Here is a 67,574-nt window from a genome sequence, read left to right as displayed (position 1 = left end):
TTTCATCCCTTTCCCCACGATCCTTTATTCTCACTTTCCTCAGCAGCCCCCAAAAGGTAGCTTCGTTCCATTTTCATCCCGAGCATAACAAAACTCGCTCGGCTCATTCATAATCTACGAGCGGCAACTACGCGCTTACAGAGTGACAGTGGTGGGAAAATTCGCTGTCATCCTTGCCCCGAAACCGAGCCAGGTTATGCTACTCGAAAAGGACAAACACTCACGCACTCGCCCAACCAAGGAGGGTGGGAATTATTAGCCGGCGAGAAAGTCGACCTGGTCGCCTGTTAAACGACGCACGGGAATAAAATAACTCGTAGCTGGAACGTGCGTGGGCAATTTTCCATTGTACAGCAAATTTTCTTCCACGGGCAAAAGTGTCTGCGGAAGGAAGAAAATATGCTTCTCGTTTTATTTTATTTTTTGCTCTCCTTCTCTATTCCGGACCGGAAAAGCTTCCCCGCGAGAAAGGCTAAACAATTTCTTTTTTTGTTCCTCTAAAGCACATTTTCCATCCACCCGCAATGACGTACATTGTACGTACGAGGATTGTTGGCTGTTTCATTCGCTCCTTCCCCCGGGGGGCATTCTCTGTCCGTAACAACCATCTTTGTCTGTTTCGTAGGGTGCACCTTCCCTGGCTGACGGTAGCCACGATTTGCGTCAATCGTGGTATAACGCGCGTGGGCACGAATTTTCCACGGCACGAACCTTTTCCTTTCGGTGTGCCACAATGCGAAGGCTTATGGACTCTTGACCTTTTTGCGTGTCCTTTTGCTTGGCACGGAACAGAACAGACACAAACACACGCGCGTGCATGCGGTTGAAAGTTGAATGAAATGGGTACAGCGCACTGGAGCAGGGGTATTGCGCATGCCAGAAGTGGGGAAACACATTCTATGAATGAACGAACGCGTGTCCTCCAGAGGTGGAATCGATTACTTTCTTGCTTCTCCCGTGGAGAAGTGGAGTAACGTTGTGCAAGGAGCAAATTACCATTATCAAGTTCAAGGGATTCTAGCGTGGATGAAACTGAAAAACTCGGTTCCGTTAAATTGGTCTAATAAGAGAGCAAAATTGCACGACTTTTACGAAGAATTGTACCATAAGAAAGTAAATTTCATTAGACAGAATCAAAATTGATTTTGTAAGAACTACCTAGAAGCTTGCGGAGAAGAGAACTTTCTCAAGAGAATTAAGATTTTATTTTGAATTACTTGAATTAATTTGAAACTCAGGCTGTGATCTATTAAATGACATCATTAAGTGACGGTTGACGTTTTATTATGACATTTACAAAAAAAAAATAACAAAACACTAACACCACTCGTTGTGAAATTTGCATCTCCTTTTGACCTACCAACATTTTAAAATAAACAATTAGTCATTCCTTATGATCCCGGATAGATAATTCCAAGGAACTGCTGAATATCCTGTGGTTTTCGCCATGCGCGAATTCCCCCTTGATTATACATCTGCCCAGGCCGGAAGCCGGATGTTCCAAGAATCTGGGTGTTGGTATCTCCCACGACCCGGGTGGTTTGTGGTTTACTTCGCCCCATCAAGATCAACAATGCTTCCTGATGATTGCATCAGAATCCCGGGCCAGCGCCGTAGTGTACCATTACAGGCAGTTTATTACGTTTATCAAAAGAAAAATCCAATTGCTTCCATCCAGGGGATGCTGGCGAGTGTGACTCACCGCAGTAGTCCCGAGTGCTTGTTGGGTTGCCATTGCTGATTACCAGTGCTAGCGAATTTCACCATCCAAAAACAACAACAAAAAACCAGCAGCCGTTAATGCTCACAAGCAGAGTTCGCCCCCGTCATTGTTTGCTAATCTCACCCGGCACACACTCGACGTTTCGCGAAGCAAATACACACTGCGGAGGCATACATTCTTTCAATGCAAACACACACACACCGGGGTTACAGCGAGCGAACCTGTTTGAACAAGATACGACGACCGGGTCCGGAACAAAACAACCGGCAGCAAATCGATCGACGACAAACCGTCAAACACACCCCTCCAGAACGTGTGGGGTGACTAGCAGGGGGTAGAAGTGCTATAGAAATGGCAGCAAAGCGAGAGAGAGAGAGAGAGAGAGAGAGAGAAGCCGTCAGTCCTCTCACAACCAACCCCCCTCACACACCCCCTCAAGAACTCCACAAACAATCAGCAATGAAACCGGACGTAAAGCTAACTATAGCACTCGCGCGTCCATTCATGACAGCTAGCAACCCCTCGTCGGTGTCGACCCGCGCGCACACACACCGTTACTTGGAGCCGCGACTTAGTGTGAGCGAGAGCGCGCGACGAGTGCGACGAACTGAAGAAAAGCAACACGCAATCAAACGATAGCAGCAGCGGCAGCACCAACCGATGACGTCACGCGCCGTACATTCGCCAGTCACCTTGAACTGCCTTGGATGCCGACGACGCAACCCGAAGAGCGCGTGTGTGTGTGTGTGTTCCCCGCATTGGTCATCCGCTGTTCACGTGAACACTTGCCAGTGGCGTTATGGGGCACTGGAATATTGGCCCCGCATGGTTTTGGTTGTTGAGTAGGGTGGTGGAGATGCGGGGAAAGCATGCGATGCGGGAAGCAGCAGCCAGTGTGTGCAAGGTGGTTCCGATTCGCTGTAGCGTCTCAACCCCTATTTGCGCTGGTGCATTCCTCGGTTCCAACCCTGCGCCGCATCAACGCGCGGCAACGACGAAAACCGACCGACCGAGCCCCCTTTTCTCATTGGCTGACGTGCCTGCTGTCATTCTCGAGTTGCCGCGCTTTGCTTCCGAAAGTGCGAGGGAAACCCGGCCCCGGTGGGGCTGACTCTGGCTGTGTCTCGGTGTGTGTTTGTGTTTACGAGCAGCCACTGTTCACGTGAACAGCGAGTGATGCCGGTCGTTCGATGCGTGATCAGAAGAGTCGTCGGCCCGCACATCATCACACCCTACCGCACCCCTTCGCTCTTACTCTATTTCACCCCTTCGCTCTTTCTCTCTCCCACACGCAAACGCACTGATCTCTTGCTCTTTTGTTCATACCCAGCCTACTTTACACGCACGTCGCGTTGCATTGTATCATCCGCGCAGTTTGGGGATTCGTAGAAGCAAACTAGTGGAATGCGCCGCGGCTTGTAAAGGGTGCGTGTGTGTGTTTTGGGAAGTGGAGGGGGAGTGGGGGGAGGGGAATGGGAGATGACGAAGCAAACGAACGACCGTCACACAGAATTGTGGGGTGTGTTTCCTCGAATTCTTCGCTACCCGAAAACCGGACGCAGACACACACACATCTACTTACAGACGCCCGGGCGCACACTAAACACACACACACACGCGCGCGCACACACAATCTGACGCAAACAAAAGTAAACTGGTGCCGCACGCGCACGACACACCGCGACCACGCTGCGGGGGTTGCATTTAGCTGAGCAGTGTTATCCCCTTATTGCTCTCTCCTTCTCGGTCGAGATGACGAGCCGTGGGCTGCTAAGCTGTTGGATAAGGTTATTTTCATACCCATCCACTGCTGTCATTCGCATGGGAGGAGGGAAAACAAATAATAAGCAGCATTTTCTACTGCTGGAATGTTTGGAATTGTTGCCCCACAAACTCCCCACCAGGGGCCTTCGGCAAGCGTATTTCTTTTTTAAATGACTACTTTTCCAGCACAACTATTATTACAAAGCCTCCCGGGAGCGCCCACTCGCCCCCAAAAAAATTGAAAAACAGCGGCGTACGGTGACGTCGAACGTCGACGTCGAGTTGCAAAACGCGCTTGACGTCAGATTGCTGCTGTTAGCAACCACAGCACTCTCTGGCTGCTCAAGTTGTGAAGGATGGGATATTGTTTTTTTATTTTCCTTTTGCTATTCATACGTCTTGCGTGTAACGTGTGCGTGATTAGAAAATCTTCCACTTTCCACGGGCTCTGGGCGGGTTCATGGACCATTTTGGTTTTATTTTCGGTAGCGATGAATGACGTACAAACATTGTCATGTTACGGCCCCAAAACAAACCAATCTACCCGCTTGCCAATGGTTTTACACGGAAGAGATGGGATGTTTCCGGAGCAGCAAACTCGGAATTCAACACAGGATTCAACTCCAAATTCAATTTCGGATTCAATTCCCAATTCAACTCTGGATGCAACTGTGTGAGCGAGTTGAACTCTGGATTCAATACTGTACATGACTCAGAATTCAAGAGCTCGAGATTCTACTCCCAAATCAAGCTCGGACTACTCCGGAGCATTAAGATCGAGTCAGCTTCGGCTTTTGATCAAATTCAGATTTGTTAGCGTCTAAGTTAGCGTGGATCCATGCACTCACACCAGAATTCCCATCGTTGTTAGATCACACCTGACATATTCATTAATCTCCGGCATAGCGCATTTTAACAACAGTAATCCACCTTTCGCCCGTCATGTGATCGATGCGTAACCGTACACGTTATCACGCCAACGTCTTTCGCTCAACTCACGCGCAAATGATAGAAATTGTCGCTTGAATCCCTTTGTGGGTGACATCAAACAAGAACCCGGTGGCACGGTCGGCGATTCGTCGCCCAAAGTCCATCTCGCGGGAATCTTTACGTGCCGATGACGGCATGACCGGCCCCGCTAAGGGCCCCGGTGGCTTTACACCTGCTGCAACGTGGCCTAAAAATAATGTTTTACCTTTTTTTTTGTTGTTGTTGTCGCTCCGCTTGCCGAAATCCTGCCACCGGCATGAGACTGGTCGCGTCCAAGGGTACTTGGCGCTAGGGTTGAGCAAGGGTTGAATGATCACCGCTTTTCGTTCGATCGCCGCAAATTCCCACGAATCGCCCTGGGTCGGTGCATGTGTGTGCGCCGTTTTTACCCCCCGAAACGGTAGAAAATGTACGCGCCCACTTCATTTGCAATTCGCTCACCGGTCACCGTACGATTGCCGGAGATGAGCTCACAGCTTCCTTTTGTTTCGATTCCGCACCTTTTCTTTCCTTCCTTCATCCCCTCCACCCTTTCATCCCCTCCACCCTTTCCATCCCTATTCACCCCCTTACCCGTTTCAAACATCAACAACCTACGCTCGCATTCTCGAACGCAGACGCGCGCGCACACACACATACCCATGGTGTACCTACACTCACTCACACACACACACACACTCGCACAGCGCATACGGTAAGGGTTTCGTGGGCTTCTCCATGGGGGAGGAAAAAGCGTGCGCGTGCGCACACACGTTCGCCACAGCACGTTCGCTTCCCGTGTCGCTTCTTCGTCATAGCGCCTACCGAGCCCCCTTTCCTTTGCTTTGCCCTTTCCTCTTGCGGAGGGACACACACACACACAGCCATACATTCCCCTTGGAGCATTTATCGGTCGATGACGACAACACGGCCCACACCCGTTTGCCGTCGTGCGAAGGTGAAGCAGCAGGGGTAGCACCAGCAGTAGTGGTGGTGGTGGCACAGCGACAGCGGTAAGTTGGTGTGAGTCCCCGCGACTCCGGGAATCGGGCAGCGAACGCGGACGAAACCAGCCGCCGTCATTCAAGAGCAGTGCGAGCCACAAACAAACCGCTTACAAAGTGTCGTGCCGCCAAAGCGAACGGACGTGCTTTTTCGCATCGCCTCTCAACGAACCAGTAGCCAGTGTGTTGTGTGTTTTTGGGGATCTAAGGCCAAAGTCACCAGTTGGTGCATCCAAGCAAGCTAACCAGTGGTGTTGTGAAAGAAGGAAAGTGTTTGGAGTTGGTAACCAAACTGGCACAAGTGTTTTAAGGCAAAAGTGGAAGTTTGCTAATTTTGCGTCATAAGTGCAAGGAGGAAGTGCGAGATTTTGGCGTGATCGTACAGTTATACCAATATCGCGAACCCGGCCCTCGAGGAAACTCTCCAAGAGCCAGACAACAAAGGAGTTATTGCAACGTGCCTGTGTGTGTGTGTGCGTGTGTGTTGTGACAAAAAAAAAAGGAAAACAAAATCCACTACCGAAGGGTGGTACTTATGTGTGAAGTAAGGGTAGTAAACTAAACACTGCAAACCAGAGAGTTGGGATAGCGAGTTGTGAAACAAAGAATATAAAAGCAATTGTGACAGTCGAAGAGAGCTTAAAACCGGAAGTTCTACCAGGTGTGTTTAGTGTTGAGAAAAGCCAACGTAGTAAAGTGAAACACAATGGAAAACACAGCAGCCGTTTTACTGTCGCCACCGGCAACGCCACCATTACAGGATACGAGTCAGCAACGGCAGCAGGACGATGAATTGCTAAAGGTAAGCTTCGGGTCCTTAAAAACATGTATAGACACGTTAGCATCGTAGCATAGCCGTTTAACACCGCGTGTGGAAATTTGGTGATGGTACACGGGTCTGGTGAGGTCAAATTCCGCATGAGATATGATTGTGGTGTGACTCGCGTGAACAGAGATACGAGAATTGCGTGTATATCCAGAACGATCTTTTGGTGGAAGGTTGATCGAAGGCTACCCCCACCACAGTATTACACCAGTGTGATGAAATTTTGCCCCGTTGTGTACGAAGTTTTGCGTTCTGAAAGTTCCAGCTTCAACTTGATCTCAACGGTGCAGTTTTATTTTGCTGGAATTTCACAACCTGTGTGTGCTCTCTAGTTCTTGTGTCTGACGAGGTACTGTCGGAACGTGATTCATCACGTTTGCTCCGGAAATCGTTCGCTGACAGTATGGTTGCTTTGATTCAGCAGGAAATTAGGGAGAATAGTACCGTCGTGCACGTGTCTGTCATTTTTTCGTTACGTTCCATTCCCCAATCTCAAAGTGGATTTATGATTCGGAAAGATGAAGGAACGCAGTATCTGTTGTGCCCTTGCGCCACATATCCACAATCCCCAATGAAAAGGACAAAACAACAAAATAAAAACGCCGTCAAAATGAAGCCTTTTTCTTAATTCTGGTACAATCGGTTCTTTGAACTATTTTTAAAATTAAAAATAAAACACACCGCGAGCGATATTCAGACACCTTTCTTTTCGTTGACCCTTCGGTTCTTGTCTCCGTTCCTCCGCCGCTGGTGATTGTAGGTGGCGCGCGCGTGATGCCCAGACAGATGCTTCTAGTACCGGTTTGGGGTGGGAAGCCTATCACGCGCCACCATCGTGATAATTTAATTCTTGTGAAATATCAACCTCAAGAAGCCGACCAATTTCTCTCTCGGTGGGATGATGCTTGGTTACAGAAAATAAATTGTGTGTCGCGTATGGGCAAGTATTGCAATCGAAATTAGTGTAACGCTTTCCACCCGTCATCCGCTTATATGAGGTACGATGATAATAGCGGGAGGGAGATGATTCTCGCTTGCACGGTTCATCTTCGGTGTCAAGTGCATTCGAGTGGTGCAGTTAGTTTTTTTTTTTTTTTTTGGGGAAGGGAGTGTGAGGTTTTGGTAGTGTGAATAAAAATAGAATATTGGTTCACACCCTTCCCGCCCAATTTCGCCCCCTTTCCTCACAATCATTTTGAAACTAAATCACTCTTCCCCATCATGAAGGGTCTGCGTGTACTTTGATCTGATTATAGAACGAACGGAGCGAAAGAAGGTGTGTACCTTAACGAATCGCTTGAAGTGACCCTCACGCGAAAAGCAGTGTTTGTTTGAAGTAAAACATTATTTTAAATTTGTTTGATGCAACAAACAATATATTCTCTTGTCCTATTGGGCTAATGTACCGTTTCCAAAAGCGTTGTGGTGATTGCGCGACACACACACACACACATACACCCAGCAGTAGTGCGGCGCACCGTGTACGTCAGCAAATTCCAAGCCTCCCGCATCGAGCGTGACGCGCCCCAAACGCGCGCGCAAACGCCAACCCCTAAACGGCGGCCGCGACGACGGCGATGCTCTTCGAGGCCATCCCGCTCCCGCGACCAACGAATTTTGAACACAAACATTGTGCCGTCGCGGTCGCACCAGCGCCGTACACGCTCGATCACGCTCGGATCACGCAGCGACCCGGCCACAATCAGCTGGTGTTCACGTGAACACACCGCACAACCGCGAATCGAACTTTGGACTCGCGGGCTCTGCGTGCTTTGGCGCGCGCGTACACTCGCGCTCTCTCTCTCTCTATCTCGCTCTCTACCCCGCGTTCGCTTGCACCACATTGAATGGGGGGTTGTTCGTAGAAAGAAGAGAAACACAAAAAAACAACCTGCACCTCTTCCACCTCCCATTTCCTTTCCTACACCAACAGTGTCGCATCCAACACATCATCATCATCATCATCCGTTGCGCTCGATGACGTCTGTGGGGTTGGCGAGACATCAAGTACAAACACACACATACACAGACACAGACCCTGCGTAAGGTGTGCCCTCGTTCGCACCCCTTTTTTGCCGCGATCTTCCGAGGTCCGAACTGAACCGGATTTTTTCGCTTTTGGCGCGCACGCATCCGCGGCCTATGATGAGATACCGCGCGATGCTATCTCGCTCTTTTTCTCTCTCTCTCTCTCTCTCTTTCTTTCTTGAACCCGCGTGATTCACGAAGCATAATAGAATCGTATGCGCAGAGGATGAGTTAGTTGAAGAATTGGGCGTTGTAAAGCAATTAGTGTGCCAATGTGAGATTGCGTGTTTTATGACCTCCCCTTCCCTGTCAACAACCCCTGAAAAAAAGTGGACACTCCTTTTTCGGTGGGAAAATGGTTTACATTCGCCAGACACACACACACACACACACACACACACGGAGCGGAGTTCCTCTATCGTTCGATCCGCGCCCTTAATCTCCTGATGACCATTTCAATGTCTCGTGCTCGCTCGTGATCGGGCTGATAAGCGGTGCGAGCAGAGTGGGTCTTATCATCGTTTAAAGGCAAAACTGGTTCACCACACCCGAAAACGGCGTGCTCCGATAAGAGTATAGCATATAGAAGAATTACAAGCAACGTAATCATCCATTGAAGATGTACATTTTTTTTTATAATCTCTTTTTTAACCTCTCTCTGCAGAACAACAATGCGATTCGTCAGGCACTGAAGCGAAAGTTGGAAAATGCAGCTGCTAAAACAACGTCATCTTCATCATCGAGCGGCAGCTTCGTCACACCGAACCATTCGGATGCGTCCGAGGATGAGTCGGATCTGCCACCGCGCAAACGTCAGTACGTGCGCAACCCGGACCAGTTGGAATCGCACGCCGCCCTGCAGAAGCAGCTGCATCAACTACACCAGCAGCGGCAGCTAAACGGTACCGGTGGTGCTCCAACACCGCCGCCGTCGGAGTTTTCCGGCTCGGAAGATGAAACTACCAAGTCCGGTTCGGACGAGGAGCGCTGCTACTTCCAGGGTGGCGCCACGAACGAAGCGCCCCAGCGGGAAAGTGTGATCATGCGCATCAACAAGGATGGTTCGTGTACGAAGACACCGGCATCGGAGGAGGCGGGTGCATCCGGTGCGGAAGGAACCGCCGGGGGACTCAACATATTCCGCAGCTACAAGTTTAAGATGGGCCCTCGGATGTCACCACCTCCACCAACCGCGGCAGCATCGGCGGCGAGTTCATCATCCGTGCCAGAGCAATCGTGCAACGACAGCAGTGCGGCAGGTGTTACGGTTGAAGATCCGGCTGCAAGTAAGACATCCTCAGCAGTATTCAGCATCAGCAGCAATGGCGGCGCTGGCAAACGTAAGAAGAAGGACACGACGAATGCTTCCCCTGCTTCGTTCAGCTCGAACCTCTTCAGCCAACCAATCCTACCGAAGGTGCTGCCGACATCATCACCCTCAACTTCATCTACCCTTCCTGTGATAGCGCCCAAGGTTACCGTCGGCCCGGCAACTGCGACCCCATTCATCCTGGCCACCCAGAACGGTGGTTACATTCTCCTGCCACAGCCAATGTCACACAACCTGCTGCTTGCTACCGGACCGACCGGACCGGCAGTCGTCCCCGAAACGCGCCCCAAATCGCAACCCGCTCCAGCATCGGCGACGGTGAAAGCTGACAGCAAAAGCGGAGCGGAACAGCGCAACCAGCTGGCAACGGCCACCACCGGGCCGAAACCCGAACGGCGCCGCATCTACGAGTGTGATCATCCCAACTGTGGGAAGAATTACTTCAAATCGAGCCACCTGAAGGCACATCAGCGCATCCACACCGGTGAGCGGCCGTTTAACTGCAAGTGGCCCGACTGTGGACGTCGGTTTTCCCGCTCGGACGAGCTGTCCCGCCACAAGCGTACGCACACCGGCGAGAAGAAGTTCGTCTGTCACGTCTGCGAACGACGGTTCATGCGTAGCGATCATCTGTCCAAGCATGTCAAACGTCACAACAAGGACCCGAGCAAGACGGCCGGTTCATCCACCACCACCACCCCGGCTGGCCAAACCGCTGCCGGACGGAGAACGGTAGCCGCCGCCAGTACTGCGTCCCCGTCGGCGACGATCCTGCCGGCCGACGTCAGTATGCGTTCGGCGGCCGCATTGTACCATCACCATCATCAGCTGACGACCGTATTTCATCAACCGTCGCCACATCCGTTCGCATCCGTGCAGCAAGCGTCGGTGTACTAAAGCGCGAGCGCCGCTAAATGCTCATCTAACTTTGTGTGTCATAATGCTGCCGGATGACTGATCCGGGTGGGTGTGATAATGGTAGCAATCATTCCAAACCGGGCGTCTGAACACTTCGCTTCATAATGGTAGAAAGAGAGACAGAGAAAGAGGTGGAGAAAATGAGGGAAGAAGTGTAGGAAGCTATTGATGGGAAGGGAACTCCTCGCAACAGCAACAACAAATCAAAAAAAAGGATCAACTTATCCTACTCGTTCGTGATTTTTCCTCTTTCTCCAGTTAGGTTTAAACAATTCTGCGTGTGTGGGCGTCGCGAAGCGCCCTTTCCCGTGCGCGCCCCCTCACCAATCTGTGATCGTTTTTTTTTTCTTACAAAACGGAAAACTCTGCTACGCTAAACAAGCAAGGAAGCAAGCAAATTACACAAAAAATAGGGGAAAGAAAACCCCCAAAACCTAAGCCACCTCTAATCACGAAACTTCTGGTAGCCGGCTTAGCGTTTTAAGAACTCTCTTATCTTACCACAATCACTACTATCTAGTATCTAGAAATTAGAACGTTGGGTGGAAAACACGACTCTCCCAGCGAGGGGATGGTGTGGAGGGGGAGGTTATAGAAAGGGTCTCAGGAGAGTGTAGAGCAAAGGTGGAAGGAAAAACTATTCAAGGAGAACAGAAAAGAAGACTCACAGTTTGGTTCTACTGTCTGTGTTGTAAGATACCGTTACAATGAATGTTTGTTTTCGTTCATCGTTTATGATTTTGTTTTGTGATTATTATGCGCACCAGTTACTACAGAAATGGGTGTTCGCTTTTTCTTTTAGGACTTACGGTGGTAAAAAGCGGTGGCGTCGCAAAAATGTGTGACATAATATGCGGCGTCTCGATTGAGCACAGTAGTAGCAAAAGGGAAAGCCCGCGCATTATACTTAGTTGTGTGTGTGTGCGTGTGTTTGAGCTGTCCACTATTCTGTAGAAGCTTGTTTGGTTCGTAATGGTTTTCGTTAATTTATTTTAGTCCTTAATTCGATATAGCCGTTAAAAATGCCACAGTAAGACAGTTTAAGTTGTATGCACATTAGCACGAGAGGGTGGAAATGTTGCGAAATAAGCGAAAAACGAAGAGCAGAGTGAGAAAGTGAATTACACGATCAAGGGGAGAAATGTAACAGTAACAAATCATAATGTGTTAAAGTAAAATACTATTTACCTGTATCACTATACATCAATGCCAAAATAGGGACAGTTTGAAAATGGAACAAAATCAAAGCAAATTGCAAACAGCAATAACCACCAACGCAAAACAAAGAAATCCCAGTAATATATACATTCTTCTCTCGATCGATCGATCTTAAACGAATGTGTTGCTGTGTGTTTGTGTGTTTTTTTTTTATTTTATTTTATTTATTTTGATAAGAATGGAAAGAAATTACAGAAGAAGTGGCATTCGCACTTATCACCTTTCGCTCGGCAAGTTGGCAAGGCTACCCTCCATCGAACACACCTCTCGGACCGATAAACGAAACACACTTCTTACGGCGAGCAAACAAAGGCATGCGCTAACAAATTGTGCACAACGGCCTGCGGTAGCGCACGTGTCCCGCGTCTAACGCCGCTGTGTGTGGAATGGAAAATTTCTGTCGTAAAATCAGTATAAATTATGATCGACTTTTGCTTATCGTTCGCTTTTACGCTCGCGTTGTTTCCTATAAGCCAAACTGCGAGGAGTATTCGAGTTATCGTTTAGTTTTGTGAACGTAAAAAGGCAAACGTTTCCCCCCAAAGCAATTGCATGCCATGCCAGTCTTTCCTGCTCCTCCATACACCCCGATCAACGGGGTGGGAAAGTTTTCGGGCGCGATCGTTCAGCATGTTTCATCGAAACCAGCTCACGGGATGGGATTTTCCCGCGGAAGCGTCTCCATGCCATCGGTGGTCAGGAACCTGTTTTGGTTATGTGCTGTCGCGGATTCGTTACCCGTCAATTGGCACAGCACCAGTACACGACACAGAGCCGTGCCGTGCGTGTACTATCGTCCATTTGGGAATGGCCCACATTCTTTGCTATCAAAAATCCCCGACATAACCGGCAACCGAACCAACAAGATATACAGCTCGTCTGGGTGGAAAAACGCGATGACGTGGCTGTGGCCGCGAACGATGATCTCTTGCTTCTAGGAATATGTTATTCATGTTTGGTCAATTTGCAATTTTCGCCCGACGAAAGAGAGATTTATGCCGCGCAATTCTACGAAAATGTTTCGCTTTTGTTTGTGCTGCAAGATAAAACTTTCGGGGTGGAACTGAACCCTTTTCCGGGAACTTGTAAATTTAAATGGTTTACAACTGTTGGACAGGTTGGACAACGAGGGGTATGGTACAATATTGGTACAAGATTGCGCAGTGTTGTCTTACCGTCTGGGATGTTTCCGTTTTATTAATGGGAGTTAGATGAAGGTATCCTTCATTTACACATGTTCTGCAGCTGTAAGAAGAATATTTTGAGTTAAGTTTGAGGTTAAGTGACAATTTAGCGTAATTTAGTGACCGCAGGTTGTTGATCTAAACTCATCTACCCATCAAACCCCATTACTGAGACTAACTACCCTACAGTTGACCTTGAAACCAATAATTTTAAAGGATTGTTTTTAAAATAACTTCCAACTTCAATGAACTACCCCAACTGCATCTGTCCGTGCCCAAGCATACTAAGTATTTTGACCTCGCCGCAGGTTGAGTAACATCGCGCTTATGGTAAACATGTTTACTTCCTACTACTCCGTCTGTTGTCCACTTCCCAAAAAACATCCCCATAAGCCTTGAAAGGAAACAAACACCCCATCTATCGACCCTTTCGGCCCTTCCCCAAGCAAGCGGGGAAGGCCGCGAAACAATTCTTGAAAACAGTCTTCCCATCATCAGCCACTCTTGCACAGCCGTCCTATATGTACGTCACGGAGCTCCAGCCTCCATCATCGGACAATCAGCAAAGGGAGAGCGCGATCACGCTTCGAGTTCGTGTGTGAATAGGGCGGAAACGGAACAGTCGGTTCAAGATACAATTTGTTCATAAGAAGGGCAAACAAGAAAAGGCCCTTCAGGAGAGAGACAGAGAGACACGTCGTGTTTTTTTGAGACTTTGAACTCGTTTAGTGCGTCGTCTTTGCGAATATTGAGGTATACCCCATCCGGACAAAACACAGACAATTGTTTACTAGATCTTGTAAGGGTTTTTTTTTTTTAAAAAGCTGTTGGCTGGATGGATGTCACACAAATCAAGGATCACAACCATATCAGATGACCAACGACAACAAGCTGTTGCGTTTTGTACATTCCGGTTTTTTTTTTGTTATCAACAGCTCAATCTGGTTTTTTTCCGTCCCGAACATGCCTCATCATGGTGCAGTTCCACCGCAAATCATGTCGTTCTCCACCCCAACAACCGGTCAGCTGATTAGAAGCAATAGTCTGTAAGCTACCTGTGTTAAATGTCGTTTACATTGTTTACCTTTTCCGAAGGGATCTTCCTGGGAGCGCGAGCGTTCCCTTCTTCGCACCTCCGATTTTCGAGGGCGTGTGTTGATGATTGGATTCGTAAGTGACTCGCGTAAGCGCTGTCCCCCATTTAGACCGCGATGGGGGCGACCACTTACCGAGTCGGTAGGTTCTGTGAACGAACGTGCGACCTCCACGCCACACAGAGCATCCACAGTGAGTGTAGATAAAAGAGGGCGGACATGAAACACATACACTAATGTGCAGTCGGTATGATAACCGTACCCTGATCACGCACCGCACGGATGATAACTTCGTGGCGTCGCATTATGACCAAGTAACCAAGATAAAGCATGGTGACCTTTTCAAACGCCATACTAATGCCTGGCGCCTGGATCCGATCCGTGCTATCCCCGGTGCAATTCGTACAAAAATACAAACAACTGTTCAACTGGAAACTGATCTGCTTCCTTGCTTCATGAGAATGCTCCGAAATAGGAGATATTTTAAGTTTTAACAAAGCAACAGTGTCGTCTGATGCATTTGCTATCAAAGAGTGATTTGTTCGGGCTTTATCAGGTGGAGCAGCGTGTTAACATACGCGTACTGCAATTAATCGTGCACTAAGCAGTAGTGTTGATAGTAGCCATGACAGAAATGCATGCGTAGTTTCACTTTTGTCGCAGGAAAACTTCACTTTTTTCACTTTTTGTGATTCTCGATTCGTTTCCAGTTAAATTAGAAGTTTCTGACGTGTATCTATACTAAGATGCATTTTGCGGTACTTCACCAGCCCGAAATCGATTCTGATCAAAGCGTTCTCGTGTGACACATTTGGTGGAATCGCATAAGATTTCGATTTCGATCGAAATCGAGAAACTCTAGAAAAAGGTTCATTTTGAGTGAACACAATTCATCTCGCCATCGCGAAAGCAACGATGAGTCGATCGAAATCGAAATCGAAATGCGAGTTTCGATCTGTCTACAAAATGTATGGAAAACATCGAGCAGTCGACAATTTTATCGACAATTGGTATCGCGAACGCTCTGTATCGATCGAAATCGTTTCGACAGGCTGAAGGGCTATCGAAAGCCAGTGAACGTTTGCGCTAAAAGCTTTCACTTGTGAATTTGAAGCATTTTAGCATTAAATAGAGCATTATTAATCAAATTTATCAATGTAGAAAGGTAGGTTATTAATAACCTTATATATATTTCTTAGAAATATTTTAAAAATATTAAAAAAAATAATTATAAAAAAATAAACATTTTCCATTCAAAAACAAAACGAAAATTAAGGCGGCCCGGTGGTCTATTGGTACTGGTGTCCGGTTCAAATTCCATCCGGACCAAACTCCTGTAGCAAGGACTGACTATCCCGCTACGTGGTAAAAATAAGTCGATATGGCCAGTTCGCTCTAACGAGGAAAAAAATAATTAAATAAAAAATTTATTAAATATTTTTTTATTTCATTTCAACCTATACCACCGAGCCGGTGTATTGGTACTGGCGCCGACCGCTGACACGACAAGGACCGGTTCGAATCCCATCCGGACCAAACCCCCGTAGCAAGGACTGACTATTCAGCTACGTGGTAAAAATAAGTCGATACGGCCAGGCCGTTCTAACGAAAAAAAACCTATACAGCATGGTGGGTTATTCAGGTTCAGAAAAGGAAGAAAGGCTAAAAGACGGCCAAATGACAGGAACTGTTTCTACGATCATTTTTTTTGTAACAATCAATAATGAATTATTGCTTTGTGATGACCAGAACTTCCTAGATTCTGAGGCATCGAGGGAGAATAATATTAAACCCTTTGACCGTTGTTTGCTAAATTTTAATAATCACTTCTATAACTGGTGCTCATTTATGTGGAGAACTTATTTCCATCTTGAAAAGTCCGTTACTAGATACTCAAAAACATCAAAAATAAATTAATCCAATAAATTTTATATAAATCATACGAAAAGGTTTAGTCAGTTCTAGCCAGTATGACAACCGCTCAATCAACTAACGCTCTCTAGTGCACGACCATACACAAGAACCGTTACAAGACACACAAGACAAGAGACCAGGCACAAGACTTTCTCGAGTAGTGATATTTAAGAATATTTGTTTTGTCCGAGACTTTCGGGGTTTAACGGTTTAACATAATTTTGGTTGACTATCATAGGACAGTTCAAGACAGGACGAGAACAATACGTTTTTTGTCGGGTAGGACTAAACAAGACGGACTGGTGACCAGGTCATGTCAGCAAAACTAAGAGTGTACCAAGAAAAATATGTCTAACAACACAAACTGACGAACATCTGGAAGAGCGTTATCTAGTACGAAACACACCAATCCAACAAAAATTGCCAGGTTTATATGAAAGGATGAGAACAATGCAGCCTTTGTGTGTAGGTACGCCCAGACAAAAAACCAAGGGGAACAAGACTAGGCCAAAAATGTGGGCGATGGAGAACAATTAGTCTGAGATACAATGACAAACAAGTTCGAGACCTAAGGGGGGGGGGGGGGGGGGGGAAGGATAGGAATAAGAATAGGGATACAGGGAATGTTTGAAAGAAATTTACGAAAAAATAGTGCACAAGCGAAACACATACACACATCCAGTGTACGGGAACGGTTTTATTTTAAAATCGCCAGCGCATGACTGTATCAAACATCAGTATCGTTCGAACTCAGACGAGGAAGGAACTCTGAAGATCTGCTGGAACTCGTAAACGGTTAAGAAGAACGTAACAGTTAAATTAAGTGAATACAGTTTTAGTTCAATCGTCAATCATGGAAAAAGTCGAAAACGCTACGTCTCGTATAACGAAGGAACAAATTGAACGGTTGGTGCAAATCATGGAGAAAAACCCTGATGCTGCCAAGGGAATTTGTACCAATCCCACGGCATTCTGGGGTGAAGTTAGTTTGGAACTCAACAGTCTGGGTCCTTCAAAGGATAGTCATTCTTGGAAGAAGGTACGCATTGCATGCAATCTGCATATGATATGTGTGTTTAATTGTATGTATCTTTTGTGTTTTCTTAGACATGGACTGACAAGAAATCGAACGTCAAGAAGAAGTTCTCTCTAATGCGAAGCGAGCAGAAAAAAACCGGAGGTGGTATTCCACTGGCTATAAGATTAAACAATATCGAGGAGCGTATCTTAAATGTCACAAATATAAAGGCCAATGTGGAAGGAGCAAAAGACACTATTTGTGTAGGAATACCTGAGTGCAGTAGCGACCAACAGGAAAAAACTATCGCTGATCCATGTGGAATATCCAGGCAAGCCGAGCCAGCATACGCAATAGATCGGTTGGACCAAGAAGCAACTGCTTCGAAAGCTACAACATCATCGATACGGCAACATCAGCGAAAACAAGAAAATTTTAATCCAAAACAACCCGATATCTACCAACAGACTCTGATAGAGCAAAATGAATCTATTGCTAATTCGTTGACTGAAATTGTGTCCTTGATGAAAATATCCGTGGAAGCAACTAGCAATTTTCAAAAGGAACTTTTGGAATGCATGAAACAAAGAAATAAGGATTAATCTACGAAACAATAGTTCAACAGTTACTTGTATTGACTAACGTAGTATTTCAAGTGACAAAAGAAAAGGTTATTAAATTGAAAGTTTTTATCATTGGTAGATTGGCCTGGTTTTATATCATTGAATTGAATTTATATCGAATAAATGTTACTATCAATACATATTCGCAGATTAAACTTCTGGAATTCTGTTAAGAATACAAATGTTATGCAAAGCGCAACAAACATTTACCATTCGTACAACTTTAGTTGGAGAATAGCGCAATTGTCTTTCGCCGTTAAGACATCTGAATTTTGCTTTTAGCATGCCAATAGTTTTTTCAATAACTACACGTGCCTGAGCATGCTTGGTATTAAATTCTGCTTCTTGACTTCCAGGAAGAGCATTCGCGAAAGGTTTCACAAGCCATGGTTTGGTCGGATATGCAGAATCTCCTAGAATGCGAAATGAAAAATCTATAAGTTTAACTCAAACAATACATACTGGTTTAATTTATTTTTTGTTATACTAACCTAACAGCCTAAACACTCTTTCACCATTCCTCCATTTGTTTTCAAAATATTCTATTGCTGGACTGGAGTCGAATATGAATGCGTCGTGGTTCGACCCACTGAATCTGGCATTTACATATCGAATGATGTTTCGGTGGTCACATATCTATAATAAACATTGTAATTATTCAATGTTAATTCAACTAAATTTTAAAAAAATGCTTACCAATAATGCATTCATGCTGTAAAAACCTTTCCGGTTGTAATACATTACTGGATTTTCATGTGGAGCTGTTATTCGGATATGCGTTCCATCTATTGCCAATACAGCTCCAGGAATGCCCGATTTTTCGTAAAAAAATCTACGTGCATCAGCTTGTTCTTCTTCTGTCATTTCCAGTGTAATAACGTGCTTAAGTGTATTTTCTAGAGCACACAACGTTTCTTCGAAGATTTCACTAAATGTGGATTGTCCAATCGGCACTGTGAAATCATTTCCAACACCCCGCTGGTATGAACCTTGTGCCAAGAATTTTAAAGATGCTGCCAGCTTTTGCTTAGCAGTCAATCCTCGATTATGTTTGGGACTTATTATAGGTGTAATTTTTCGAAGAATATCTATAAATAACTGCTTAGAAATTCTGAAGTTGTTCCTAAAACTACAAAAACAAACTAGTACAATACGGCTAGATGATGGTTATGCAGCGTACTTACGCGGAATCATCTAAACTCATAGGGTCCAATTTCTTTCGCAAGTTTCGACGATAATTCTTCAATTCAACAGCTGGTTGACTATTTTCAGCTTCCGATAGCAAAATTGAAGCAATCATTCTTTAAATTCGATGTATTTATAGTGGAGATAATAGAAACTGCACCTTGAACAAGCTTTTCACAACGTAAACAAACATCAATTTGACAGGTAGCAAACTGCTCGACTAGTCGATCCCATGTATTTTCTCGATCGAAATCGAAAACCCGTATGCGATAGCGATTTCGAGTCGATTTCGATTTCGATCGACAATGTTGCTTCGATCGAAATCGAATCGAGTATTCTTATGCGATTCCACCAATTGAAACTTTAAAGATGTGTGATTTGAAAAAGCTTGGAACCAGAGTTCCCAGGATTCTAGATCTCCAGACTTCACCCGGTCCTACTTGACAAGAATCCAGAAATAAATTTAGTTGTGCCAAGGAGTTCCAAAACTTGGAAGGATTCTACAGCTCCAGACTTCTTCATTTGCTGGGCATTTCAAAGTGTCATATAATGTGCTGAGGTAATTCTGCGCACTTTTCTGAGGAGAAAGCATTCAGCATGACAAACGGAAAAGCATCTTAACAGAATTAACTTCCTTTGTATCATGTTCAAACCATAAAATTCCGAGGGATTCCAGATCCATTCCGACGTATTCTAGTTCATCATGAAGCCCCTGTATTCTAACGTGTATAAGACATATTAAACGTCGACGGCTTAACTTCTTGCTTTACTTCAAGCTACAAAAAAACCAACCCAGAAGAGAATCGACACACGACTGTGCATTAGACAGAGTACTGAGGTACATCATCATAAGATCTTCTGCAATGCAAAAACTTTCAAATCGAATAAATGTATAGCCAACATTGTTTCGTGCAATGTTGAGCTCTGTACGACGCAAATTGTGCAACGAACAGTAAAGCCAACCAACTCACTTTACAAATAATAGTAGCAGATAAATACAACTGTCTACAGAACGAAGGCAAAAAACCTCTATTAAGTGAGAGTTAGACATGAAAGCAAACTGATAAGGGGCTCGGGTAAAAGTCATCCGCCAATGTTGCAACGGAGCGCACACACTCACGTTCGCTGGTACGATCAGTAAAACCAGTCGTAACTGCAATCAGCGAATGGCCACAGAGGGTTCGGCCTGGACGTGCACAAATAGAATAAACAACACCACAGCCATCCAGTCAGCATCCTCTTTCGCCCCCGTAAAGGCACTAAACGGTGCCCGCTGACTGACGTCAATGAAGCCCCCGGGTTCAGTGATAGTGTAGCAGCCAGTATAATCGGCGGCCCCGGTCGAAAGAAAGCAACGGAAATGGGGGCGGGCTCCCGCAAAGTCAGCTACAAAATAACAATCTCTACTGGCCCCGCTAGTAGAACCCTGCGACGGCGATGAAGAGACACACGATGGGTGGTGGCCACACTAGGTGAACGCGTGGGAAAAAAAGCAGCAAGCAAACCAAGATCAGCCTCGATCAGACCGCCGGAAAGAATGGGAAAGGGCCGGTGGCGAATAGAACTGGGGGGGAAGGGTGTCGGGTTCGTTCGGGTCGCAATAATAAGCTGATTGTGGCGATGGACAGCAGACAGCAGAGCGATCCGTAGCTAAAACTGGCAACGCAATAAGCGGTGTTAAGCATTACGCTAAGCGGCTGATAAGCGCGTTCCGCCGTTCATACCAGGTGATAGGGTGATAGGGTGAGTAGTGTGGGAGGAGTAGTATTTTTCGATCCGAAATCATTCGCCAAACCACCGAACTGCGCCGGTTTTCACCATGCACAATCGCAATCTGTACGCAAACAGGTCTCGGTACGATCGAGCTGCCCGGGTTCACATTCCAACGATGGCCTCGCTGAGGTCATCGGTTCGGGATCGTAAGAAGTCAGCGATTGGGTCTACTTGCGTCCCGTACACGTATGTCCGGCTAGTACCGGGCAGCGTTGGAAAGTAAAACGAGATACGCCACGGCACGAGACGTCGACGCTGGTGGTAGAGTTGGGTTGTAAGCAGGAGATGCCTGATAGCCCTGCATTGCCCCACTCGACCAACGGGACGGGTGAAGATCCTTGGCCGATGATGATCACGCGTTCTGCACGTTCCCTGAGCGTGCACGCTGACACTGAACCGGTGGGCTGAACAATCACTGGAACAGCCCCCAACCGGGAGTAGCCGCTAGTGACAGCAGGAGCTGATTGCGAATCTTACTACCAAATTCTGGACATTGTACTTGACCCGGACACGCGATGCTCCAAATATTGCGGGATAGGTTAAGCGATATGGAGCGGGGTTGTGCTATTTTTTTTCGTTCGAAACGCTTCGATCAGAAGGCGTTCGCCGATTCGTTTGACATTTGTGAGATTGAATCTAAATGCGTATTCGAGAGAGAGGGAGAGCAAAAAAAACTTAATAGTTTAGCGGATACTTATCAGTATTTGCTAGTATTATCAATAATACAGAACGTAGCAGATAACGGCAGGTATTTGTTGCAGATTTGGTTAGCATAAGATAACGCTTGGTGTGATAATAAACCGGTTGTGTGACATACTTTCCTTGAAAGTTGTTAGTCATCCTAATTAAATCGTGAATTACAGAAGGCGAATGCTTAGTACGTGGTCATGTAGTCTAGTGTAGTCGGCTTTTAAACAGATGGTCTTGGTTCGAATATCTGGCTTCTGAATAACTTTCGAATATCTTTAGTGTCCAATCTGCTAACTATTGGAGGTCTCACTTCAACGGAGGGTGTGAACCTGCAATCTGAAGGATATGCCCGCGTTCAAGGACACACATCACCGGGTATCTCGGGTTGTGGAGAGCGCACATTGCGTTTGCTTCAAGTAGTGTTGTGCTACAACAGGGGACACTCTCACCATCCCTTTATTATCCATTCTTCTTCCAGTGTGCTTGCTGCGAATTGGACGCACTGACACAGTGAACTCGTCCAATGCTGAGTACGAGCAGCTATCCATTACGTTCATCGACCGACCGACCGACCGACCGACTGACTGACTAACTTTACTAACTGACGAAAGGGAAGAAGAAACACGGTCTCTAGCGCACTAGCACAGCAACAAAAAATACCGTCCAGATCGACGACCGTTTGCAATGGCACGCGGACCGCCTCAAGGACTTTGTTTTCGCTCATTTCGCACACCCTGCCAGACCGGAAGATACGGAGAGATGTGTGTCTTCGCACATTCGGCAACCCACTTGTTACCTTGGCGCGGTTCATTACACCCTGTTCCGCACCGTCGTCGGAAGCGGAGTGTGATGGAATCGAGTCGCGTACATACCCTCACCGAACACGGACCGGCACACAAAACCGGAACCTAACCTTCGGGCGTCACAATGCACCAATGGCTGTTGTTTTGCATTTAAAAGATGGCCAATTGTGTGACTGCTTCTTCTGCTTGTATGCCGCTGTTCGATTGATTTCAGCTTGCGCGAACGACCTAGAAAACGGGGAAAACACACACCTCGTGCAGATAACCGCAAATGACTCGTTCGCAAGTCAATCTCCCCTACACGGACGCACCACAAAAAAAAAACGGGAGAAGGCCAACAACTGACAACGGCCCCGGGTGCCGATATCACGCCAGGCCATGAATTTGGGTGAACTTGCCCGATGGCTTAGCTTCCCGTCTCGTGCACACATGTGACTGGCCGAATTGGACTTGGCGATAGCTTGTTTCCCAATTATTACAAGCACAACAAACATCGTCCAAATCGTCACTATCACGGGGTGCTACGTGCAGATAAGCTCTGGACAGGAGGTCGAAAATGTCTGGTGGCATTGGAGCGGCCAATGGTCCAACAGCGGGAAGACACTTTCTTATCAGCAACTGGTCGGTTATGGTAACGACTGTGAAACCCGCTTGCCTATTGCAGGAGGGGTTTTTGAGAATTGGGGATTACCTTGTTACCTTGTTACGGGGCACGTGCATGGCCACTGCTTTGCCTTGTGGAACAATTCTTGGGTCCGAATCGTACACTAAACCTTGGGATTATCCTAGTAAAGAGGATGACTGCAAACGTTGGGCGTTTGTATACATATCTGGAGGAAAATAAAGAGTTCGCCTGTAAATGTGGAACATCCCTAGAACACACCCTGTCCTGTGTTGCGTAGTAGTAGTTGGTAGTGGTAAGGCTGATAAGCACGATCCAAGTAACTGATGGAATCTATTTTTAGATCGACCCTTCTGTCAATAGAACAAAATGATGGGCTCACATGGACTTGATCGAAAAATATAAAACCTTTAGGATTTAGACTCGTCTTTAGTTCGATTAGAGTAATACATTGAAATTGAAAAACCTCCATAAATATTTAACTCATTCTGGACACTTTCCCTTTCTGCTATAAATGTTATAACACCTGAAATTACCAGAATGGTACACGATTGAAAAAAAAAACCGTCCCGTCGAACGCACAAAAAATCGATTCTGTCCACAAATGTGGCGATCGTTCGTCCTTCGCCTGCAAAGACCTTGCGCGCAGTTAGTGCGCCGCGCTGTGCGACGTGCGCTACTCCACGCGCGCTACCCACAGTTCGTTCATCCGCGAACACGCTCCCGAGCACCCACCAGCACCAAAACAAAGCAGAAAGTGCCACACCGAAAGGGAGATACAGAGAATGGAACAGAGACTGCGGGTGACACTACTTCCGCTAGGCGACAACACACACCACAACAACGCCAAGCGACGACACCGGTTGCGACTATCGCGACGCAACCGGTTCCAAAGATGACGATGCCACCCCGCCCGTTGATCTACATAATGGTCGGGGGCGCTCCAAGCGATAACTGGTCGGAACCGGTTACAACGCTGCTTACTACCCTCGACCACACAACCAAGGGGCACGCAGTAGCGGCTACATACTGCCATCCAAATGCATACCCCATCCCCTGCTGAACCACTGCCCGGCACCCACTCTACCTTTCCCACGCATTCTGTTCGCGAACGTACTATTTACGAAAACAAAACCACCCGTCCCACTGCCTGGTGTCTGCATCAAAAGCCGGGCGGCGCGTAAAAACCAAACAAGAGACCCTGAAGAAAATCGAATAAATCTGAAGTGAGTCGGACATATGGTGTTGGTGGTGGCGCGGAGGTGCCAGCAGCCGGTTTGAGTGGGGTCGGCATCGGAATTGATAGCACGGAACAAAAATAAACGACTAGTCGTGTTCTCTCTCTCCAAAGCCCGGGATACCGGGGAGTAGCCGGTTACGCGAACCAGTTTAATCCGCATTCGCTGTTTTTAAATCGTCTTCGTTTTGCGGTTAGCCCACTTCCTCTGTGGCGCGGTATGATATTTGTTGTTTTTTTTTGTTGCTTCTTGCGCGCTACTGTGATCCAGCGGTACACATTACGTATTGGTTTGTGTTTGCACATTGTTTGCGGGTGAATCTGTTCAAGGGAAAGAGACTCGAAGCGATTAGTATTTGCGTAGCAGAAGTTTGTTTTGAGACGTTATGAAAGGATTTGCAAGTTATGTGTTGAAATAATACGTTCTCTATTTTAGGACTTAATCACTAACCTGCCAATATGGCTATCACATGGAGACGCATGGTGCTGGAACTCAACTACTTACTTCCTCTAATTGTGGAATATTCTTCAAAACCAAATCAGTTGTTGCGTTTCGCAAGCAAGCAATGTGGATAAGTTTGAAAATACTGTTTACATTTTGTAAAGACTTTGACCAGGTGAAAAATCCGTTCTAAGGAAACTCGGGGTTCTCCCATCCACCCTGGTTGCACCCATTCTCCGACAGGTTAGGCTTCACTTGATCCAGCTAACGAGCTCGCATGTGCACTTCTACACTTCGTACCGAATGGATCGCTGATGAGCACTCCCCTGGTAAGATGCTAGTCCGGCATCCTCATCACGTACCCCAATCAACGTAGCCACGGTCAGGATATCATCGACCAATTATAATTTGCTTTTTCATCTTTAAACGTACACCGTTTGGCAAACTTAATAACCGGTACGACAAGTACTAAATATGTAAATATTTTCTTTGAAAGATTTTATTTTTGTTTTTGGTGTCCGATGGCTGAAGACGACACTCTGTTAGGTATGGCAAACTCGCGCTTCGAAGAACTACTCTGTGAAATCGTCCGAATTTGTGTTTGTTACTGTATTTTATGTACTTTATGTGAATAAGTACTGTTGAATACGCATACTTGCCAATGGAAATATTTCCAATCCAATACATGAGTAGTTTTTCTTTATAATAATCCTAAAACGGACATTTTCTTTGAACTACTGCTTTACTGCGAATACAAAGAAATACTAAAATTCACACAATAAGACAAAATCCATGATAGGATGCACATTTTTATTCATTGCAAAATAAACCCCTCGCATTGAACGCATTATTAGATCTCCACTCGCTGGGTGGACATGTAAAACCCTTCTATGCACATGTGTAACCTCCCCTAGCCACTAGCACAACCAACATGTACGACTAATATTTCTGTTAGAGATCGTTTAGCGGTCACAAAATTGGCCACAGAAGAATCTATTTGTAACAAGGGTTTCATTTTCATAGTGCAGCTTATCATAATGCTTTACAGCTTAACCAAACGCTTGTTTCATACCGCTAAGAGAATACCGTGTTGAAGCACATCAGTTAGTTGCAAGTATTAATCTTTCGGTTCGCTATAGTAAAAATCATCCTCGTTTCACCCGGCCACCTCTTCCGTGCCGGGTTCGAACTCGAGCTTCATTTCGCTCGAGCCCATGCCTTCTACGTCTGCTTCGTGTTCCTGTGTATTGAGACGATTTAAGGTCATCGAAATATCGGCCGTTTGGCACAGAAGCCCGCTGGAATCCGTATTTTCGTCCTTTATGACCGACTCAATCACCATCGGATGGCCTATGATGGTCGATGGTGGAACTGTCTCTTCATAATTTGTCACTGTGGACGAGGTAACGATGATTTGCTGCTGTTGCTGTTGCGGTGGTGGTACATGTTGCTGCTGTAGATGCGGTTGTGCGGGAATTGTTTGCGTATGTTGTCTCATCGGTAGGCCGGCATCTTCGAACGCTTTCTTCTTCAGCGTATGCCGAATTTGTGAACTAAAACAAAATGCACACACACCATAATTGCGTTTGTTCTTTCATCCCAACCATTCCGGTAGGATCAGATGAAGAAACAGGGCCAATGAACGAGCCGTGCTCTCTAGGCACGAACAGAACACTTACACTGTGCGTCCCTTGATGCGTTGACTGATTTTGCTCAAATCTTCACTGAATCGTGTGACTGCAGATCGAAGCATCTCTATTTCTTCATCTGTCCATTTGCTCCTTATGAATGGATGGGTGTAAAATGGTACATTTTTTAAAGGGTCCAATAGTGAAGAGCAAAAAACAGCAAATCCTTACCCGGTCGGAGAATCTGACGAAGGGTGAAGCTGCATCGTTAGCTCTCCTAAGCTATTGAATGCGGCACCGGCAGCTGTAAAAATTTCACCCACCTATCGAATGGAAAAAATCTTATGTTTAGCCTGTTCCTTCTGCACACACCAACCGTTCGAATCCTTACCTTTGTTGCAGAGTTCATAATTACGCCCTGTTTTTGATAATCTATCAGTTGCAAAATCCCAACCACAGCTATCCCACCTGGCAAAATCCCACCCATACATATACAAAACCTTTTCAATAATTTCTCAATACCTTCGCGAAAGGCGTCGTTATTGAGAAGGTTTTGAACATGTGTGCGTGTTCGTGTCTCTCCGGCGTTCGTGTCCTCTTCGAGTATCGAGACATATTTCTTTCCATGTGTTAGTGTTAGTTTTCCCTTCCATTTCTTTCGTTCTTTCGGCGACAAAGGAAACACAGTACGATGCACAACACTTGCTATACGAAATACTTTACTTTATTTTTAATATAAAAATAATTTGGTCACTTCCACACTACTTTCACTGCACTTAGAAAATAGAAACTGTGAAAACACTGCGAAACAATAGAAAAAAAAAAACACTTTTACGGCTGAACGAATGCAGCCTTCCCTCGCTGAGTACATGACTGTGCGGATGACGCTTCCAATGACGCCGTCGGTCGCTCCTGGAATCGTCGTCTGAAACACAAGGAACCAGAGAAAAATGATATTAGAAAAGGTCCCAAACATTATCCTACACTTTATCTTACCTTATGCAACATGATGCACTAATATTTCACTGCTCCACGGCCGACTTACAAGCGTCCATCATGCAAGTTGCTTCACCACAGCTGAGCACAACATTTACCGACGGCCTCACGGACTGTGTGCATGAGTGTGTTCTTCTTTCACTCTCGATCTTTTCCGATCGCGGTTGCAATTGCCACTACACATTGACAAAATTGAGTAAAAAAACGATTCGTATTGCTCGATACGGTAAATTCGACACCAACACAAGCGCAAACGCGCTAAATTTCGTGTCCGTACAGCAAAAACCGAACGCAAACTTCGGGAAATGTCATATGGGATAGCTCGTGTGTAAACAATGCGAGCTGAGAAATTAATTGACAACAAAGAGAAAAAAGGGGTTCGAGTGACATATGTCAAATCGATGATTTTTAATTTGACGGTTGCAAAGCTAGTTGTCCAGAATACACAATGATTTCAATATTTTCCGGAATAAGATGGACCATATTTAAACTACATTATGAAATTTCATGGTTGATCCAGCTCGTGCCATGGCGTGAAGGTCTAGATGGCAGTGTACGACGAAGTTTTCTTTGCAAGATGGAGTTGCTTTCAGGCCTAGGACGTGTTGTTATCCATTTAAGAACAATGCATTGCAATGGGTCGTAATAAAATTAGAAGTACCCAGGGCTGGCCAAGGAAAGTGTTATTGCAACCAGCCAGATCCACAACAACACGATTCAATTTGGGATACTCTCGTATTGAATAACCATTACCACAACAAGCTGCATTTGGATTTGTAATCCGTCTTTATTACATATATTTATCAACGCTTAACCAAAAGGAAGCTAAATAACATCAAATATCTTTAAGATATTGCTTTATTATTTCAATCGTGGAATTTTCTCCGCTGGTTTATAATCGGAACTTTTTTCGTTCAAAGTTGCTTCGGTTGTATCTAAACTGAATGAATTTTTTTGTGAACCATCTATTTGTTTGTTGAGTAGAAGATTGTTTTCGTCGCAGGGCGCCTGGAATATATTAAGTTGTTGTAAAGAAATAGTAGATAATATCTTGTTTTTAAAATAAACTCCATTAACTTTCACAGTTCAGCTTAAGTAGGCAACACGCTCAAACTGTCTTTCCATCTCAAAGCCCAAGCAGCGAGACGGTACTCCATTTTGTGTGAAACAGCGTGTGAAGACATTTCTGCCTAACATATGAGCTTAGAGAGTGGGCATCGCTCACCATAAGGAACATCCCTAGTGATCTTCGCTGATATCCACGGAGTTCTTTTCCCGGTTTCAAATGAGGTCCGAAATACATAATAGTATTGTATAGACAGGAGCGGAGCAATACCGTTGCCTACTCGATGACCACAACACAAACACACATCCTATTTAGCCATGATTTTAACTTTTTTGCAGTCGGTTTGTTATGCCTGGACGATTTAGGTTTGGTGTTTGAATGCATTACGTGCGCGACTGGAGCTTATTAAAATTTATCCGGTTATCGTTGGGAGTGTAGTTTGCTTGCGGTTTTGCCCTTGTGGTTTGCTCTTAGTGTGAAACTGGATCAAGCACGTTAATTGGAATACATTTGCTACAATTTCTATAACATAGAAGGGTAAAAATAATGATTACAGCTAGTCCCCGAAATACGCTATTACAGCGGACCGCTATAATCCGACTTCGATATAGGATTCGACCTACGCGGATTTTTCCCGGGTTATAGCGGTCCGCTATAATGCCTGTATTTTTATTCAGTGGAATTTTGGCTTCTCCATCCAAACTTAAATGCCTACCTTTATGTTTAGCATTCGGATAAAATATTCACACACATTGGTGTAGAATGCTTCACCTTCTCCGATAATTAAACAGTCGAAATCGGGATTCAGCAGCTCAAATGTGCTCATGTGGCTGCCCTTGATCATGGGCAAATTGGGATTGGCCGTCAAAATCTTAGACTTCAATCCAAGTGTTGTCGCTATCCGGAAACATTTATCTCGCTCCGATTCATTCGGATCCACCAACAGTCGGCGTGCCTCGTCAATCCGTTCCTGAGGCAATTCGAGAAAAAACGTATGCCTATCCGCTATAGAAACACCAAGTTTCTTCTTGATATCGGATGTTGTATATTCGCGATACGTTTTTATAATGTTCTCGTTCGTTTCGTCCGCCTCTTCGATAGCCATATCTAGTGTTAGGAGTTGCAAGCTTTCTTCCTCGACCGGCATCTAAGTAACCATTCATATATAAAAAGTTAGTCAAATAGACGTTTTGGGACCGGTCATGTAACCCTATCAACACTTACCGATTGCAGAGTTTTAATCATCTCCTGGCAGGCAATCTGCTTTGCGCCCTTTTTGGTAGCATGCACACCGCGCCGTACTATCTCCTGGATCCGACACTCATACTCGAACACCGGTGCATGAGAAGGACCATAGTTGCGAACGAGCTCAATTTCGGGCAGTGGGAAGTTACGCTGGATGCAAATGTCGCGCACCTGACAGACACGGTCTGCACCTAACTCTAGGGCCGCCAGCGAACCACGCTCTCCGGCTGCGGCAACTATATCATCCTCTGCACAAGCCGGAAGATTCAGCACCAAGCGTATCAGTTGCCAGGCCGCCTCGTGCTTTGATTCTTGCTTTGATCTACCGACGCCATTGGCCTGCTTACCCAAAGCCGACACCTTGAAGGTGAATATTTTCACATTTGGAGCGTGTAGGGAAACTTCTTCGTTAATAAACTGATACACTGGCAAGGAGCTTTTATTTTTCGCACATATCTCTTGCAACATCGTGACGGGCATTTTGCCCTTCAATATTTCCGCTTTGGACATGATTTAAGAACTTGTTTCGTGGTACTTTGATCCCAAAACCAAAAATGCACTCGCTAACTCTGACTCATTCTCTGCCTGTGTGCAATTATGTTGATTTCATGAGACTGCTTGTTGTGGTTTTTACGTTTATGATCCACCGTATATATTCCGTTTACATTACGTAGTCTATTACTTATGCGCTATCGTATATGTTCACATCCGGGAATCGCCTTTTTATTAAATCGGCCTACGCACGTGCTAAAAAAGTTTTCCACGCACCAGAGAGAAATGTCGTGAGTTGGCTCCAAGTTTGTTGAAAATTATTCATAAATAGAACAAATATTTCCCCTGTTATGTTACACAAATTTACTACCACTGTAATAAGTTATATAATCTAGATAAATTATCTCAAATATTCCAGCATTAGTCATGTTTCTGTCGTGTTTCTCTCTTTACACAATGTTATTTCACACATTTATTCATTTATTGCTTAGTTGGTTGTTGGTCGTTAGTTGAAAATTTTCAAAGATCTGACCTATATGGTTTACTATTGCAAAGATAATCTGTGATTGCGGGTATTTTTAACGAATTAGCGTTCCACCGTGCTGATCTTATCAAAACCTCGTTTTGAGCTTGCTAACATAATAATTTTGAATTGGCATTGATGACTTTCATCTACTAAACCTCGTGTTGGTCTTATTCAAGTATCATATGTGTGTCTTCTGGATCGTAGGAGTTTGGGGAACTAATGCATAGTTTCCCAAATTAATGCACTAACTGTACCATCTTTCAAGGATGATACGTTAAGTCCCGTAATTCTTGGGACAAGATTTGATATCATTATTTCTATTTCTATAATTTAGAAAGCAGTGCAGTGGTAACGGTTCCAGTTTTTTACACGAAAAGACTGGTACCAAATGTCTTTCAAATTTTGACATCCTCCCAGCACTTTTACACCATTCCGTTACAAGTAAAACCAAAAATTACCGGCGTCAAAAACCCCATGAAGTAAGACAAAACTAAATGCAAATAAAAGGACTCAAATACGGATCATTTAGTTATGCGTACTATCGCTGCTTACGTTGTTAGGATGCATCCTGGTCATGTGCAGCTTAAGACAATCCAATCTCATCGACTTCTGGCACACTGTGCATTCCGTCAAACGATGGTTACGCTTGTGGAGCCTGAGCTGTGTTTTGTAGCAAAAGGATTTGTCACATTGATCGCATTGGAATGGTCGATCCTCGGGCAGGGCTCTATCGTTTGGATGTTTCATGGCTATATGAATCTTCAGGTAGTCGCTACGGAACGTTTCCTTACACTCTGGACAATCTTCCGTTTGTTGCGTTCGTCTATCATATGATAGAGGGTACCCGCCGTTCGCAGGATCACCTTCCGTCCGTGTTGCATTTTCATGCAAACTGGCATCGTTAGGATGATTAAAGTCCATATGTCGTTTCAAACAATCCGCTCTGACCGTTTTTTTACAAACCGGACACTCTGTCAACCGGTGCTTGCGCTTGTGAAGCGTTAGTGCCGCTTTGTATCCAAACGACTTGTCGCACTGGTCACATTTGAAGGCGGGATTCTCCGGCAAGGTACTGTGGTCTGGATGTTTCATGTCGATGTGAATTTTCATGTATCCGGCCCTGAGAGTTTCCTTGCATACCGGACATTCTTCCGTTTGGTGAGTGCGTTTGTGAAAAAACAGTAGATACCTGTTGCTTAACACTGTTTCGCATTGATCACACGGGTAGGTACTACCGTCAGATGAGTTCACCTCCTTCGGATGGTCCAAATCCATGTGTCTCTTCAAATAATCGGATCGTACTATTTTGCCACAAACTGGACATCCCTGTTTCTTGTGGGAGAGCTGATGATTCTTCAATTGCACATCATTCGAAAACACTCGATCACATTCATCGCAAGGGAATGATCTATTTCTTGGTAAAATCCCATCATCCGGATGCACCCTAGCGATATGTCTTTTCACGAAATCGGTACGCATGGTTCTCTTGCACACTGGACATACCGTGAATTGATGGTTCCTTTTATGAATTTTTAACTCCATTTTATCACAAAACGATTTCTCGCAGCTGTCGCATTTGTACTGCTTATTTTCGCCCAATGTTTTAATAGAATTCATAACGTTCATTTGCGCTGTTTGATGATGCAGTTCGATGCCTGTTGTGGCGTTGCTGTTGGATGGCTGTTCTGCTGCAACCTTGTTGCTGGCTGTACGACAGGCATCTTCTACTACACGTATTTCGTATACTGCCCCATCGGAATACACGCGTGTGTTTTGGTTTGTGGAACTATCATCACGTGGTTCGCTGTGAGAGTCCACAATGGGCTCATCTAGGGTTTCTGCAGAAGTTAGCGATTGCAACTTCCCGCTGATTGGAATATGTTCAGTTTTTACCACCTTTCCTGGTAAAGAGGCTTCATACTGATCTAAGGCAGCATCTGAGAGCATTTCTTGCTCTTGATCCGAAACTTGATCTTGGGCTTCAACCTTAATTTGCACAGCGGTATGCTCGGTGTCACAAGAAGGCGTGATTTTTGTACCTTCCAGATATATATCTTCCACAATAGGATGCTCTGTTTTGGCTTTCGGTAAATATGACCCGTGGTCGACAAACTCTTGATCGTTTAAAGCGTTACTCTCTGTGAGATTACAGTCCCCTGGTTCATGTAGTATCTCGATACCTGATTCCTGCGGTTCAACCTTAATCTGTATAGTGGCAGAAGTATTATAGTCTCCATAAACCGTAGATAATTGCCTTCTCGCTTCCACATCTATGGCACCATGAGAAGAGTATTCCATTTTGGTACTATGAAAACAAGTTGCAGGAGCCTCCAAGGCTTGATCGATCTTTGAACTACTCTGCAAGGAATAGTCATCCGAATTATCAGATGCTTCCTGTTTCACAGGATACAGCGTCGTATTTTCACTGTCCATTTCTGCTACCTTTTATGCTATTCCAACACAGGTACCAATAACGAAAGAGCCTGCAAAGTTTTGCAATCATTAATAGAAACATAACTTCCAGCTTGGAAAGGATTTTGAATGGTCACCAAAGTATCGATCTGCCACCACCCGTCCGCAAATGCTTTTAGCGCATTGCTCTTCTGTACACTTTAGTTACGGTTTGGTACTTTGAGTCTTGCGACTTTATGCGGCGCATATTGTCTTACGCCGTGCCGATAGAATGGTAGTCATTATCCACTTTTCGTTCAGAAAATTTCGCCCTCACAATTCGGGGATACGATTTGTTTACCAATGGGCAAGTTTGACATTTGTTTGTTGTGATTTCGAAAGTGCTGAACATTTTTCGCAGCACAGCGCCATGTTCGAATTTTTGTAATCACTCAAACTTCGGCAATCTTCGGCACGACCAGAGAGATAGCGAATGCGTTCCGTCTCGCTCTTTGCACTGGTGACGATTTACAATACGGGAGATCTAGATCTTCTGTGCAGTGTTTTTTTGCTAGCTCGACTCCTGTGTAATCGAAAAAGTGTGCAACTAATTGTTGATTCCTGCATGTGGAAAGTACTTTTTCCAACCGCATCATGGCTGAGGACATCTCCTGGAAGACGAGCAATTTTCGACAAAGCGTCGTGAATAAAATGTACGCCATGATTAAAGAGAGCGTGGTGAGTGTGGTTTGCAGGCGGAACGCTTTCGCTTAAACTTGCCTTCTTTGCAGTAATGAAGCCATCCAGCAGACGGGTATGACTTCATCGAAAAATGGCATCGAAATGGAAAATCATGTATTTCACAAAGCTCGCAACAAGGATGAGTATCTCGGCTTTGTGGCCCGGCTGATTCTGCACGTACGAGAGATGAGTAAGTGGGCGAGCAGGTGACCGGATAAGCGGGGATGTGGGCCCGGTGTTTGCTTACAAGTTTGTTCATTTCTGCCATCCTTTTTATATGACACGTTCAGATACCAAACACAAGAATCAGCAAAATGCAGCAGCTGCAGCGGCACAGCAGGCGCAACAGGATGGAAGTGGCAATTCCAATCAGCAGGGAGGTGGCGGTGGAGGTGGCGGTAGCGGTATGCCGGATCCAATAAATGCTCTGCAGAACCTTGCATCGCAAGGCACCCGACCGCAGATGATGGGACAAATGGGCGTTGGGCCCGGTGTTCCCATGGGAGGACAAATGGGCGGTGCAGGTAATGCTTCCAATCTGCTGCACTCCTTGAGGCCGCAAATGCCGATGGGAGGTATGGGTGGTCAAATGCAGGGCAATCGAGTAGGCATGGGTCCGGGACCTGGTAATCAAATGGGTGGAATGATGGGACCGAACCAAATGCAAGGACCCGGCGCGGGAATGGTCGGTGGAATGCCGGGCCAGATGGGTGTCGGTATGGGACCGGGTGGGATGAGCGGAGGCAAAATCGTGGGCATGGGTGGACAGCAGCAGCAGATGACGCAGTTGAACGCAATGCAGGTAAATCAAATGCAGCAGCAGGCCCAACAGCAACAGCAACAAGGCGGTATGCCGCAGTCACAACAGCAACAGCAAGGCGGGCTGGTGGGTCAAGGGCAAGGTGGTCCAGTGCAGATGGGCGTCGGACCAGGTGGACCGAATCAGATGAATCCGATGGTGATGGGACAGATTCAGGCTCAGCTGCAAAACCAAAGCGCGATGAGTGGCCAGCAGATGGGTACGGTCGGTGGCACCATGAACACAGGGAACCAGATGGGTCCAATGGTGGGAGCGAACGCTGGCATGAATCCACAAGCGATGGGAATGGCCCCGAATCAGGTCCTTCGGCAGCAGCAACAACAGGGAATGCAACAAGTCCAGATGGGTCTTGGGCCCGGTCAGATGGGACAGCTGAATGCTGGCGTGCAGGGTGGCGTTGCACATGGAGGTCCTGGCAATAACATGGGTCAAGTACAACAGCAAGTAGTCGTACAGCAGCAGCAGCAGCAGCAGCAGCAACAACAGCATCAACAGCTACAACAACATTTACAACAGCACCCACAGCAACATCAGCAGATTCAGCAACATCAACAACAAATGCAACAGCAGCAGCAGCAACAACACCAACCCCAACTGCAGCAGCAGGCACAGATGCAACAGCATCAGCAGCACCAACAGATGCAACAGCATCAACAACATCAGCAACAACAGCTTGCTCAGCAGCATGCACAGCATCCACAGCAACATCCTCAGCAACAGCAGCAGCAGCAGCTACAGCAGCTCCAACAACACGGGCAACATCCACAGATGCAGCAGCAGCAACATCAACAGCAACAACAACATCAGCAACAGCAAGTTTTACTGAATGCAATGGGCCAGGGACCTGTTGGATCAATCGGTGGACCAGGTGGACCGGGTGTTCCAATGCAACAACAGGCAATGCAGCAACAGCAGCAGCAGCAGCAGCAACATCAACAGCAACAAGCCAGCGCAATGGGTCAAACTGGCCCAACTCAAATGAATACCGGTGTAGCAATCGGTCCCGGTGGAGGAGGTGTCATGGGTCCCGGTCCAAACCAGATGCTCGGTACAGGGGCTGGTGGAGCAACCGGACAGCAGGGCAACTTTGTGGGCATGGGTGCGAATACGATGGTACGTAAACCACCAGACATGATGCCGGGTGGCAACGTGTACCCTGGTGGTGGCGGTGCCGTTCGTAGCGTCACGCCAAATAACTTTCTGCGCCAATCGCCTTCCCCATCGGTCCCGTCTCCAGTAGGGCCTGGAGCGCACGGCCCACCATCCCACCCGGGACAGATGATACCTTCCCCGGCTCTTATTCCATCTCCAAATCCGCACATGAGCGGAGTTGCGCAACGCTCCAACATTGGGCAGTCACCCGGTGGTTCAATAAATACACCCGGTCAACCAGGCGGTGCCGTTCCGAGCCCGCTTAATCCGCAAGACGAACAACTCTACCGAGAGAAGTACCGTGCGCTCACAAAGTACATCGAACCATTGAAAAGAATGATAGCCAAGATGGAAAATGATGATATCGACAAGATAGCTAAAATGAAGCGGCTGCTAGAGATCCTGAGCAATCCCAGCGTTCGCATACCGCTGGAAACGCTGCACAAGTGTGAGGCGGCACTTACGAGCCAACTGGGTTCAATCCGCGAAACACCGACCAATAACCCGCTAGTGGAGGCCGTTTCCAGCAGCCTACAGGGTGCCTCGGGAAATCACACCCTGCAGCGAACTTTCCGTCCCTGCTTGGAGGCACTGTTTGGACCCGATATTAAAAATTTGCCACCACCGGCCAAACAGCTGCGACTGGCTCAGGACGATTCCACTACCGCTAATGGAGGCACAGTGGGCGGTGTCACTAGTGTAGGAGCGACCACTACTACCAGCACAACGACTGCAGTCACCTCGACTGGAAGCAGTAGTGCTGTCTCTACCAACACCGTTACCAGCACAGCACCACAGGAGATTCCACACATTCTGCAGGGTGAAATCGCTAAACTGGACCAAAAGTTCAAGGTATCGCTAGACCAGTGCGCTATCAGTGGTACACGTACGATCAAGCTAATTTGTTGGCTAGACGATAAAAATCTACCCTGTGTACCGCCAGTCGCGGTTACCATACCGGAAGATTATCCATTTACTGCACCGAGTTGTTCGCTGATTGAGCAGGAGTATAATGCTACACCGTTCTTGATACTGGTGCAAAAGTCCCTGATGGCGCGAATTTGTAAGTTGCCGGGGTTATTCACACTATCGCATCTGCTGGACACGTGGGAAATGTCGGTCCGGCAAGCTTGCTCACCAAACCCAACTATTGTGGCACCTACTGGTACCAGCGTTCTGCTGGGCATGTAATGAAGCTGCGCTTGTATGGTTCTTCTTCAATACTTGATTATTTTACATTAGAATAGAGTTTTCTTTTATAAATTTTTCATATGTAAATTTTATTGTATCCAAGAAAACACTACTGATCGTTCTACATCATTGTAGAGTTACATGTATTGAATGGATAAAATAATTATGTTGCCTCCGTAACAAGCTATACGTATTGAATATTGTTTATATTACGACGAGAATGAAAGTTTTGAAAGAATTACGGAAGTTTTTTGTATGTTTACGAAGCTCAATTCACGTTTAGCAGAAAGTAACTAAACTCTATTAGCTTAATAATACAATAAATTATGTACTCCTTTTTGTATGTTATTCATTAGAACGATATTAGCAATCCATGTTAATTAACGTCATGAATGTCGATCATACATCAGAGTAGGTACAGGTCTTCTCATCCTATTCCGCGTGACTTCTCTTTAGTTCAATTGAATCAGTGAGCTCCAGCGTTGTTGCTAAATGAATTAAATGTAAAAAGAACATGATGAGCTACCACAAATGCCACACTATATAAACGTTAGTAATGTGTATGTTCGTATGAATCTTAAGAAGAGTCATACGCATGAAGAATTCAGTGAGCACCCATCCAAACCATGAGACGACTCTAAAATATTCATGAATCTTCAAAGTGTTTTTGAATATTCAATGTTCATAAATACTTAACAACTCACCTATTGTTTAGGATTCATGAGTCTGTGAGGAATACTTAATCTCTGAAGATTCGTAAATTCATTTGGTTCAAGGAACCTTTCAGATTCACACGACACTAAATAATGTGTTGCCTTTAAGAGAGTTAAAATTTTCCTACCTGGCATGAGCTAAAATTTCTATGATTTTGTTTACGTGTGCTAATATATGCGCACGATCTCCTTCCGTTAGTGCATCGGTTACAATACAACAATCGAGTTGATTTACTCCACGCTGCACTCTGTACTCTTGATGTTTTTCGACTTTGTAAAGACTCGTGTGTGTTGTAACCTTTTGTGTTGCATGAACTGGCACGGTTTCGGGCGGTAGCGTCATATTAACATCCTCCAGCGTCGCTATTTCTGTCGATGGATTGTTATCTACATCCGTACAAGCACCAATACCTACTGTATTGATAATGACAAGGAATAATTAAAATTATACTATGTGACTAATGCCGTTAATACTCACCCTCTGTTGTTTTGGTGGTCGTCACTTTGGTAGTAGTTTGCGTGGTCGTTTTTTTGGCATTCAGCCTTTCGCATAGGAAGTTGGTTTTTCCTGTATTGCTTCGGCCACGGGTTTGCGGTTTGGATAGCGTTGTATCCATTGAACGACCCGAAACATCATAACCAGTAACATCCATCTGCTTGGTCGACTGTGACCAAGCACCCGATTGCTGTGCTTTTCTACCCTTTGCAGCTGGTCTTTTTCCGGTTCCTATGCGAAATGGTAAGTAAATGAAAATTAGAAATTACCCTCATCCGAATCAATTGTGTTAATACAGACCCGAATCACCCTTGTTTTCTACATTCTTCTTCATGTTTGATTTTTTACGTAGTACACGTGCGGATGCTTTGCTTTGGCGCACCGTTCCTTTTTGATTTCCACGACCATGGCTCGCTGTTTTTGATAACATAGTGTAAGGTACGTACGTGGCATCGCTGCCATCACTATCCACCTGCTCACTATTTTCATCAATTGGAGATAACTCATCTTGATCGATCGGAAGCGGTATGTCCACTACCTTTGGATTGCATTGTTTTTCCGGAGTTGAACAATGCGTAAGTTGCGTACGCTGACTGCTAGCAACACTGGCGCCTTTTTTAACTCTTCCTCTTTTTGCAACCGGTCCAAAGCCCTTTTGTCTCCGTTGTTCTCGTTCCTCCTCTCGCATGTGCGCTATATCGTACGGGTCGTACATTGGGCGCTTATTTTTCGCGGAGCTGCTTAGTAATTTATCTTTCCACTGCATGTCGAAAGGTTTGAAATTCGTGTCCCGCTCTTGAAAACTAATATTTTCCTCGCAATTATTTTCATTCATTCCCATTGAGTGCAAAGCCTGTGGAGACGTTGAATCTCTTGGAATTGGAGGCGTCCGTACCATTTGGCTATTGTCGTAGACCAACGAGTGGCTGCTAACATTAAGATCCACAGTGTTGTACAGTTTGTCGTGCCGAATTACGACTTCATCGATCGATGGTTCAACATGTGAAAGATTGGTGTTACATATCGAGTTGATGAACGGTTTTATAAAGATGGCTAGTTCGTGTAGCTCAGCATTGTCCAAACAGGCAATCTTTAGCTGGTAAGATTCTCCCATAGAAACTCCCGTCGCTGTAATTTTTCCATATTCACATACAACACGCGGCTCCTTGCAGTCCCTGAAGGCGGTAGTAAGCGAAAGGAAATGCAACTTATTCACTGGTGGTTAGGCGAGCTTGATTTTCCCATTACTTACGAAAAGATGTCCAACGTGGAGATGTCTTTATAGTCGATACTAACTTCAGAAACTTTGTCCGATTCTCCTTCAAAACAAAACGTGCCAAACGAAAGCTCGTGCGGCTGAGAATTCCATTCGAACGAAATACAATCATAGCCCTGAAAAATAGTATGTTTGTGACAGCTGTGATATATTTACCCATTGTGTTGGACATTACCCTACGTGGTACAATTGTTCTGCCGCCGAATGTTGCAAAACGGGCAGACAGTGAAAAGTACTTTCGATCCGGAATGTTGTTCAGAAAGTCTCGGCATTTCTACAACCAAGACATTGTTCGTTAAAATTCTTAAATAAAACACAGTAAAGTGGGAATAAGAGAGGGAAATCGATTAACTTACCGAATTGAACGATTGCAATGGCCACAATAACATTTCGGTTAGTTTTCCCGTCACATCGTCAAAATCGTTCAATACCTCTTGTAACATAGCTTCCCTATCGGTAGGGTCGTATTTATACACATATGTGTAAATAAAACCAACAATGGAGGACATAATGCTGAAATTGTTCATCTGCCTGAAGTATTGATTAACAATTGGGCTGAGAAAGCAAAAACAAAAAAAAACAAATACTTTATCTTTTTTTACGAATACCAAAAGATAGAACACGTTACATGAGGATGCAAGTGGAAAGAACAAATACCACCATAGTCTGCTTTGCTTGGTACATGGTACTTACAGCTTCATTCGCAACATTTCACGTAGCTTTACCACTTCCGAAAGGTGCAGGTGGCCCATGATAGTGTGAATTGTGGCAAGCGACAAGACAACCACTTGCGTACTCACATAACCCCGGTTGATTATTTCCAATATCGTGTTCAGTATTTTGGTCACTACAATTATATCTCGATCGGTATGATCACATCGTGAAAACAAATACTGTAACGGAAAATGGATGCATGTAAATAAAATCTGAACTAGAATTTGCCACACCGCTTCTCACCTCGCAAAGACTCAACGTTTGAAAATAACCGTCTTCGTACTGCGCGTCATCTTCCAGCAGGATGAAGAAATGCGATAAAAATTTTCGCGTTTCTTCTAGCTGTATCGATATTTCCTGAATCGCGCTCAGTTTGTGAAGCTTCTTTTCTACAAGTTGCAGCGATATTTTAGGTTTCATTTCACACACTTGATTTAGCTTCGATTTGCTGTAATGGATTGCACCTTTGTTTGAGCACTGCACGATACACCCGTATTGGCCGTTGCCAGATTTGCAACTGATGCCCGCGTTGATTCTCCCGTTCAGCGTGCCCTCACAATCGAACGGCCATGCCTGGTTGCTATGGAAACGCGATGATGATCGCAGCCAACCTTTCCAATGGAATCTCGACATCGCTTGTTCCCTTTCAATGTAGAAGGATTGTCCGGGCCATTGTTTTCTTTTTGAACTCTCATGGCCGCAAACCGATTATGGTGACATGATTGTGGAATATTCGTTGTATATATACTAATAAAACTTGGTCATCCATGAATCTTTAAGTTTGCTCTTTCCTCGCCCTATACCGTTGGATTTCTCTGCATGCATGCTTTGATCCACTAGAAGAATAAATGAAACATTCAATGTGAAAAGTTAATATTATTAAATGGATTATACAAAATATAGGGTCACAACTAATAACAAACCAATTTCCGCAAACAACGCCGTTGGTTTTGAGCTTCGTGAAGGAAATACTATTGTTTATAAATTACATACGCATTAGTATTGTCCAATAGGAACGACCATTGTTCACACCTAGGCGAATGCATCATACGTCATCGAGTGCCGAGAAATTTCTTTGAAAAACAACTTGGCATCAACATCACCTGCGTGAATTCCTGTATTTAGTCAGTCGATTTCACGTTTGTTTGGTCAGTGTTGTTTCACTATAGGGCGACATTGATAAACTTAGCTTGTGGAAGTTGTGAAATTTGCCAAAAGGTGTTCTCCATCCATAAGGTGCTCGGTTTGTTAAAAGGTAAGTAAGTTCGGGTATCGAGGGTGTTCCAATGTTGTTATGATTGTACTGAATTTCGTCATGCAATTGATCGAATTTGTAAAATATTTAGTTACGGACGCAAAAAAAGGTTTACGCAACGTCATGCAACAGTGCTTTGTTATTCCAACTACATTCGATTTATTGAACGATTTCCACAGCCATTTCCGAAGATGTTATCCACACTGGTCTGTAGGCGAGCTTTCGTCCCGTCGTCTTTTCTCAAAGCAACGCTGCAAACGATTCCGAAACGGCAGCAACAGCAAGTGTTACGGCAGTATGGACGTGATGTGAAAGGAAGCGGTACGGGATGGACAACTCGCACAGAACGCACAACGTTGCGCGAACGAGCCATGGCTCCACCCGGTCCAAATGCTTACGCGATCGGTAAAGGAGCAGTGGCTGGCGGTGCGGCCCTAGGACTCGGAGCGTTATGCTTTTATGGTCTCGGATTGGGAAGCGGAACGAGCACGCTGGAAAATTCCCACCTTTGGCCGGAGTTTGTAAAGCAACGCATACAGGACACGTACTTGTACTTCGGTGGCTCGCTTGCCATTTCGGCAGCTAGTGCAATGGCCGTGTTTCGGTCGCCTCGATTGCTAAGTTTGGTTTCGAGAAATGGATGGATGGTAAGTTGAGATGAAACCCGTTTCTCATGCCTTCGTGCCGTACCAAATTGAATTTCCTTCTTTTAGTCGATTCTCGGCACTTTCGCGCTGATGATTGGTTCTGGAATGGTGGCACAATCTATACCTTACAGCCCGGGTCTGGGTGCGAAACAATTAGCATGGGCGACACATTCGGCCATTTTAGGAGCGGTCATCGCACCGATGTGTTTCGTCGGTGGTGCAATCCTCACTCGCGCGGCTTGGTACACGGCAGGCGTTGTCGGTGGACTTTCAACGGTGGCCGTTTGTGCCCCAAGTGACAAATTCCTGTATATGGGAGGCCCATTAGCCATTGGTCTAGGAGTGGTGTTTGCTTCCTCTCTGGCATCGATGTGGCTTCCACCGACGACAGCGCTCGGAGCCGGCATTGCGTCCCTTTCGCTGTACGGTGGTCTGTTGCTTTTCAGTGGATTCTTGCTCTACGACACGCAAAAGATTGTGAAACGAGCTGAAATGTACCCATTATACGCTCCCCGCCCATTCGATCCAGTAAATTCGTAAGTATACAGCTTGGAGAGAGCAGGACACTGTCCTTAAGTATCTCACTTTATTCATAATGTTGTGCATTTTTACAGAGCGATTTCGATCTATATGGATACCTTGAACATTTTCATCCGAATTGTCACTATTTTGGCTGGTGGCGGTGGCAGTCGTCGCAAGTAAAGTTGTATTCAGTCTGTTTTAGTAGTGGATATGCTTAAATATTGTACGATTTTATCTTACCTATAGTTTTTAGTAGTAGATCTTTAACTTTCGAATCCAGTTTGCAAAACATAAATGTTTGCTTTTTTCACAGAGATCCGTAAAATTTGATTAGTATGAAGCGGCCGTAACAAAGGCAAGATTGGATGTCACCGTATTGTAGGTCTAACCTGCAGCGGAGTGATGTTCAAAGTTACAATTCTCCAGTTTACAGGACTCAAAATGAATATTGCGCTGCTTTCTATGAATCTATCATCTATTATACTTCAGAGATTCATAGAGTTCCTTTATAATGTAAAATAAATGTAAATAAATTGGAAGTGGTTATGTTAGTTGTAGTTCGTTCTTCAGAAAGCAAATCGAGAATGTTTTTGTTTCGTTGGCTTCTAGGATTTGACATGCAAGCGATTAACGACGGCCAATGATGATGAAAATATTATTTTTTTTTGTTGAAATATGATGTAAAACGGCTACGTGTTGCGTTTGAACAATACATCTATTTGCCCAAATATAGTTAACAATTCAATTGTACAGTTCAACAGTTAAGAAGCGCTGGAATTGCATCGATGCCGGCCGCTGTCAATGGAAATTTTTGACAGCTGCGCGAATAGAACAATAGACAAATTTTCCCCCTTGTGTGGTTTGTTTATTCGATTGCAAAGTAGGTGGGTGGTGTTTGCGTGCGTGCGTGCCCAGCTTTTAGCACAAAAAGTTTCCTCCACAGAGCCCATAACGATAGCATACCCGGCAGTGAGTGGTTGTTGAATCGAAGAGCTTGTCCTGCTGCTAGAAAATCGAACGATTGTGACATGGCTGACGCTAAATCTGAAATCGACAGCGATGCGGAACAGAACTACTCGCTGAACAGCAATGTCGATCCGAAGAACATGCAGGAGCTAACGATATACGTAAGTTTGGACCGATGCAGAACGCGTAACAAAGAGGGGACAAATGCTAATGATTGCTACTAATTGTTAGGTGCAAAATTTGCTGCAGAACGTGCAGGATAAGTTCCAGACGATGTCGGATCAGATCATTTCACGCATCGACGACATGGGCACCAGGATAGATGACCTTGAGAAAAGTATTGCCGATCTGATGCAGCAGGCTGGCGTCGAAGGGCAGGATAAGTAGGAGTAATGCAATGTGTTCCCTTAATGAATCGACCACTGGCCATACATTATGGCTAATTTGGATGTAACACTCATTTTCCATTAATAATCATCCTTCTAAAAACAAACATAAACAAGCATTCAAACACAAGCATGCATTTATCTTTGAATTAAGCGGAAAGTTCACATTTGTATCAGGTGAAACGGGGGAATTAGGCTTATAGTGAACCCTTGCAATTGTGCACAGATTGGCTGATGAAACGAATGGAAGTTTGCCCAAATGCTTATCCATTAAGCGAGGTAACAATCGCCTTCAAGGATATGAAGATATCGATGGAAATTAAATTGCACATACCTTGCAAATATTAGGACTATCGGTAGGAATACGTTCGATTGTACACTTAAGCACTGAGAATGAATCTATAATATAAAGCAGTAAAATGTTTTGCGTGAAAAGGGAACAAGAAAGAACAATACTAACAATGTACAGAATCGGCTGTGGACGGGAAGATATATTGCTCAATGCGTAAAAGGCACGTAAGTAGTAACGAGGGAATTGTTACCATTTAACCATAGTAACCGTATAATTCCGTCGGTTACTGCTTGTAACCAGCAGCAAATAGAATACAGTTTGCTAGTAACGGTCACAGTACCTAATAGAGTTTGGTTCGATTCAACAGGACTGGTCGCTAGGGAACGTTTTTGTAACTTTTCTACGTAGTATTGATTCACTTTGAACGTAACTATCATTCGATACTTCCTTAAAGCCACCAGAATATTGTTGCTCTGTAACAAAGGGTAAAATTATGGCTTAAAGTTAATGCGATCATCCCTGTCCTGCTGACAGAAATATTAGTCTACGGATTATAGTCTTTAAGTTTGATAATTTTAAACGTTGAGTCCACTTGACTCTTCTTCGCGTGGTCACTCAAAACGTTCGTTTTAGTCGGCTTTACCAAAGTGTCCGAATGGTCATCCGTTAGCGTTTCACTGTCCTCACTATCGTCTTCTTCGGATGTGGTGCTTGTTGCCGAAGACAGGTCGCGTTTTAAAGAATCCTGCAAAGACAACATCCCACACTGTTAGCGGAGTATTAACGGCTTTACTACAAACACATCTTACCAACGATTCGACCGATTGTACCGATGTTTTGTTGGAGCGTCTTGCAGTTGTAATCTTTCGTTGTGTGTGCTGCTGTTCGATTGATTCCGTACCGATTTCTTGCTCCTGTTCCTGAGATGAATTGAGCGAGTTCGAGTTTAAGCTTTTATTCTTACGACTGGCATTGAATCCGGCTAACGTTGCATTGAGGGCACCCATCGATTGGCTCTTGATGCGCTGAAGAAAGTAACGATCAGGGACGGTGTCTTGTTGGAGAATTTTCTTGAATTGCTGCAACGAGATAGTTAAACGCTGCATTCAAACGTACCTATTGTCATTTACGAATGGGCACAATCAATTACCCGATTTTGTCTCTTTAATTCCTTGTGTACAGTCTTATTAATCCAGTTTGTGTTGGTGAGAAGTATAGAAATATTTGAAATTGAGAATATATGTTCCTAGTCATCCCTGTGAACCAAAACATTCTTACCTGTAGATCTTTCGCTTCGTCTATATCGCTAATGTCCTGGTAAGTAGCGGAAAGGACTTCCACCGCTTGCGTGTGCATCTTTAGCTCGATCAACACAAAGCTCTGCAGCAATTCCTTCAAATCGTGCAACTTTTGCTTCTCGAACCGCTCGATCTGATGTTCGATCTCTTTCAGCGACTTTTCCACTTCCAGGTTCGATTTAATGAGCTCCGTATCGTTCGTATTTCGCTTCAATCGACCGTTGCGGCTTTTACTCTGCTCCAGCTGCTTCCTTTTGGCCAAATCCTTTTCCCGTACCAGTAGCGCTTCCTTCACGTCCTCCTTGCAGTGCTTACAGACCGCTTCGTACTGGGACAGTTCGGCCACAATTTTCGTTTCCAATCGCTTGACACGCGTATCATGAAAATCACCCATCAGCGTTATCGCTTTAGCCATGCTGGATAGTGCACCGCCAAGCGTCGGGTTTAACTTTTCCGCATCGCAGTAATCCTGCGTTGTGTGCGCCAGTTCGTCCGTTTTGTCACGCAGCCGGGCTATCTTGCGCGTGTACTCTGCCAGCGCACCGCAGAGCTCGCCGAAATGTTTTTCCACCGTGCTGATACGGTCGAGGATGAATTTTGTTTGCTCCTCGCACAGTATCGTTGTTGTATTTCCGCTGCGAAGCATCTTTCGCTAAGGCGCTGTGCAACTGTACTTGGGGACGACTCTGTGTACTGCAACACTGCTTTCGCAACACTTTTTGCTTTGTATACCGATGATTTGTTGCGAAAGGCCCATTGCCTTGGCAACCGGGCAAAGCTTGCTGCGTGATAGAATATACTGTCACTGTCAAAGGCGTTGTGATAGTATTTAAAATTTTTCTCTTTATACGGTTATTTAAGAAACAAATAGTTCATTTATTAATATAATCTAATAGCTGTAGCAGCCAGAAACAAAGGATCTTAGATATTCATTCCTTCATTCGTTCACATCGTACGTATCTTCCATGTGGAACCCGTGGATGCCGGAACTTTCCGCCAGCTCATTGTTTCCCGGTTCTTCCTCTCTGATCGCACTGTCGATCCGTTTGGAAAGATTCGTTTCATCCATCTCCATATCTTCGCCACCGTAGGTATCCGACTTTTCATGTTCGGTCGATTTGGTTGCTCCGGACGAGGCAGGTGCCCCGGACGTAGTGGCCTTATGGTCACGCTTGTTGGCAATGCTTTTCAACAACGATTCCGCTTCCCGTTTCATTTCCTCGTAGTCTAAGCATTTGTACGCAAAGTACGACGCTTTGTCGAGATCTTCAATCTTTTCATAGTAGTTCCCGAGCGTCATGTACGCGTGACATAGGGATGCTTTATCGGCAATCAGTTTGTCGTCGGAACAGAACTTAATAAATGCCGGGATAGCTTTTTCTGTTTCACCTTGCTTTTCGTATAGCTTTGCCATGCTGTACAGTGCGACCCCCTCGATGTCTCCCACGTTGTACGCTTTCTGGTAGCATTTGAGCGCATCGGCCACCTTGTTAAGCTTTTCGTACGTTTCACCCAGCGCGACCAGCATGCGGCTATCGTACGGACGTAACTGTTGGGCCGCTTTGTAGTAGTACAAACTGTAAAACGTCATTTTGAGAATTTCGTATGCTTGCCCAAGTCCGTACCACGCTCGAAAATCTCGTTTGTTAACCTCTACAAAAGAAAAGCGAATCAAGGCATTAAACACGGGCAAATCCTTCGCATTCGTACCATTTATACTACTTACCGACCGCTTGTCGGTAACTTTGGATCGCGGCATTGGTATTTTTCATCTCCATAAACTCGTGTCCCATCAACGTCCATGCCGAAAGATACTGTGGATTCAGCTTAAGCGCACGCTGGAAATACATGACCGCTTTATAGTGATCCGATCGTATGCTGTAATAATTCCCCACAACGCAGCACGTTTCCGGGCTGTATTTGTTGATCTCGACCACCTTGTGCGCAAGATGGGACATTTCCGTTTTCATATCCTTCACGAATAGCAGATTTGAGTACGAATCGAGGTTGTCCAACCGGTACGGATCGACGCTCTGCAGATGTTGGAATATATCGATCGAACGATCCACATCTCGTTTGTTGGAGTAAGCGATTGCCAGTAAGGTGGGTATGAAGATACACTTGCTAAATCCATTCTTTTGAAGATGTTCAAATATCTTAATGCCTTCATCGTTTTGGAACAGCTCAATGTACGTGTACCCTTCAAATATGCTTTTCATCCAATGATTCGGCAGCTTCAAACTCTCCAGCATTCGTTTGTCGTTCACGAGCGGTGCTAGCTCTAACCAGGCGCACCAAAGCATTGGTTCGGCGTTAATTGCTTCGACTAACACTCCCACCGCTATGTCTGTGAGGTTCAGCTTCTTCAGTATAACACCGTACAGATACAGACAGTAACCGTCCAGCGACTGTTGGCTGTGCTCCGTCCGCAGGATGGTTAATAGTTCGGAAAAATCCTTCGCATGGCTCACCGAACTAACGACCGAACTGTCGGCCATGTTGTCTAACCGTTTCTTCTCCTTCGACATGTATGTTGCGTACAGGTGTAGAAATTTTGGCACCGGCGAAACACAGTTCCGCGTAAAGTAGGCCGACCGGTCGTACTCGCGTACATGGAAATAGGATTTTGCCAGCAGATAGATGTCGTACTCGGCGTCCTCGATCCCATCATGCATGTTTTGCACGACCGGGTTTCCACCTAGCTCAACTGTTGTTTGCGACAAGCCGTGATTCAATTCTGCGAGCCACTTGGTGCATTGCATCAAACACCGTTTTTCACACTCGGCAATCGAATTGCGTACGTGTTGCTTTATCACAACTATGTCCACATCCATATTTTAAACTAAAGTTGCTTAACGACACAGCCGGTTTGTTGCCAGGATTGTACCATACAAGCTTTCGGTGGTGTTGTTATGGCCAAGGTGTATTTATTTACAAGGTGAATTTTTAAAACTATGTCGGGCACCATCACCCAGTAGACTTTTGTCAAAAGCTGGAACCTGTATTTAAACACGTAAAAATGGTTTTACGGCTTCAAAATGACAGTATTTTTTTTAGATTTATCGTTCCGCTGTAGAAATAATGCATTGGATTCATAGAAAATATTTATAGCTTGGATATAGTGCGGTCTTGCGCCGACTTGTCAAGGAGTTGTTTACGATACAACGATGACAGCGCACGCTGTTATCCCGTCCATCCGACACGGCTGACAGTAGTCGCCAAAAACCAACGTCAGATCGAAACGTCATGCACATTGTTTAACTTTTTTACGCAGTGATAATTGTGAATAACAAAAGAAAAGTTTACTGACAACGGAGCAAGGTATTTAAGAAAAAAACAAATTATAAGCATATTGGTCAAAGGGAAGAAACGATACAGGAATAGTGTAAAAACCCTACAAACGATGGGGGTCGAAGACCCCGGGGGCGGATCGGCCTTCGGCTCATACTATGAGCCGTTAGGGATGATATCGCCGAGACGAACAAATAAAAAAAGAAGAGTCAGAGGAGAAAGGATGGAGATAGGAGAGGGAAATATAGATGCAGAAATATTTCTAATAATAGAAAGCAAGGACCCCGTAAAAAAGTTAAATACAGTAAACCCTTTTCTGGTGCAGAAGTGCTTAGAAGCAACACTAGGAGAAAATCCCAAAAAGGTCTCCATGATGAGAGACGGGAACCTACTAGTATTAGTAAAAAATAAAAATCAGGAAAGGACGCTTACTAAGATGAAGCTAAATATAGGCATGCCCGTGGAAGTGAGAGAGCATGATAGGTTGAACACATCCAAAGGAGTAATAAAGTGCGATGCGATAGCAAATATCAGCGACAAAGATCTGCTAGAGGGCCTCAGTGAGGAAAAGGTTAAAGAAGTATATATTGTTAAAAGAAAAAACAAGGACGGAAAATATGAAAATACAAATACAGCCATACTTACCTTCAACTGCGTAAACATGCCACGAAAAATCAACGTAGCATATTATTACGATGTTAAAGTTGAACAGTATTACCCGAAACCGCTAAGGTGCATGACCTGTCTCAGGTTAGCACACTCAAAAAAATTCTGCAGAGGGAACAAAAAATGCGCAACTTGCGCAGAGGTATACCACGAAGATCAAAACAATTGTAATAAAAAACCGAAATGCCTTGAATGCGGAGAAGACCATAGCACTTGGGACAGACAATGCCCAATTTACCTCGATGAAGTAGAAATCAAAAAAATACAAATTAAACAGAGAATAACGATGAGAGAAGCTAGAGAAATCAGAAGACAACAAACCCCAGCTATCCCAAGAAATTACATAAAGAAAACCTTTGCACAGACATTACAAAACCAAACCACAGAAAATAACACAAACAAAAAATCAGAAGAAATGACGGAAAACATAATAACACAGAAAAACACAGAAAAAGAAATCAGAAACACAACACCAGAGATCGAAAAAAACACAGACAAACACAAATTCACAATAGCATGCATACAGGAGGCATGGCTCAAGGAAGAAAAAAAAATTTAAAATACCAGGATTTAACATAGAGAAAGTAGATAGAGAGGATGGATACGGAGGAAGCTAACGGATACGGAGGAAGATATGCTAAACTAAAAAATCTAAAAAGCTCCAAGTTTATTCAAGCTGCTGGAATAGAGATAATGGAAACAAAATTAAAAATAATATCGATATACATTTCAAACAAAGCAAGCAACGAAGATTAAAAAAATGCAATAACCCAGCTGGCAACAAGCTATACAGAGAAGACAATAATAGTAGGAGACTTTAATAGCCATCACACCTATTGGGGTGATGAAAAAACAGATAACTGGGGAAAGATCATAATGGAAGAACTAGAAACCTCAAATCTAATAATAATGAAAAACGAGACAACCACCAACATCCCCACCGATATAAATAAAAGAGGAACATCAATCGATCTCACAATAGCAACACAAGAAATTTATATGGACTTAAACAAACAAATAACAGAACAACACATAGGAAATAGTCAGCACAAAATGATATATATATATATATATATATATATATATATATATATATATATATATATATATATATATATATATATATATATATATATATATATATATATATATATATATCATTTTGTGCTGACTATTTCCTATGTGTTGTTCTGTTATTTGTTTGTTTAAGTCCATATAAATTTCTTGTGTTGCTATTGTGAGATCGATTGATGTTCCTCTTTTATTTATATCGGTGGGGATGTTGGTGGTTGTCTCGTTTTTCATTATTATTAGATTTGAGGTTTCTAGTTCTTCCATTATGATCTTTCCCCAGTTATCTGTTTTTTCATCACCCCAATAGGTGTGATGGCTATTAAAGTCTCCTACTATTATTGTCTTCTCTGTATAGCTTGTTGCCAGCTGGGTTATTGCATTTTTTTAATCTTCGTTGCTTGCTTTGTTTGAAATGTATATCGATATTATTTTTAATTTTGTTTCCATTATCTCTATTCCAGCAGCTTGAATAAACTTGGAGCTTTTTAGATTTTTTAGTTTAGCATATCTTCCTCCGTATCCGTTAGCTTCCTCCGTATCCATCCTCTCTATCTACTTTCTCTATGTTAAATCCTGGTATTTTAAATTTTTTTTTCTTCCTTGAGCCATGCCTCCTGTATGCATGCTATTGTGAATTTGTGTTTGTCTGTGTTTTTTTCGATCTCTGGTGTTGTGTTTCTGATTTCTTTTTCTGTGTTTTTCTGTGTTATTATGTTTTCCGTCATTTCTTCTGATTTTTTGTTTGTGTTATTTTCTGTGGTTTGGTTTTGTAATGTCTGTGCAAAGGTTTTCTTTATGTAATTTCTTGGGATAGCTGGGGTTTGTTGTCTTCTGATTTCTCTAGCTTCTCTCATCGTTATTCTCTGTTTAATTTGTATTTTTTTGATTTCTACTTCATCGAGGTAAATTGGGCATTGTCTGTCCCAAGTGCTATGGTCTTCTCCGCATTCAAGGCATTTCGGTTTTTTATTACAATTGTTTTGATCTTCGTGGTATACCTCTGCGCAAGTTGCGCATTTTTTGTTCCCTCTGCAGAATTTTTTTGAGTGTGCTAACCTGAGACAGGTCATGCACCTTAGCGGTTTCGGGTAATACTGTTCAACTTTAACATCGTAATAATATGCTACGTTGATTTTTCGTGGCATGAGCCGTTAGGGATGATATCGCCGAGACGAACAAATAAAAAAAGAAGAGTCAGAGGAGAATATATATATATATATAATATATGAGCAAGAAACCAAAATGGAAGAGAGAGAGTGATTTATAAAAAAAAACAAAATATTAGAACAAATAACTAAAATCAACTGTGATAATGGACAAAGCTTTAGACAAATAAGTAAAAAAATAAGCAAGATAATTAAAAAAAACAAAGTCAAACTAAAACATATACCGAAATCATGGTGGAACGTCAATACTAGAAAAGCTTGGATGGAAAAAAATGAAGCTAGAACGCAGTTCAACAAACTAAGAACGATAGAAAACTTAATAAAAATGAAAAAAAACAACAGCCAAACTAAAATTAGAGATTCGCAAGAGTAAGAAAATAGAAATAGAAAAAACAATAAAGTTATTAAATCAAAACTCATCTAGCAAAGAACTGTGGGACATAGTGAAGAGAATTAAAGGCAACAAGCAATCAACAAAAGAAGAAAACATAATACATAATAACGAAAATCTAGCAAAAAAATTACTTGACCAGACGTTTGGAAAAAACAGTGGCTTTAGAATAGAAAACATGAACCTGCCAGAATTTATAAATGAAGAAAAGTTAATAGATCCGGAAAAATGGGAAAACATAATCAGCAAGAAAAAGAAAACTGCCCCAGGGGTAGATAACATTACATAGAAATGTTAAAACATTTAGATGCAAACAACACGAAATGCATATTAGATGAGATCAATCAAATGTGGCAACAAGGGAAAATAAAAAAAAAAACAATACAAAACGGTAAAGGCAATAGCAATCCCAAAACCTGGAAAAGACCCCGAAAAAATCGATAACTACAGAATAATTGCACTTTTACTAACAATAATAAAAATCAGCAACACAGCGGTCCTGGAGAAATTAAACAAACACTGCACGATAAACAAAATTATCCCTGAAACCCCCTTTGGATTCAGGAAAAATAGATCAATACAAACGTGCACAAATTATCTAATTAATTCCATCATGGAAAATAAAACTAAAAAACTAAAAACAGGAATCATATTTGTAGATTTAGAGAATGCATACAACCAAGTGAAATTAAAAGAATTGATTAGAAATTTGATTGAAGCAAATACTCCCACACAAATAGTGAAATGGATCGCACAATTTTTGAAAAATAGAATATTAGAACTCATTAGTAATAATAAGAAAATAAAAAAAATAGTCACTGATGGATTACCACAGGGGGACGTGCTATCGCCAACGCTATTCAACATTTATACAAGAAAGCTACACCAAAGGATAAGTAAAATAAAAAATACGAAGCTAGTGCAATACGCAGATGACTTTGCAATTGTGACAACAGGAAGAAATGATGTAGAACTACAACAAAAACTTCAAAGAAGCCTTCACGCATTCGAAGAGGAAGCTGCAGCAATAAATTTAAAAATCAATATAGAAAAAACAAAGCTAATGATGATGGGGAAAAATAAAAACATAAGCCTAAAACTAAATAACAACAGTGTAGAAAATGTAAATACATACATATATCTTGGAACCATAATTGACAAAAAAAAACTCAACTTTAACAAACACATAGAACACATGAAAAACAAAGCGATAGAAAGACTAAATATATTTAAAATATTATGCACAACAGCAAATAGTATATCACCCCAAAAAGCCAGAATGATATACCGATCCACCATTAGAAGCCTAATAGAAAGAGGATCCTCATTTACAGTCAACAACAGTATCACAAACGGCAACAAACTAAATACAGTCACACACACAGCTCTAAGGAAATGCACAAAAACCACTCCAACAAACTCACTGCACGCGGTGAATGCAGAAATACCTCTAAAAATTAGAAGAAGATATATAGCAGGAAAAGAAATAACACAAGCGTACACATTTTCCCCAGAAGTCCGAAGACAAATTAAAGAAATTTCTAAAACAAACCAAAGGAAAAGAAAGACAACTAACCAAGAAGAAATAATCATGGAACAAAAAGAATGGTTGAGCAAAATATCCATAGCCAAAATTAATGACATTGAAGAATACGTTAAGATCAAGACGAAAATAAAAGAAAAAATAGATAACAAATAAATGAAAAACAAGGAAACACTAAAGCAAATTACATTAGAAATAATAGACGAAAAAATAAAGAACAAACCAAGTATTTATACTGACGGAAGTGTCGCAAAAGGAAAAAGTGGAATAGGTATCTATATAAAAGATAAAAACAAAACCTGGTACTATAACTTTAAAACAGCAAATCATGCAACAATAACCACGATTGAATTGACAGCAATAGAAAAAGCAATTGAAATAGCTAATCATCTAAAACTAAGAAATATTGCCATTCTAACAGACAGCTTAGCAAGCTGCACAATATTGAAGAATGCGAGAAAGGAATTACAAATAGAAGAAATTGTGAAAAATATTCATGAACGAGGGAGCCAAATTAACGCTGAGATATGGTGGATCCCGGCACATGTGGGTATCAGTGGAAACGAATGGGCAGACCGACTTGCAAAACAAGGAACAAACAGTGAAGCAGAAATTAGAAACAAAATAAGATACATAGATATATACCAAAGACTGAAAAATAATATGATGAACGAAACCAAAGTATGGTACGAAAACCAAGGCGAAAAGAAAGGGAAGAAACTTTTGAACCCGACCCGTGGGCGAAAGGTGTAGACATAACGCCCAAAGAAATTAAAACAACTAACAGATTACTAACAGGCCATGACCTCTCACCATTTTGGCTCAACAAAATGAGAATAGTAGAAACAGGAATCTGTGAGACATGCAATGCACCAAACACGGGACGAAATATGGTATTCGACTGTAAAACATACGAAATAAACAGAAAGGATATATCATTTGAAAAACCAAAAGAAAAATGGAAAGAACAAAATGGAAAGGAAATCAAAAAGATAGTTAAATTTATTAAAACCAACGAAATAGAATTTTAATGAAAAGAACTGGAGAACATAAACAGAAAAATGACAGCACAGTTAAACAAATTGTAATGACCATATGACGAAATTGTCAGGTTTTAAATGCCTTGAGCTAGAGTGAGTAAGCCTCTGATTGTGTTCACAAACTGCTGGTCGGTAAAAAAACACAGGAGGATACATCCTCACTCGCAAACGAAGAAGAAGAAGAAGAAGAAGACAGTAGTCGCAGTAAAATAAAATTATTTCGAACAATTGGCATGGAGTAGTTTCTGAACATGAGTAATTTCGTGAATCCACTCCGACTCCGAAAACCCGGATTCGGCATTCAACATTCAGAAGATCATCTATTAAAGATTGATCTCTATACATCTATCTATTGATACATATGTACCTATTTATGAAAGCGTATTGTGTTAAAAAGATCGTGACGGTTTCGTGCAAAAACAGAAGTGGTTCAATGAAAATTTCATTAATGTTGGAATTCAGATAATATACAGGCCTGCTTAAAAGTTTAATAATGGTGTGTTTGATCTAGAATAGTTGTCTCTTCTATCAGCAGGACTCACAAACTGTATTAGAATATAGACACTGGAGTAGGAAGGAAGTCGCCGCAAGGAGGAAATTTAATAACAGATAGCCTAGATCTAGATTGTACAGATATATGGTATTGTAGTTCTAAATGTAACTTTCACATACGATTAGTCGCCTTCTGCTCCGCCTTTTACGATTTTTCGCCCAAGGTACAGTTTTCAATCGGTTTACTTCTTCGGTAACAATCAGATAAATTTCTTAGAAACCTGTTTCACTCATGTTGATGTTTTAGGCGATGAAGAACACAATTGTGTCCAGATTTTCGATACCAGGAAAGCATGTATTTCAAGAGGTGACACCTGCAGTGTGGAATAAATTTGCCCATCACTATTGCATTGCATATTATCTTGCACCCGTGAGAGCGATCGCTAATGTAAGGAAGATCGATGAAACGGAAAGCATCCATCATCTCGTTCAAACTTTCCATCGGCTAGTACGAACGAAATTCCATACAAAACCAGCTGTTTTCAGATGTCCGATACCAGGAAAGCATCCACGGAAAAGGTAGCACCTAGTACAGCAATTTTGCTCGAAAACCGTCGAAAGGTATGCAATGTTTAAACACCAACTTTGCATACAAACCTGCTGTTTTCAGATTTCCGATACCAGGAGAGCATGTTTTTCAAGAGGTAACACCTGGTATCAGCCAAGCAAGCACAAATCACGCGCTTCCCGGTAGTTGCAATCCCAAGTTGTTGCATGTAAGATGTTGCATGCCAGATGCTGTTACATATTTTGTGCAATATGTGTTGTGCAACACCCTGGTACTTGGCTGGTACCAGGTGTTACCTCTTGAAAAACATGCTATCCTGGTATCGGAAATCTGAAAACAGCAGGTATGTATACAAAGTTGGTGTTTAATCATTGCATACCTTTCGGCCGTTTCCGAGCAAAATTGCTGTACTAGGTGCTATCTCTTCCGTGGATGCTCTCCTGGTACTATACATTCGGAAGCTGGTAGTTTTCAAAGAAACATTGCATACCTTTCGACGGTTTTCGAGCAAAATTGCTGTACAAGGTGCTACCTCTTCCTTGGATGCTCTCCTGGTACTATACATTCGGAAATCATGGTGCAATTTCGTTCATACTTTAAAGTCACAAAGTCGATATTCTTCTCTGCATTTAATTTATCACATAGAAACAAATGTTTTATATAACCAAGGAAGATATTTTTAATCAAGTTTTTACCTTTTAAATAATGTTTATTTAATAAATTAACTCTGCTGTTAAATTTCCAAACATCGCACAATCGGCACATTTTTTTTGGGGCCCCCAACACGGCGAGGCCCTAGGCGGCCGCCTACTCCGCCTACCGTTTGATCCGCCGCTGATACCTATAAGTAATCCTGTACGGAAAGAGAGCATAATGTGGCTATTTACTCTGTTATTTTTAGTTTCAGGAAAAATAAAGCAAAGTTGTGCATCAACTAAATTCTATTCAAATTCGATATGTGAAGAAATAGCGAACGCATTATGAGTATCACAATTAGACATAGTTTATTCTTTTTTGTTAAAAAAACTAACCACTTATTACACCTAAATTACAATGGTATAAATAATTGTACACTTTCTTACTAGCTAATGTCGCTTTAGTCGCAAACTTCCGCAGGCAACATTTTTCACCAGTAAAACTGTACTTAGGCTTGTTTGGCTCCATCTAAAGTCTTCCAATGTTATTTCCTATATATACACAGTACTCCACACCCTTTCCGAAGACTTGCTACTGTCACCTTGTCCATCATCGGTAACCCGTGGATTTAGTTTACTTCTTTAACATATTTCGTATGAACTGAAACTATTTGCTTTGGATCACTCGGCACGTATGTACACATTTTGGCGGGCACTGTTTGTTCGTTTGTTCCACCATTTTCATCCCACTATAGCCGGTGGTGCTGGAAAGAACTTGCGCCGTGGTTTTCGCGTTACGATTGGTCTGTTAAACCGGAACGGAGAGGGATGATCGTCGTACGTTGGGAAACCGTTCGATCGCTGGCCTGCGACGGCATCGAACAGTGTGCTGCACAGCAGGACGCCAAAGAGAACAAAAATGCCCAACTTCATCGCGGAACACGTGGATGTGGTGAACTTTGAGTCTAGACTGGACTGTTGGTAAGCAAACGGTTGCAATGAATGGATCTAATCTTGCTGTTGTGATCGAGCTTATATAGAGCGTCGGTTTCCACTCCGCCCGTAGACGATGGTGCTAATCAAATTTGCAGTATGCATGGTTCAGTTGAATCCAGCCACACGGTCCGAATAATTTGAAGAATTTTACCAATGTGCGCCAAACAAGTGTAGTGGACTGGTAGTTTCACTGGCTGGTTTTTTTTTTCGTTCTCTTCAATTTTTGTACTTAAATTGAACTATCCTGTACGGGCTATTTATTTTCCAGTAATGGCCGGTGGTGCGGGGAAAAACTTTTTATGATGTCCTTGCTGGCGTATTCTATGGGCCGAAAAAAACTGCCCTTGATCGATGGCATCGATCGGTCTAATTGCATTTTGAGGTACGGGAGATAGTACTACTGATGCAGGGAAGAGCAATACCATCATCGACACTATGCACAGAATCGTCAGTAATTTCCGCACTATTTCCATGTTTTCTTCACTGGTTCGCGATTTCCCGTGCGCCACACTTGCAAGTACTGCTATCACTTGTTAGACAACTGTTCGGGATAAGATGGCATTCCGTGTGTTGCTTTCATGTATATATATACAAAATCGGATGCCCCACCCGATGGAGTTGAACCGCTGCGCATAGTGCATAGTGCAAATTAAAGAGTATGCTGTAATTAGCACCGACCACTATCCATACTATGTTGTTGGTGTAGTGCTATAGTAGCAGCTACAGAAAATAGTAGTACGTACTACTGGCTGCACACCCACAACAGAGTGTCTTGAAGGTGCCGAAACAGCTAACGACAGCCTTCCAGAGTACGTTCACCATTGTGGAGCGCATTTTCACCGTCTTCTGCTGATAGTTAGTGTACACACGAAGTGTTCCGTGCTGATTAGCGTCATGTATTTCCTGTAAATGGTTACCGGATGAGACATGGAGCTAGTGGACATGGGATGTTGGGTGTGGGCACGAGATTTTTATGAACGTGCCGGTACGATAGGAGCAAAATAAGTGATTCAGGTTAACGTGTAAATATTGTTCCGCTTCGCTCCTGCTCCTCCTGCAAGGTTGTTTGTTACCGATATGCACCACAAGCTGGAAAGGAAGCACTGAAAAACAACTTTCCTTGAGCGGGATATTGCTGTACTTCAACGATTGGTAGGAGGAGTTATGGAATCACGTAAATTCTTCAACATCTCAGACAGAATATTCATACCATGCATATCTCTTGAAAGCGGACAGAAAGTGCCAAATAAACAGATATTAGTCTAGCCAATTCTTGTAACATGTGCATCAACTCCATACCTGTCCCCATCTGGTGGAAGTCCGGTTTACATTGCTTCGTTAATGGTTTATGTACCATACCAATTAGCGCTTAGTGAATCGATCGCTGTTGATCGCTTCCTCGAGATTGCGCGTTACTGAAAATCGGGTCGGAAATAAAACACCACCTGAAATGGCGAGATCCAGCAATATTAGCACAGATTCGCATTTTTTTCTTAAAGATCAGTTGTTTATTTTAACAATGAAGCAATGATATAGCTCAGTGATTTTTTACACAAAACGGATATAACGTTAATTTTACGCCTGCAGCTACTACCGGCAGATCACTATAGCGGAACCAGAACCGTAAAACAGTTGTGTTGAAGTTAATTTAATGAATGATTCATACGAGATGGTAATTTAATTTAGCTATTGGGTGATGAAATAATATGAGCGAACCTGGGAAACAAAATATTAGCTGAGTGATCTTCACAGATGGTCATGATTGTCTTTGGTGTGGACGTTTGTATGATCATCGTTTGATTGACACACCTTTTGCTGTTGTTTTTCTACTAGCAAAAAGAACATAGTATAGACAGTTTAGGATCAATCCCCTTGGAGGCCCAGGGCGGAATTATAGTTGGGGCCTCTAATTTATAAAACGATGCAGGAGAGAAGGGGGGCATTGAGGGGACTTGAAATGAGACAAGGCGAAAAGCGCAGTAAGAAGGGGCCTACTCCGCCTACCGTCTGATCCGCCGCTGGGCCGTCCTTAACCATGTTTTTCAATGGCCAGGGCCATCACCATCTTCGAATACAATATCGGAACCGGCTATATCATCACCAACACCAGTTACCACTGTACCTGCACTCTTCTAAATGGAGCTACAATCATACGTGCGCCAAATTCGAGAAGCTACACGTGGTGGAATTTACAGCTACAGCATCCAAGGATCACTTTGCCATCGAATTGGTTCGCTCGCTGTTCTTCCGGGATATTCGCCATGCAACACTCAGTTATACTTCTTCGATCTAGACTTAACTTAACAAAATATTCAAGCACCAGTAGTTGGTGGTGGACTTAATCGATATTGTCTGTCCTGCAGCGAGTATTTATCACACGCAATCTCCTAACTCGGATGTTCAGTCATACGTATGAACGCATGTCTGTTCGCGATGAGCTGCGCCTTTGCCTTCTTTCACGTATACCAGGTATTGACCAGTTCCGGAACAACGCACCGACTGCAGGTGAGATGGGTCATGTGTGTTTGTGACGATATCACCGGTAGCACGGATTACACGGGAGATTGTGCTGCAACATCGTGCTACAGGATCCTTAAGGCCAGTGTATGAGACCGACCCGATGATGCGTCCACTGCAGTACCTGATCCTGTTTCCACGGGGTGTAGCCGGTTGGACTCATGTTATGTTTAAGATACGTCGCCGAGGAAGACAGCCGAGACCATCGAGCACGGGGACAAACACAGACAGTGGTGACGTCATCAATGAGAATGATCCCTAGATGGAGCCGAATGCAGAGGAAAATTCATCCAATCAAATTACTCCACGTAAATATGCCACGTATATATTGCATATCCTGGCGGGAGATCGCTCATTCTCTGATGCATTGTGAGGGGTAATCACCTGTCATACATTTTGCAATACAGAATGAGCGAGTTACTAAGTTGTGAAATTCGATTTTTTTTGTTTATTTATTATTTAGTGGATGGTTTAACATTGTGTACGCAAATTTTATTGTATATAATAATAATAATAATAATTTGTGTTATGCACAGTCGGTTAGATTTGCATAGCTTTTAGCATTTGAAAATTAAAATGCTAGGTCAAGTTTTTGTGTTGAAAGACTACCTGTATGATCATTCGCTCACGTCGATGTTTTAGGCGATGAACAAAACTTAACGGTTGATTTCTGTGGTGAGCTTCTACTTACTGAACTATTTCAACAATTGATTATGCTTTATAGCATTCTTTGATCCATTAGGTGCAGGGCCACGAGAGTTGACCCTGAGTTGACCACGAGAGTTGAAATGCCGACAAATTTGTCCCATGACCAATTCAACTGGTCAACTGTGAAAACCAGTATACCATAGCCGCGCACACAATTGTTTGCAGATTTAAGATACCAGGAGAGCATGTTTTTTAAGTGGTGACATCTGCGGCTTGGGACAAATTTGCCCATCACTATTGCTATTGCATACTATCAAACACGTGAGATTGCCAATGCAAGTGGGATGGATGAAATGGGAAGTATCTCTCATCTCTCTCGCACAAACTTTCCATCGACTGGTACGAAATGCTATACAAACCCAGCTGTTTTCAGATTTCCGATACCAGGAGAGCATGTTTTTCAAGAGGTGACATCTTCTTTCCCCCTCCCCCCCCCTTCCCCCTTCATCGCTCACTTCCCGGCGCTTCCCGATGATAGTTGCAAATCCCAAGTGCAAGTGAGATGGATGAAATGGGAAGCTCTCTCACACAAACTTTCCATCGACTGGTACGAAATGCCATACAAAACCAGCTGTTTTCAGATTTCCGATACCAGGAGAGTATGTTTTTCAAAAGGTACCAGCCGAGCAAGATGGCGGCAAGATGACGGTAGACGGCGCGCAACTTCGTATGCAATTCCATACGAAATTCCATACAAAACCTGCTGTTTTCAGATTTCCGATACCAGGAGAGCATGTTTTTCAAGAGGTGACACCTGATACCAGCCGAGCAAGATGGCGGTAGATGGCGCGCCACATCTTCACCATCACATCCCCCCTCGTGTCACCTTCCCCCCCGTGTCACCAACCCCCTCGTGTCACGTCCCCCCTCGTGTCACCTCACCCCTCGTGTCACCTCCCCCCTCGTGTCACCCCCCAACTCCCACGGGTCACCACCCACCTCCCACGGGTCACCCCCCACCTCCCACGGGTCACCACCACCTCCCACAGGTCACCCCCACCTCCCATACAGTGTCGGACAAATCAATAAGACCACTCATCAATCCAAACTTTTAGTTGTTAATTTGGCTAAATTTGTGCGGTAAATTATTGTCAATTAATGATAAAAGATTCCTTTTAGTCTTAACTATTTATCGAACATTTGCTTTGGATAAAGAAAAAAGTACACAAGTTTTTACAGGCAAACACTTTGCAAAAGTCTTAAATCTACGCGACATAAATATAAGACCACCTACGTACTACAAGCACAAGCGCATCGAAAATTAAGCGCTCATATATTTTTTGTCGCCCGAGAGGGTACTCATTGCTCAGTAGTGAATATCTACTCATGAGGGTACTTATAACGGTGAACATCGTGAACATCACCGTATTTTTGTGCAATCGCCTTGTTTTTTTTTGCAATGGGACGCAGTTATCATTCCACTGCTGATCAGCGTTTGTTTATCAAACAACAAGCTGCTGCTGGTAAGTCTCAGAGAGCTCGGGCGCTCGAAAACGTTTGTTTTCAATGCGCTTCACGCAAGTGAAACGAAATTAGCGTCGGTACGTCCTCGCAAGACGATCTCGAAGGACGATGCGCGCATCAAAAGGTTGTGCAACATCGACCCGTTTCAATCTGCAAGGGCCATTCGTGATGAGCTGGGTTTGTGCGTAAGTGCAAGAACAGTTCAACGACGCTTGGTCGAGAAGAGCCTTCAGGGACGTTCTCCACGCAAGGTTCCTCTTTTGAAATGTGTGCATATCCAAGCCAGGATCAAATTTGCGCAGGATCATTACGATTGGGCTGGAGACAATGCATCCAAGTGGCGAAACGTTCTGTGGTCGGACGAATCAAAAATCAATTTGATTGGTGCGGACGGCAAGCATTGGGTCAGACGACCACCAAATTGTGCTTTCCGGACACAGTACACTGTAAAAACGGTGAAACACGGTGGCGGTAACATCATGGTGTGGGGTTGCTTTTCTTGGCACGGGGTTGGTCCAATATTTTGGATAAAGCAAAATATGAACCAACATCTGTATATCCAGATACTAGAGCAAGTGATGTTGCCGCACGCTGAGTGGGAGATGCCACTTCGATGGCAGTTTATGCAGGACAATGATCCGAAGCATACTGCCAAAAAAACGAAGAAATGGCTCGCTGACAAAAGGCTCAACGTGATGAAGTGGCCTGCACAATCTCCCGATCTCAATCCAATTGAGAACCTGTGGAAGATAGTCAAGGACAGACTCGGTACCACAAAGCTTCGAAATCGAGAGGAATTGTGGAAAAGGGTACAAGAAGCTTGGTACGACATCCCACAGTCGACATGTCAAGCTCTTGTAGAGTCCATACCCAGAAGAGTAAGGGCAGTACTGCAGAACCACGGTCACAGTACCAAATACTGAGTCCAGCTCAAACCGAGTCAGCCCGGGATAAGGCTTCTTAGTTTAGGGAGTAAATGCCCTTTTTAACAAAAAAATATAAATATTTGCAATTAATTCCTTAAGTGGTCTTTTTTTTTGTCGCATGGTTTTTGGCCAATTTTTGGCTTGAGGACCATACAAGCTTTTTAATTATTTACGTGGTTCTTGGGACGACTTCATTGTTTAACTAACACACTAAGCAATGTATCAAATAGTTGTTTTCAACGATGCAAAGAAAAACAAAGCAGATGCAGCATTTTATTTATAACAAAACCGGGTGGTCCTATTGTTTTGTCCGACACTGTAGGTCACTACTCACCTCCCACGGGTCACCCCCACCTCCCACGGGTCACCACCCACCTCCCACGGGTCACCACCCACCTCCTACGGGTCACCCCCCACCTCCCACGGGTCACCCCCCACCTCCCACGGGTCACCCCCCACCTCCCACGGGTCACCCCCCATCTCCCACGGGTCACAACCAACCTCCCACGGGTCACCACCCACCTCCCAAGGGTCACCACCCACCTCCCACGTGTCACCATCCACCTCCCACGGGTCACCCCCCACCTCCCACGGGTCACCACCCACCTCCAACGGGTCACCCCCCACCTCCTACGGGTCACCCCCCACCTCGTACGGGTCACCACCCACCTCCCACGGGTCACCCCCACCACCCACGGGTCACCCCCACCACCCACGGGTCACCACTCACCTCCCACGGGTCACCACCCACCTCCCACGGGTCACCCCCCACCTCCCACGGGTCACCACCCACCTCCCACAGGTCACCCCCCACCCCCAACGGGTCACCAACCACCCCCCACGGGACACCACCACCTCCCACGGGTCACCACACACAACCCACGGGTCACAACCCACCTACCACGGGTCACCCCCCACCTCCCACGGGTCACCCTCCACCTCCCACGGATCACCACCCACCACCCACGGGTCACAACCAACCTCCCACGGGTCACCACCCACCTCCCAAGGGTCACCACCCACCTCCCAAGGGTCACCACCCACCTCCAACAGGTCACCCCCCACCTCCTACGGGTCACCCCCCACCTCGTACGGGTCACCACCCACCTCCCACGGGTCACCCCCCACCACCCACGGGTCACCCCCACCACCCACGGGTCACCACCCACCTCCCACGGGTCACCACTCACCTCCAACGGGTCACCCCCCACCTCCCACGGGTCACCAACCACCTCCCACAGGTCACCCCCCACCCCCAACGGGTCACCAACCACCTCCCACGGGTCACCACCACCTCCCACGGGTCACCACACACAACCCACGGGTCACAACCCACGGGTCACAACCCACCTACCACGGGTCACCCCCCACCTCCCACGGGTCACCCCCCACCTCCCACGGATCACCCCCCACCACCCACGGGTCACAACCAACCTCCCACGGGTCACCACCCACCTCCCAAGGGTCACCACCCACCTCCCAAGGGTCACCACCCACCTCCCACGTATCACCACCCACCTCCCACAGGTCACTACCACCTCCCAAGGGTCACCCCCCACCTTCCACAGGTCACTACCCACTTCCCACGGGTCATCCCCACCTCCCACGGGTCACCACCACCTCCCACGGGTCACCCCCCACCTCCCACGGGTCACCCCCCACCTCCCACGGGTCACCCCTCACCTCCCACGGGTCACTACCACCTCCCACGGGTCACCCCCACCTCCCACGGGTCACCACCACCACCAACGGGTCACCCCCACCTCCCACGGGTCACCCCCCACCACCCACGGGTCACCACCTACCACCCGTCATTTTGTTCGCCATCTTGTTCGCCTTCTTGTCCGCCATCTTGTGTCCACCATCTTGGCCGCCATCTTGTTTCCGCCATCTTGTCCGCCTTCTTGTTCGCCATCTTGTCCGCCATCTTGTGTCCGCCATCTTGTCCGCCATCTTGTGTCCGCCATCTTGTCCGCCATCTTGGCCGCCATCTTGTCTGCCATCTTGTCCGCCATCTTGGCCGCCATCTGGGCCGCCATCTTGTCTGCCATCTTGTCCGCCATCTTGGCCGCCATCTTGTCCGCCATCTTGTCCGCCATCTTGTCCTCCATTTTGTCTGCCATCTTGTCCGCCATCTTGTCCGCCATCTTGGCCACCATCTTGTCCGCCATCTTGTGTCCGCCATCTTGTCCGCCATTTTGGCCGCCATCCTGGCCGCCATCTTGTGTCCGCCGTCTTGTGTCCGCCATCTTGTCCGCCATCTTGTACGCCATCTTGTCCGCCATCTGGGCCGCCATCTTGTCTGCCATCTTGTCCGCCATCTTGTCCGCCATCTTGTGTCCACCATCTTGTCCGCCATCTTGTGTCCGCCATCATGTCCGCCATCTTGGCCGCCATCTTGTCTGCCATCTTGTCCGCCATCTTGTCCGCCATCTGGGCCGCCATCTTGTCTGCCATCTTGTCCGCCATCTTGGCCGCCATCTTGGCCGCCATCTTGGCCGCCATCTTGGCCGCCATCTTGGCCGCCATCTTGTCCGCCATCTTGTCCGCCATCTTGTTCGCCATTTTGTCCGCCATCTTGGCCGCCATTTTGTCTGCCATCTTGTCCGCCATCTTGGCCGCCATCTTGGCCGCCATCTTGACCGCCATCTTGTGTCAGCCATCTTGTCCGCCATCTTGTTCGCCATCATGCCCGCCATCTTGTCCGCCATCTGGTCCGTCATCTTGGACGCCATCTTGTCCGCCATCTTGTCCGCCATTTTGTCCGCCATCGTGGCCGCCATCTTGTCCGCCATCTTGGCCGCCATTTTGTCTGCCATCTTGGCCGCCATCTTGTCCGCCATCTTGGCCGCCATTTTGGCCGCCATCTTGTCTGCCATCTTGGCCGCCATCTTGTCCGCCATCTTGGCCGCCATCTTGTCCGCCATCTTGGCCGCCATCTTGTCCGCCATCTTGTCCGCCATCTTATTCGCCATTTTGTCCGCCATCTTGGCCGCCATCTTGTCCGCCATCTTGTCCGCCATCTGGTCCGCCATCTTGTGTCCGCCATCTTGTCCGCCATCTTGGCCGCCATCTTGGCCATCATCTTGTCCGTCATCTTGTCCGCCATCTTGTCCGCCATCTTGTCCGCCATCTTGGCCGTCATCTTGTGTCCGCCATCTGGGCCGCCATCTTGTCTGCCATCTTGGCCGCCATCTTGTCTGCCATCTTGGCCGCCATCTTGTCCGCCATCTTGGCCGCCATCTTGGCCGCCATCTTGTCCGCCATCTTATTCGCCATCTTGTCCGCCATCTTGTTCGCCATCTTGTTCGCCATCTTGTCCGCCATCTTGGCCGCCATCTGGTCCGTCATCTTGGACGCCATCTTGTCCGCCATCTTGTCCGCCATTTTGTCCGCCATCTTGTGTCCGCCATCTTGTCCGCCATCTTAGCCGCCATCTTGTCCGCCATCTTGGCCGCCATCTTGGCCGCCATCTTGGCCGCCATCTTGTCCGCCATCTTGTGTCAGCCATCTTGTCCGCCATCTTGTTCGCCATCTTGCCCGCCATCTTGGCCGCCATCTGGTCCGTCATCTTGGACGCCATCTTGTCCGCCATCTTGTCTGCCATTTTGTCCGTCATCTTGGACGCCATCTTGTCCGCCATCTTGTCCGCCATCTTGGCCGCCATCTTGTGTCAGCCATCTTGTCCGCCATCTTGTTCGCCATCTTGTCCGCCATCTTGTTCGCCATTTTGTCCGCCATCTTGGCCGCCATCTTGTCCGCCATCTTGGCCGCCATCTTGTTCGCCATCTTAGCCGCCATATTGGCCGCCATCTTGGCCGCCATCTTGTCCGCCATCTTGGCCGCCATCTGGTCCGTCATCTTGGACGCCATCTTGTCCGCCATTTTGTCCGCCATCTTGTCCGCCATCTTGTGTCCGCCATCTTGTCCGCCATTTTGGCCGCCATCCTGGCCGCCATCTTGGCCGCCATCTTGTCCGCCATCTTGGCCGCCATCTTGTCCGCCATCTTGTCCGCCATCTTGGCCGCCATCTTGTCCGCCATCTTGGCCGCCATCTTGTCCGCCATCTTGTCCGCCATCTTATTCGCCATTTTGTCCGCCATCTTGTCTGCCATCTTGGCCGCCATCTTGGCCGCCATCTTGTCCGCCATCTTGTCCGCCATCTTATTCGCCATTTTGTCCGCCATCTTGTCTGCCATCTTGGCCGCCATCTTGGCCGCCATCTTGTGTCAGCCATCTTGTCCGCCATCTTGTTCGCCATCTTGCCCGCCATCTTGGCCGCCATCTGGTCCGTCATCTTGGACGCCATCTTGTCCGCCATCTTGTCTGCCATTTTGTCCGTCATCTTGGACGCCATCTTGTCCGCCATCTTGTCCGCCATCTTGGCCGCCATCTTGTGTCAGCCATCTTGTCCGCCATCTTGTTCGCCATCTTGTCCGCCATCTTGTTCGCCATTTTGTCCGCCATCTTGGCCGCCATCTTGTCCGCCATCTTGGCCGCCATCTTGTCCGCCATCTTAGCCGCCATATTGGCCGCCATCTTGGCCGCCATCTGGTCCGTCATCTTGGACGCCATCTTGTCCGCCATTTTGTCCGCCATCTTGTCCGCCATCTTGTGTCCGCCATCTTGTCCGCCATTTTGGCCGCCATCCTGGCCGCCATCTTGGCCGCCATCTTGTCCGCCATCTTGGCCGCCATCTTGTCCGCCATCTTGTCCGCCATCTTGGCCGCCATCTTGTCCGCCATCTTGGCCGCCATCTTGTCCGCCATCTTGTCCGCCATCTTATTCGCCATTTTGTCCGCCATCTTGTCTGCCATCTTGGCCGCCATCTTGGCCGCCATCTTGTCCGCCATCTTGTCCGCCATCTTGGCCGCCATCTTGGACGCCATCTTGTCCGCCATCTTGTCCGCCATTTTGTC

At 45.1% G+C, this 67,574-nt stretch overlaps 12 protein-coding genes across 16 annotated transcripts; 5 read left to right on the top strand and 7 right to left on the bottom strand.

Moving 5' to 3' along the window:
- The first annotated feature begins 5,605 nt into the window (after positions 1-5,605).
- LOC128303517 (transcription factor Sp8) lies at positions 5,606-11,876 on the top strand. Its single transcript, XM_053040497.1, has 2 exons — positions 5,606-6,262; positions 8,979-11,876. Exons 1-2 carry the CDS (start codon positions 6,167-6,169, stop codon positions 10,539-10,541), a joined length of 1,659 nt encoding a protein of 552 aa, XP_052896457.1. The 5' UTR covers positions 5,606-6,166; the 3' UTR covers positions 10,542-11,876.
- A 4,843-nt stretch (positions 11,877-16,719) lies between these two features.
- LOC128302632 (uncharacterized) lies at positions 16,720-17,592 on the top strand. The gene is made up of 2 exons (XM_053039497.1): positions 16,720-17,011; positions 17,080-17,592. Exons 1-2 carry the CDS (start codon positions 16,826-16,828, stop codon positions 17,590-17,592), a joined length of 699 nt encoding a protein of 232 aa, XP_052895457.1. The 5' UTR covers positions 16,720-16,825.
- Positions 17,593-17,670: 78 nt separating this feature from the next.
- On the bottom strand, positions 17,671-18,942 carry LOC128304594 (putative nuclease HARBI1). The gene is made up of 4 exons (XM_053041796.1): positions 18,798-18,942; positions 18,310-18,742; positions 18,105-18,249; positions 17,671-18,026 (listed from the first exon to the last, which is right to left on the bottom strand). Exons 1-4 carry the CDS (start codon positions 18,911-18,913, stop codon positions 17,764-17,766), a joined length of 957 nt encoding a protein of 318 aa, XP_052897756.1. The 5' UTR covers positions 18,914-18,942; the 3' UTR covers positions 17,671-17,763.
- A 6,213-nt stretch (positions 18,943-25,155) lies between these two features.
- LOC128300865 (chromatin complexes subunit BAP18) lies at positions 25,156-26,450 on the bottom strand. 2 transcript variants are annotated; one of them, XM_053037093.1, is made up of 4 exons: positions 26,385-26,450; positions 26,225-26,316; positions 26,045-26,146; positions 25,156-25,918 (listed from the first exon to the last, which is right to left on the bottom strand). In XM_053037093.1, exons 1-4 carry the CDS (start codon positions 26,400-26,402, stop codon positions 25,522-25,524), a joined length of 609 nt encoding a protein of 202 aa, XP_052893053.1. In that variant the 5' UTR covers positions 26,403-26,450; the 3' UTR covers positions 25,156-25,521. The 2 variants fall into 2 exon arrangements, with proteins under 2 accessions (XP_052893053.1, XP_052893054.1); XM_053037094.1 differs by lacking the exon at positions 26,045-26,146.
- Positions 26,451-27,774: 1,324 nt separating this feature from the next.
- On the bottom strand, positions 27,775-29,905 carry LOC128300864 (RISC-loading complex subunit tarbp2). Of its 2 annotated transcripts, XM_053037092.1 has the most exons (3): positions 29,280-29,905; positions 28,771-29,202; positions 27,775-28,577 (listed from the first exon to the last, which is right to left on the bottom strand). In XM_053037092.1, exons 1-3 carry the CDS (start codon positions 29,808-29,810, stop codon positions 28,569-28,571), a joined length of 972 nt encoding a protein of 323 aa, XP_052893052.1. In that variant the 5' UTR covers positions 29,811-29,905; the 3' UTR covers positions 27,775-28,568. The 2 variants fall into 2 exon arrangements, with proteins under 2 accessions (XP_052893052.1, XP_052893051.1); XM_053037091.1 differs by having other exon boundaries at positions 27,775-29,202.
- A 146-nt stretch (positions 29,906-30,051) lies between these two features.
- LOC128302630 (zinc finger protein 425-like) lies at positions 30,052-32,751 on the bottom strand. Its single transcript, XM_053039496.1, has one exon. It carries the CDS (start codon positions 32,749-32,751, stop codon positions 30,844-30,846), a length of 1,908 nt encoding a protein of 635 aa, XP_052895456.1. The 3' UTR covers positions 30,052-30,843.
- A 535-nt stretch (positions 32,752-33,286) lies between these two features.
- On the top strand, positions 33,287-36,802 carry LOC128302361 (mediator of RNA polymerase II transcription subunit 15). Its single transcript, XM_053039171.1, has 3 exons — positions 33,287-33,422; positions 33,501-33,640; positions 33,741-36,802. Exons 1-3 carry the CDS (start codon positions 33,364-33,366, stop codon positions 36,611-36,613), a joined length of 3,072 nt encoding a protein of 1,023 aa, XP_052895131.1. The 5' UTR covers positions 33,287-33,363; the 3' UTR covers positions 36,614-36,802.
- Positions 36,692-40,245, bottom strand: LOC128302362 (uncharacterized). Of its 2 annotated transcripts, none has more exons than XM_053039172.1 (9): positions 40,056-40,245; positions 39,792-39,991; positions 39,455-39,653; positions 39,274-39,372; positions 39,075-39,214; positions 38,123-38,997; positions 37,805-38,053; positions 37,455-37,740; positions 36,692-37,101 (listed from the first exon to the last, which is right to left on the bottom strand). In XM_053039172.1, the coding sequence occupies exons 1-9, from the start codon at positions 40,230-40,232 to the stop codon at positions 37,080-37,082; spliced, it is 2,247 nt and encodes a 748-aa protein (XP_052895132.1). In that variant the 5' UTR covers positions 40,233-40,245; the 3' UTR covers positions 36,692-37,079. The 2 variants fall into 2 exon arrangements, with proteins under 2 accessions (XP_052895132.1, XP_052895133.1); XM_053039173.1 differs by having other exon boundaries at positions 37,455-37,737.
- A 654-nt stretch (positions 40,246-40,899) lies between these two features.
- LOC128302391 (growth hormone-inducible transmembrane protein-like) lies at positions 40,900-42,805 on the top strand. Its single transcript, XM_053039206.1, has 4 exons — positions 40,900-41,067; positions 41,247-41,714; positions 41,781-42,250; positions 42,329-42,805. Exons 2-4 carry the CDS (start codon positions 41,259-41,261, stop codon positions 42,414-42,416), a joined length of 1,014 nt encoding a protein of 337 aa, XP_052895166.1. The 5' UTR covers positions 40,900-41,067; positions 41,247-41,258; the 3' UTR covers positions 42,417-42,805.
- A 263-nt stretch (positions 42,806-43,068) lies between these two features.
- On the top strand, positions 43,069-44,395 carry LOC128301836 (heat shock factor-binding protein 1). Of its 2 annotated transcripts, none has more exons than XM_053038476.1 (2): positions 43,069-43,363; positions 43,452-44,395. In XM_053038476.1, the coding sequence occupies exons 1-2, from the start codon at positions 43,265-43,267 to the stop codon at positions 43,587-43,589; spliced, it is 237 nt and encodes a 78-aa protein (XP_052894436.1). In that variant the 5' UTR covers positions 43,069-43,264; the 3' UTR covers positions 43,590-44,395. The 2 variants fall into 2 exon arrangements, with proteins under 2 accessions (XP_052894436.1, XP_052894435.1); XM_053038475.1 differs by having other exon boundaries at positions 43,074-43,363; positions 43,434-44,386.
- On the bottom strand, positions 43,995-45,824 carry LOC128301835 (CBY1-interacting BAR domain-containing protein 1). The gene is made up of 5 exons (XM_053038474.1): positions 45,159-45,824; positions 45,031-45,063; positions 44,690-44,959; positions 44,473-44,625; positions 43,995-44,353 (listed from the first exon to the last, which is right to left on the bottom strand). Exons 1-5 carry the CDS (start codon positions 45,822-45,824, stop codon positions 44,087-44,089), a joined length of 1,389 nt encoding a protein of 462 aa, XP_052894434.1. The 3' UTR covers positions 43,995-44,086.
- Positions 45,825-46,041: 217 nt separating this feature from the next.
- On the bottom strand, positions 46,042-48,015 carry LOC128303536 (cell division cycle protein 23 homolog). The gene is made up of 2 exons (XM_053040519.1): positions 46,905-48,015; positions 46,042-46,831 (listed from the first exon to the last, which is right to left on the bottom strand). The coding sequence occupies exons 1-2, from the start codon at positions 48,010-48,012 to the stop codon at positions 46,116-46,118; spliced, it is 1,824 nt and encodes a 607-aa protein (XP_052896479.1). The 5' UTR covers positions 48,013-48,015; the 3' UTR covers positions 46,042-46,115.
- Positions 48,016-67,574: the final 19,559 nt, after the last annotated feature.

This window comes from Anopheles moucheti, chromosome 3 (genome assembly GCF_943734755.1).
Source record: "Anopheles moucheti chromosome 3, idAnoMoucSN_F20_07, whole genome shotgun sequence".
Taxonomy (NCBI): Eukaryota; Metazoa; Arthropoda; class Insecta; order Diptera; family Culicidae; genus Anopheles; species Anopheles moucheti.
This window is presented reverse-complemented; position numbering and strand designations above follow the sequence as displayed.

Excerpts from the sequence above, each read along its gene's own strand:
- LOC128300864 (XM_053037091.1), bottom strand. The coding sequence starts at position 29,810 with ATGTCCAAAGCGGAAATATTGAAGGGCAAAATGCCCGTCACGATGTTG. Across the intron at positions 29,203-29,279 it reads TGATTAAAACTCTGCAATCG|ATGCCGGTCGAGGAAGAAAG; the intron begins GTAAGTGTTGAT and ends ATGGTTACTTAG.
- LOC128302630 (XM_053039496.1), bottom strand. The coding sequence starts at position 32,751 with ATGGACAGTGAAAATACGACGCTGTATCCTGTGAAACAGGAAGCATCT.
- LOC128302361 (XM_053039171.1), top strand. The coding sequence starts at position 33,364 with ATGGCTGAGGACATCTCCTGGAAGACGAGCAATTTTCGACAAAGCGTC. Across the intron at positions 33,423-33,500 it reads CAAAGCGTCGTGAATAAAAT|TAATGAAGCCATCCAGCAGA; the intron begins GTACGCCATGAT and ends CCTTCTTTGCAG. Across the intron at positions 33,641-33,740 it reads TCTGCACGTACGAGAGATGA|ATACCAAACACAAGAATCAG; the intron begins GTAAGTGGGCGA and ends TGACACGTTCAG.
- LOC128300865 (XM_053037093.1), bottom strand. Across the intron at positions 26,147-26,224 it reads TCGTCAGATTCTCCGACCGG|GAGCAAATGGACAGATGAAG; the intron begins GTAAGGATTTGC and ends TCCATTCATAAG. Across the intron at positions 25,919-26,044 it reads CGCATCAAGGGACGCACAGT|TTCACAAATTCGGCATACGC; the intron begins GTAAGTGTTCTG and ends ATTTTGTTTTAG.
- LOC128304594 (XM_053041796.1), bottom strand. The coding sequence starts at position 18,913 with ATGATTGCTTCAATTTTGCTATCGGAAGCTGAAAATAGTCAACCAGCT. Across the intron at positions 18,250-18,309 it reads ACAGCATGAATGCATTATTG|ATATGTGACCACCGAAACAT; the intron begins GTAAGCATTTTT and ends TGTTTATTATAG. Across the intron at positions 18,027-18,104 it reads AAGAGTGTTTAGGCTGTTAG|GAGATTCTGCATATCCGACC; the intron begins GTTAGTATAACA and ends TTCGCATTCTAG.
- LOC128302362 (XM_053039172.1), bottom strand. The coding sequence starts at position 40,232 with ATGAAACCTAAAATATCGCTGCAACTTGTAGAAAAGAAGCTTCACAAA. Across the intron at positions 39,373-39,454 it reads CATTGCAATCGTTCAATTCG|AAATGCCGAGACTTTCTGAA; the intron begins GTAAGTTAATCG and ends TCTTGGTTGTAG. Across the intron at positions 37,741-37,804 it reads GACCACCAAAACAACAGAGG|TAGGTATTGGTGCTTGTACG; the intron begins GTGAGTATTAAC and ends TTATCAATACAG.
- LOC128303517 (XM_053040497.1), top strand. The coding sequence starts at position 6,167 with ATGGAAAACACAGCAGCCGTTTTACTGTCGCCACCGGCAACGCCACCA. Across the intron at positions 6,263-8,978 it reads AGGACGATGAATTGCTAAAG|AACAACAATGCGATTCGTCA; the intron begins GTAAGCTTCGGG and ends CTCTCTCTGCAG.
- LOC128301836 (XM_053038475.1), top strand. The coding sequence starts at position 43,265 with ATGGCTGACGCTAAATCTGAAATCGACAGCGATGCGGAACAGAACTAC. Across the intron at positions 43,364-43,433 it reads TGCAGGAGCTAACGATATAC|GTGCAAAATTTGCTGCAGAA; the intron begins GTAAGTTTGGAC and ends ACTAATTGTTAG.
- LOC128301835 (XM_053038474.1), bottom strand. The coding sequence starts at position 45,824 with ATGCTTCGCAGCGGAAATACAACAACGATACTGTGCGAGGAGCAAACA. Across the intron at positions 44,960-45,030 it reads AATTAAAGAGACAAAATCGG|CAATTCAAGAAAATTCTCCA; the intron begins GTAATTGATTGT and ends ATCTCGTTGCAG. Across the intron at positions 44,354-44,472 it reads ACCACGCGAAGAAGAGTCAA|AGCAACAATATTCTGGTGGC; the intron begins GTGGACTCAACG and ends CCTTTGTTACAG.
- LOC128303536 (XM_053040519.1), bottom strand. The coding sequence starts at position 48,012 with ATGGATGTGGACATAGTTGTGATAAAGCAACACGTACGCAATTCGATT. Across the intron at positions 46,832-46,904 it reads AAGTTACCGACAAGCGGTCG|AGGTTAACAAACGAGATTTT; the intron begins GTAAGTAGTATA and ends TTTCTTTTGTAG.
- LOC128302391 (XM_053039206.1), top strand. The coding sequence starts at position 41,259 with ATGTTATCCACACTGGTCTGTAGGCGAGCTTTCGTCCCGTCGTCTTTT. Across the intron at positions 41,715-41,780 it reads TTTCGAGAAATGGATGGATG|TCGATTCTCGGCACTTTCGC; the intron begins GTAAGTTGAGAT and ends TCCTTCTTTTAG. Across the intron at positions 42,251-42,328 it reads CCATTCGATCCAGTAAATTC|AGCGATTTCGATCTATATGG; the intron begins GTAAGTATACAG and ends GCATTTTTACAG.
- LOC128302632 (XM_053039497.1), top strand. The coding sequence starts at position 16,826 with ATGGAAAAAGTCGAAAACGCTACGTCTCGTATAACGAAGGAACAAATT. Across the intron at positions 17,012-17,079 it reads ATAGTCATTCTTGGAAGAAG|ACATGGACTGACAAGAAATC; the intron begins GTACGCATTGCA and ends GTGTTTTCTTAG.